The sequence below is a fragment of the Hevea brasiliensis genome, chromosome 6, assembly GCF_030052815.1.
Source record: "Hevea brasiliensis isolate MT/VB/25A 57/8 chromosome 6, ASM3005281v1, whole genome shotgun sequence".
Taxonomy (NCBI): Eukaryota; Viridiplantae; Streptophyta; class Magnoliopsida; order Malpighiales; family Euphorbiaceae; genus Hevea; species Hevea brasiliensis.
In genome coordinates, this window is record NC_079498.1 from 41,323,638 (window position 1) to 41,395,726 (window position 72,089).

At 36.0% G+C, this 72,089-nt stretch overlaps 2 protein-coding genes across 2 annotated transcripts; one reads left to right on the forward strand and one right to left on the reverse strand.

The window, feature by feature from the left end:
- Nucleotides 1–19,864: 19,864 nt before the first annotated feature.
- LOC110671299 (kinesin-like protein KIN-12E) lies at nucleotides 19,865–36,295 on the forward strand. The gene is given in 22 exon segments (XM_058148558.1): nucleotides 19,865–20,496; nucleotides 20,858–21,013; nucleotides 21,104–21,187; nucleotides 21,395–21,514; nucleotides 22,151–22,264; nucleotides 22,465–22,557; nucleotides 22,869–22,958; nucleotides 23,090–23,160; nucleotides 23,269–23,343; nucleotides 23,473–23,560; nucleotides 23,803–23,861; nucleotides 24,228–24,291; nucleotides 29,358–29,423; nucleotides 29,622–29,780; nucleotides 29,903–30,007; nucleotides 30,315–30,550; nucleotides 31,134–31,203; nucleotides 31,284–31,340; nucleotides 31,434–31,490; nucleotides 33,540–33,599; nucleotides 33,702–33,781; nucleotides 34,122–36,295. Coding segments are annotated over 22 exon segments (4,161 nt in total). The 5' UTR covers nucleotides 19,865–20,211; the 3' UTR covers nucleotides 36,094–36,295.
- Nucleotides 36,296–38,378: 2,083 nt separating this feature from the next.
- On the reverse strand, nucleotides 38,379–42,220 carry LOC110671285 (uncharacterized). Its single transcript, XM_021833704.2, has one exon. It carries the CDS (start codon nucleotides 41,695–41,697, stop codon nucleotides 38,614–38,616), a length of 3,084 nt encoding a protein of 1,027 aa, XP_021689396.2. The 5' UTR covers nucleotides 41,698–42,220; the 3' UTR covers nucleotides 38,379–38,613.
- Nucleotides 42,221–72,089: the final 29,869 nt, after the last annotated feature.

Below are 72,089 nucleotides of genomic sequence, written 5' to 3' on the forward strand. Positions count from 1 at the left end.
AATTCTTAGTTTTAGGTTCTTAGGACCCGTAGCTGTGGTTAAATTTTTAAAGGTCGGAAAAGTCTTTGTCCGAGTCCAGTCAAAATAGAAGAGGTCGGAAGAGTCCTTATCCTATCCTTGCCTAAAAGTTTTAAATCAACAGTTAAAGGAGATCAGAGGAGAGTTCTTATCTGGTCTCCAACCCGAAATCCCAATAAAAGAAGATCGGAGGAGAGTTCTTATCCGGTCTCCAATCCAAAAATCTCAATACTCTTAAAAGAGATCGGAGGAGGGTTCTTATCCGGTTTCCAATCCAAAATTTTAATGAACCATTAAAGGAGATCGGAGGAGAGTTCTTATCCGATCTCCGATCCAAAATTTTTAATACATATTTAAAGGGATCGGAGGAGAGTTCTTATCCGGTCTCCAATTCAAAACCCCAATAAATATTCAAAAGAGATCGGAGGAGAGTTCTTATCCGATCTCCAAATCAAATTTTAATAAATATGCAGAATAATCTCGCAAGCAAAAGACATAACTCAACTTCAACTCACTAAGGTTGTCTCATTTACTTATGTATCTGGGTAATCCAAATAGTGATAAAGCAAATATTCCCCTGTATCAGAAGGGTGACATATTCATTCGAGCCTTCCTAATTATCAAATTTGAAAGCGTAAAGTTAACTCTACTTACCCTTGTTAAGGGACGAGGTAAGGTGCCTAACACCTTCCCCACCCGTTTACGGACCCCGAACCTAGAATCTCTGTCTTGAAGTGGTTTCATTTTTAATTTATTTCCCCAAATGGTTTTCTTTAGTTTCCCTCAAAACTAAGGTGGCGACTCCTCACTCTTTCCCACTTCGGTGAGTGATCGTCCAGGCGACCGCAAAATCCCATTGCGACAGCTATTAAAATCATAGTATGGCATAATAAGCCATAAAACACAGTATGACGTAAAGTCATTTACAGAACAGCTTTCAGAATCCTATTAGCATGCCAACCTATCCAAACTAGTCAACTAGGCAAATTAGGGCATATTACAATGTTACATATTTAATTCTTTATTCATAGGGTTTTTACATCTTTATGCCTTTCACTGGTCAATAAAATTATGGACCTTTTATGCATCATGGATAGGTTGATTCTAGCATCAACATGTCACAATTTACAATTCAATATGTTGTCAATATAATGCAATTTACCCTTTTCACAGGTTGGCATTCATTTCCTAATTACTTCAAGCATCATTTTATGTAATTACCAATTTTCAATTTTAGTGTGCTAGATTGGTCTAGCTTAAAGTCCTATTTTCCTTGGTTTCTAGCTTCTAGTCAAAAAAGCAAAATTGTAGCTCTATGTCTTATTGCACGCAGGGTAAAATTTCAGGTCATTTCGAGTTGTATAGACCAAGTTATGGTCAATCTACTAAAGCTGGACAGATTGCACCTTTACTTCAAAATTTGGTCAATTTCTCAATTTTTGTGTGCTAGATTTGTGTAGCTTAAAGTCCTATTTCTCTTGGTACTATTCCCTTCAATTCATTTCTTTAGTCAACCTATAATGTTGACCCTTGATGCACTCTACGTGAGTCAATTCTAATGTTACCAATATGTCACATTTTATAGCCCTTTAGTGTTGGTGTATGTTACCAATTTCATTTCCAAGTGTATTGCATTTTATTACAATTTACCGGATTTCGGTCTACTATTTTGACCTAGCCGGACGACCTAGTTCTCTCGGTTTTTGGATTTTGGTCCAAGCTACAAACTTGTAGGTCTATGTCTTATGGAACGCGGGGCAAAATTTCAGGTCATTCTGAGTTATGTAGACCAAGTTATGGTCATTTTACTATTGCTGGTCAAAATGTATCAAAATTGGTCACTTTAGGTCATTTTAGGTTCAGCCAGTTTTTGGACCCAAACTTGTGCAAGCTTTTTGACTTTCTTATGGTCATTTTTGGGCTTGGGTGTCTTCATAAGACTTGTAGATATTAGTCTTAACTATTCATGGTCAAAATTTCAGGTCAATTGGACCTGTTTTGAGTGAGTTATGGCCTAAAAACTAACTGCTGCCCAAATGGTCAGTTTTCAGGCCTTAAATGCACTAATCCGGATTTGGTCACTTTTTAAGGTCAGTTTCTAGGCAGCATTTTGGCAACCTTTCTACATGAAAGTTGGCCTATTTTGTGTCTAGTTTCACCCCCCATTGGCCTCATACCAATTGGGTTCACAGTTTGGCACTTATAGCCTAATTTAGGTGCTACCTTCAATACACAACCTGCACAAAGCTCATACACTTCTAATTTAATGTTCCTTCTCCTCCTCATTACTACAATATTCAATCAACAACACTTCCATACATCTATTGTACACAACTCCAGCAACAATTCTGGGCAGAATGTTCAAGTGCTCAATGCACACAATTCATCATTAAGTTCAACATTCACTTCCACCAAAATTCAACATACTTGAATGTCAATATTACACATACACTTCAACATATTCATACTTCAATGTCACTTACACTTGCTGCCCACAATTTAACATTAGCATATACCATTAATAATCACATATTCACACACAAATTCATGCTATTAGGGGCTGCCAAACATGGCAGTTTGCTCAAGGCATCAAGGTTCCATTTCACACCCTTAATTTAAACACTACATGCACATACTTAAATACAAACTTACTACAACTTTCATTTGAATTAATCAACCTTCATTTTCATTCATTAGAAGTAAAAATAACTCAAGCTCAACAAGGGTTCATGGCTGCCCAAAATGAAGCAACAACACAAATCTCCAATAATTGTTTCAAACCATAATTTAAATTTCTCAATTTCAATCAATTCAAGTCCTATCACTTCCCATACATATACCCATATCAAACATCATCTTTAAACTCGTCTACATCATTTAAACACATCAAAATCCCATGAATGTCTTGGCTGCCGAAATGAAGGGCTCACCAAATATACATTAATTTACTCAATTTCTTCACAAATCAACTCACCCAAAGCTCAAAACAAGATCTAATGAAAGAAAATGGGGAGATTAAGCACTAACCTCAACTACAATAAACTTTCATGGCTGTCCAAAATTGAATATATCAATAACTCATCAAATCCTTCAAATTTCTTCACCATCCAACTCATCTCAACCTTAATACAAACTTTAATGAAGCAAGGGATGAAAAACTAGCACTAACCTTTTATGGAGCTTGATCAAACTTCATCAAATGCTGCCCTTTTTGCTCCCTATGTGTTGCCCATGATGTGTAGAACAACTTTAGTAAAGAAACTTATAGGAAAAAATGGCTTGATCATGGGTTGATGAAGCTTGCTTCATGGACATCCATGGATGAGCTTGGGAGAGAAAATCAAATTCGGCAATGGTGATGAAGGAGTGAAGAAGATGAAATGGTTTAGTGGAAAATGCTGTCCACTTATGGTTTTATACCCCACTAAACATTTAAATAATAGTTAAAATAATTAAACTTTCATAATTCTAATTATAGCCCCATATTTCCTTAAATTACATGTTATCTTGAATTTCATTTTTTTCATTAAATTTTTAAAATATAATACCACTTATTTTTCATGGACATTTAAGTCAAAAGTCAACTCTAGGTGTCAATTGACCAAAATACCCCACTTCGGGTTATATTCCAGATTTTTCTGTAATACCAATTTTTGTCTGTTTCTCGATTTTTCGTTTTTCTTTGTACTAATTTATTAATTTTTCTTTAATAATTCTAGTGTCAATTATAATTCAATAGACCTTTACTTACGTACCCGAATTAAATTCTGAGGGTTCACATGATCTGGGTCAAGAATTTCCTTCCAGTCAAATCACCCATCATCATGTTTAGCTCGTTTAACTTAGCATCATTTTCTCTCTTTCATTTTTGTTTGATTTTTTTTGTATTTTCTTTTTATTTATTTCATCATTATATGTCTGTTCACTATCACCGAAGTGTAGTTCTAGACATTCCGACTTTCCGGGGCAGACATTAGCTGTCGAAACAGTAGAATGTATGGACTACGAAAATGAGGATGTTATAACTCTTCCCCTCTAAAAAGGAATTTCGTCCTCTAAATTCATCTGATTCAACAACCGAGCTTATCGTTGTCTCATAATTTTATTCACTTTTCCATCATTGTTTTCCTCTGCCTTTAGTATTCCTACTCATGAAATTCTATTATTCATTAGTTTCTTGATCTCTCATACTAGGATTCTTTACCAGTCCTTCAGTCTCTTTTACCAATTCCAACTCTGTTAAATTACCCTTTGTCTAGGTATTCTGCATTTATCTCATGCAAGACCTTATACCTTGGTATCTTCATGCTTATTTAATAAACATCACTATGCACAAACTCCATCAATGGAAGGTATCTATTCTTGCCTCCAGAGGGAATATCACTACAACTTCTAAATATATTTTCAAATACCTAAACCATTCTTTTCTGACAAAAATATCAAAATAATTATAAGACTCTATATCAATGTCTAGATATCTTTACCCAACTCAGTTCAACGTACTGGTGTTCTGCACTTTTTCCCTTCCAGTGTTTCATAGTTTCATAGGGTGTCGTTTGTACGCTAGCTTGACACTTATTATTGTATACAAATTCTGTTAGTGGCAGGTATCTATCCCATCTCCCCTCAGATTCAATGACATAAGTTCTCTGTATATTCTCGAGGGCTTATCACATATTACAGGTTATTATTATCATTTCATTTCATTATTTACAGGAACTCAATGAGTTTCAGAATTCACCTGAATTACTCGTTTCAACTGTCCATCCATTTGAGGATGATAAGTCGTACTGATATCTTTAAGTTTATAGTAATTACTGCGGTACAGGTAGTTCACATTAATGTAACCGAGTCACTGACTCTAGCTACCTTACAATGTAATCATTCGATAGGCTAGTTCTGAAGTTTTAAATTTCTGACTAGAATTTTCACATTTATGTCCCATAATAGTACTCTATTCGGGCGTAACTGTATCAAATTATAGATTACTTACAAATGTTCTTATTTTATTATACCACGAGGAAGCACGTAGCTCTACACAATAATCTCATGTCGATACTGTAATCTAAAGCTTACAATACAAATATCGAGAATATTACGTAGTTATTACGTTATAACCTCATGAACTATGTTTTCCACTTCTTTTCTAATGCCCTCTGCAGCTCTAAGTCCACATCTTAACTTTGAATAATCAAAAGTAAACAGATATGCATTAGTGTCAACTCGACTCTTATGAATGCAATGTATGTATGCACACTATCTTTCCACTTATCTTTGCCTAGGAACACCTAAACCGTGCTCTGATACCACTAAATGTAACACCCCTCACCCGTCTACAGTATAGCCAAGCAAAGTATGTTACACGGAGTGTCGGAGCACCTAATCTTATCTGATTTCATTACAGTTCTTGATTTATTTATTCAAAAACTTTATTTAAGGTTTAGGATATTTTTACTTTTATCAAAATCTAACTAATTTGGAAATTTCAAAAATTTTAACGATAATCCGACAAAGTGTCGGCTATAATTTGGACTAACAGTTCTTCTGAACCTGCCAAAGACAATCACAACATATTCAAATTCATAGCTCAATTTATCTCAATAATATCTCATCAGTTTCTCAAAATTTCTTAAACTCAATCTCAATCAGAATCATCATGATCAGATACTTAACTCATATATCAAAATTCTTACATTTTATTATTTTGCATAATTTGCCAACTAATTATATAAATTTGTCAAGTACAGGATGTACAAATAATTTACATTATACTTAAAATGAACAAAATACATAACATGTGTAAATATGAGCCCTATCTACATTCATTACTGAGGAGGTGACAACCTTGAACTCTTCTAACACTTCTGCAGATCTGGACTCCAAAAATCTCAGTCGATACCATCTGGTTTTACCTTCGATTACTGCGAGGAAGCAATTCCATCGCGCTAAGCATTTCTGCTTAGTGGTGCAATAGTATAACAAGAAATAATATATATAAATAAAGAAAGAAATAAATCATAATTCGGATATCCAGGAATCAATTATTCTAATTGTATGGTATTTCTAGTATCAACAATCTTATATACTAGTTTGTTCCTCTTTGGAAGTGCTTAGTTTATAACTTTTCAGTAATACTACCCAGTATACAAATTATTCTAACTATATTGTATTTCAAGTCTCTACGGTTCTACAATTTATATTTTTGTTATGTTTCTTTTGCTAATTTCTTTTACTCATTCATTCAATACTTAATTTAATTGTTATGAAATTTCATCATGCTTAACTTAACTGTCTGAATTGAATAATGTTTTAATTGACTGCCCATGTAGCCTATACACTGACCAGACTGGATAAACGGATATACTAGCACTGGGTACCTAGTACCTCGGGCCGTCACACCATCGGTCACAAAGTGTCTTCCGGTGTGCAAATAGTGTGGCTAAAAAGCCATATAATCAATAAGGCATTAAGCCGAGTATAATAACACAATCTGTATAGCCATAGGCTATTAAAATCATAGTATGGCATAATAAGCCATAAAACACAGTATAACGTAAAGTCATTTACAGAACAGCTGTCAGAATCCTATTGGCATGCCAACCTATCCAAACTAGTCAACTAGGCAAATTAGGGCATATTACAATGTTACATATTTAATTCTTTATTCATAGGGTTTATACATCTTTATGCCTTTCACTGGTCAATAAAATTATCGACCTTTTTATGCATCATGGATAGGTTGATTCTAGCATCAACATGTCATAATTTACAATTCAATATGTTGTCAATATAATGCAATTTACCCTTTTCACAAGTTGGCATTCTTTGCCAAATTACTTCAAGCATCATTTTATGTAATTACCAATTTTAAATTTTAGTGTGCTAGATTGGTCTAGCTTAAAGTCCTATTTTCCTTGGATTTTAGCTTCTGGTCAAAGAAGCAAAATTGTAGCTCTATGTCTTATTGCACGCAGGGCAAAATTTCAGGTCATTTCGAGTTGTATAGACCAAGTTATGGTTAATCTACTAAAGCTGGACAGATTGCACCTTTACTTCAAAATTTGGTCAATTTCTCAATTTTTGTGTGCTAGATTTGTCTAGCTTAAAGTCCTATTTCTCTTGGCACTATTTCCTTCAATTCATTTCATTAGTCAACCTATAATGTTTACCCTTGATGCACTCTACGTGAGTCAATTCTAATGTTACCAATATGTCACATTTTATAGCCCTTTAGTGTTGGTATATGTTACCAATTTTATTTGCAAGTGTATTGCATTTTATTGCAATTTATCAGATTTCGGTCTACTATTTTGACCTAGCCGGACGACCTAGTTCCCTCAATTTTTTGGTTTCGGTCCAAGCTACAAACTTGTAGGTCTATGTCTTATGGAACGCGGGGCAAAATTTCAGGTCATTCTGAGTTATGTAGACCAAGTTATGGTCATTTTACTATTGCTGGTCAAAATGTATCAAAATTGGTCACTTGAGGTCATTTTAGGTTCAGCCAGTTTTTGGACCCGAACTTGTGCAAGCTTTTTGACTTTCTTATGGTCATTTCTGGGCTTGGATGTCTTCATAATACTTGTAGATATTGGTCTTAACTATTCATGGTCAAAATTTCAGGTCAATTGGACCTGTTTTGAGTGAGTTATGGCCTAAACACTAACTGCTGCCCAAATGGTCAGTTTTTAGGCATTAAATGCACTAATCCAGATTTGGTCACTTTTTAAGGTCAGTTTCTAGGCAGAATTTTGGCAACCTTTCTACATAAAATTTGGCCTATTTGGTGTCTAGTTTCACCCCCCCATTGGCCTCATACCAATTGGGTTCACAGTTTGGCACTTATGGCCTAATTTAGGTGCTGCCTTCAATACACAACCTGCAGAAAGCTCATACACTTCCAATTTAATGTTCCTTCTCCTCCTCATTACTACAATATTCAATCAACAACACTTCTATACATCTATTGTACACAATTCCGGCAACAATTCTGGGCAGAATGTTCAAGTGCTCAATGCACATAATTCATCATTAAGTTCAACATTCACTTCCACCAAAATTCAACATACTTGAATGTCAATATTACACATACACTTCAACATATTCATACTTCAATGTCACTTACACTTGCTGCCCACAATTTAACATTAGCATATACCATTAATAATCACATGTTCACACACAAATTCATGCTATTAGGGGCTGCCAAACATGGCAGTTTGCTCAAGGCATCAAGGTTCCATTTCACACCCTTAATTTAAACACTACATGCACATACTTAAATACAAACTTACTACAACTTTCATTTGAATTAATCAACCTTCATTTTCATTCATTAGAAGTAAAAATAACTCAAGCTCAACAAGGGTTCATGGCTGCCCAAAATGAAGCAACAACACAAATCTCCAATAATTGTTTCAAACCATAATTTAAATTTCTCAATTTCAATCAATTCAAGTCCTATCACTTCCCATACATATACCCATATCAAACATCATCTTTAAACTCGTCTACATCATTTAAACACATCAAAATCCCATGAATGTCTTGGCTGCCGAAATGAAGGGCTCACCAAATATACATTAATTTACTCAATTTCTTCACAAATCAACTCACCCAAAGCTCAAAACAAGATCTAATGAAAGAAAATGGGGAGATTAAGCACTAACCTCAACTACAATAAACTTTCATGGCTGTCCAAAATTGAATATATCAATAACTCATCAAATCCTTCAAATTTCTTCACCATCCAACTCATCTCAACCTTAATACAAACTTTAATGAAGCAAGGGATGAAAAACTAGCACTAACCTTTTATGGAGCTTGATCAAACTTCATCAAATGCTGCCCTTTTTGCTCCCTATGTGTTGCCCATGATGTGTAGAACAACTTTAGTAAAGAAACTTATAGGAAAAAATGGCTTAATCATGGGTTGATGAAGCTTGCTTCATGGACATCCATGGATGAGCTTGGGAGAGAAAATCAAATTCGGCAATGGTGATGAAGGAGTGAAGAAGATGAAATGGTTTAGTGGAAAATGCTGTCCACTTATGGTTTTATGCCCCACTAAAAATTTAAATAATAGTTAAAATAATTAAACTTTCATAATTCTAATTATAGCCCCATATTTCCTTAAATTACATGTTATCTTGAATTTCATTTTTTTCATTAAATTTTTAAAATATAATACCACTTATTTTTCATGGACATTTAAGTCAAAAGTCAACTCTAGGTGTCAATTGACCAAAATACCCCACTTCGGGTTATATTCCCGATTTTTCGGTAACACCAATTTTTGTCTGTTTCTCAATTTTTCGTTTTTCTTTGTACTAATTTATTAATTTTTCTTTAATAATTCTAGTGTCAATTATAATTCAATAGACCTTTACTTACGTCCCCGAATTAAATTCTGAGGGTTCACCGCAGTCCTGGGGTCAGCAACAGCCTTCCCAGTGCAGTCACCCATCGCTGCGGTGCCGGCTCGTTTAACTTAGCATCATTTTCTCTCTTTCATTTTTGTTTGATTTTTCTTGTATTTTCTTTTTATTTATTTCATCATTATATGTCTGTTCACTATCATCGAAGTGTAGTTCTAGACATTCTGACTTTCTGAGGCAGACATTAGTTGTCAGAACAGTAGAATGTTCGGACTACGAAAATGAGGATGTTACAAATATTTTACAATTTTATGAGGTCACTAATGAATCTCTCAAACTCCAAATAAAAAAAAAGTGAAAGAAATCAAACACACAAAAACTAATATATAACACCACTACTTTTAGGATACAGTCAAATGTAGAGGACAAAGCAAAAAGAATGGCAATTTGAGGTAGCCAATATAAATAAAACTGAAAAAAAAAAGAGATAAAAAGTAACAGATATGAGCATATACTTGGGAATTATTGAGGAAAAAAAAGCCTAAGCACCACTGATATGAAACCAAGCCATTTCTTGACCTCACCTCTCAGCAATTTAAGATACAGATATCAAGAAATAAAGTTCAGCATAGATATATGAAAAATTAAAGAGCTTAATAAGTTAGTTTTTAGAGGGAGTTAAGACCTTAAGAAATTGAACATTATTGAAGGAAGACTAAACAAAATTTAAGGACTAATAATGAAGTTAGCATGCTTGTTCTTTAGTTTGTTCAATCAACTATCAACAAATATCAAGAAGGATAAGAAAAGAATTGGGCAACAAAATTGCCACATAAATTGAAGGATAAGTAAAGAGATGAAATGGATAAGGAGTCAATGGCTGCAGCACATGGTGAAAAGGATTGAGATAGAGTTGGGGCATGTGGCTCCAAACTACTACTACTAATCGAATCAGATGGTTAATACATGTTCTAATTTCATGTATATGCTAAATGAAAGAATACCTACAAAACTAAACTAGAATATGAAGACCCATACCTAATGAATCAAAACACTTGCAAACAACAAGAGTTGGATGAAAGCTATTAACAAAAGAAATTTAAACCTATAAAAGAAACCTAAATCTTCTATGTTTAGAATGAAAATAGACCCAAATCTTCTTGATTGTGAATTTATAACAACTCTTATAGGCATCCAGCTAATATGGCTATTGATGATAATTAGGAGGTGTTTTGTGTGAGGTTAACAAGGGGTAATTATTACTCTTGTAACTTTTAACCCCTCATTAATGTTGTTTGGATACTTAAAGAGAATAGGTCAACTTTTTACCTTAGTAATATTTATACCTTATTGAGGGGTTAAATATTAAACTTAGGGGACTTATGCTAATAATTTCCCTCTTTAAAGGTTAAAACTTACAAGAGTAACATTTAATCCTTTATTTTTTAACCTTCCACCAAACGCACCCTTAAAATAAAAAAAAATAGCAATAAAATCGAACAAGTTTTAGTAAAAACTAAAATTCAAAAAACAAAATATTGATTCTCCCCAACCTCGCACAGACCCCTTATCCCCATTTTCACCCTCACCCTCACCCTCTCTTCCTTGACAGACTACACTCCACCACTGACCCAAACTTGACTCCCCTCCTCTTCACACTCTAACCCATCTCCCTTATTTTTCTACAATTCTTATGGACCATGATGTTATGGATACAGAGAAAGGAAAGTGAGAGGAAAGAGCTTAGAGAGCAAATCAATCTTATACTTCTATACTTTATTTTCACATTTCTATAATTTAATTTCTTTTATTTATTTTTTATATAAGAATGGAGGCAAAAAGGGTGCTTAATTGATATGCAGCTTTTTTTTTCCAATAGCGATGGTAAGATAAGTTAAATGGCGACAAGATATTTTATTCTTCACAAAAGTCTATAGTTCTATCTAAATTATGCGATAAGCAATAAATTTGGTCCTTAATGTTACAATATTGCAACTATTTTTAGCACCTTTTGCAAAAAGGTGGTCACTAAAAATTAAATTTCTTGTAGTGGCCTTCACAAACTTCTGAATTTCCTTTCTTCTATTTTTATGGATAGTGTTTCTTCTCCAAATTTTTCCACTTAACTTTTTTGGTCCTATGTTGGGTGTATGGGGTTGGCCTATTGGTTGGGGGTTAGTTTTGGACCTTTTAAGTTAAGCTTTTCTTGATATTATTAATTTATTTATTTTCAAAAAAAAAATAATACCAATATTGGGAGAGAGCATTTGGTTGGTTCGATTCTGAATCAAATTGATTAACAAAAACTGAATTGCCAAAAAAGTGGACCGAATAAAACCGAACTTCAAAGAATAACCGAATTGAACCAAACCAACATAAAGCAGTTTGATTTCCTGAAATCTGAAAATAATTTAGAAAACCTACATAAAAATCAATTTATAACAATGAAATAAATATCAAACTTCCACATCCAAAATCTTTAACACCCAGTTTACAACATGCAATAATAAATCTTAGATCAAAACTCTGATTTCAACATGTAAGAACAAAACCTTACAATAAAACTATAGATTTATAGATTAAAAAAAATCCAAATCCGACAAATCCAACTGATGTCCCAAAATATGTCCAAGAGGGGGGGGTGAATTGGACTTTAAAAAAAAAAATTTTCGATTCTTGCTCAAAACCTTTGAAAATTGCAGCTAGGTTCAACTAAATTGACTAATGCGAAAAATGAACAATACAGCTCTATTGACAAGTTGATTCAAAGTTAGGCTATATGCAATCAGTATACTGTTCTAACAAATTATATCAGCATTCAGCAGAGATATCAGTAATCTGGATAAGTTTTTAACACAAAGAACCAGAGCAAGATACGGATATACTAACCGATGAGATCAAACAACAAGCGATTAAATCGGATATCAAGCAGTTTAGCAAGAAGAGCGATTTAGCAAGAAACCGATTTTCTCAGTTGCAAAGAAGGTTAACAAAGAAACAATATCAATTTTCATATCAGCAAAAGCATATCAATCATAAAATTAAATTGCATAAATATAAAGAGCAAGGGTTGAGAAAATGAACACTGAAATTTTTATAGTGGTTCGGCTTCAACTAGCCTACATCCACTCTCTCAAAGATCCCACTTTGAGTCTTCACTTCACTATTCTTCTCTTTTAAAGGCAAGAGACAAAAGCCCTTTACAAATCTTCTCACCAAAGCTTTTACAAGTAGCTTCACACTTCTACCAAGTGTTATTCCAAACACTTTTCACAACCAAGCTTCAATAGGTGCTTGAATGACCTCTCATAAAAGATAATAATGTGTTTAAAACTCACTCTCACTCAATACAACAGAATCTATAAAGAAGAGTTGAGTAAATAAGCCAATGATGAGCAATAAAACACTTTGAGCACTTTGAATGAAAGCTTTTATGATGTTGAACAGTGGAGAGACTTTCATTAAGTGAAAAATGGCCAAAGGTTGGTGTATTTATAGCTTTGGAACGTTTTTTACCGTTGGAGAACTCATTTGAACGTTACAGATACGAATTTCAAGAAAATAGCTGTTATTTTGTCGTTTTCTGCGATGTTATGCAGAGTTGAGACAGTTAGCATACTTGAGAAAATAGCAAACCTGTTAGCATACTAAAATAAGTAGCAAACCAGTTAGCATACCAGGAAAACTTTCTGCATAACTTTCAAAGCTATAAAACTTTACACCAAATCATAGCCAAACACTTTTTTAGGCCAATAATGATATTTAAAAGAGAAAATCTTTTGAGGGATTGAAAATAAGCATCATTGACTCTTACTCCTCAATTCTTTTCACAAGTAATTCTAAAAATAAAGCTTAACTTCTATACTATATGTACCTTCAATTCTGATTTTCAATGCAGCCTTAGAAGGTAACCTTTTCTTCTTTTATCTCCTTTGATTCGTCCTGTGTTATCCTTAGAATATCATCCTTTCTTCAGAAGCACGAATCCATCATGAAATCCTTGTGTCTTTTTCTTTGAGATGCACAACACTTAAAACAATGTTAGTTTGATTCTAGTTAAGTTTTGGTATCATCAAAATCTATGCTCCTTTGAGCTTGTGGGGTCAACACTACCCTAGAGTATAATAAATAAAAACCTAAACAAAAATACAAAATGCAAGAAGAAATTAAAATTATAACAAATCAAAACCCAAAATGCAAGAACAAAACCCAAATGACAAAAGCACAGACTTTTGAGGAGAAAGGATGCAAATTTGCAAGAGCACACCAAGGGACTTTGACTCTTGGTAGGAGCACTCTAGCCTCAACAGGAGTAGACTTTTACACGTAATGCTACACTAAAGCAAAGTCGAGTCTTAACTTCGAACTTTGAAGGTAAATTGGTCAATTCTCAAAGGGTACAGGTAAAAGCCATTAGTTGTGAAACCAAATTGAATGAGAAGGAAAAAAAAGTAGCTAAGGAGGAGAAGGCAGCAAAGAAGAAGAAGAAGAAGAAGAAGAAGAAGAAGAAGAAGAAGAAGAAGAAGAAGAAAAGGGGGGCAGCAGGAAGAGAAATGGGGAATCAGTAGTAGGAATAAAAATGGAGAATTAGGGTTAAGGATTTTCTTTCTATTCTAAGAGGGAAAAGGGGAAAGGGTTGTATAATAGACATAACATATACCTTATATACTCAAATGGGTTGATTTAATCTTTTTTGAATTTTAATGAAAAAAGTCAAGCCAAATTGAAAACCAAATTTATTAAAAAAGTAAAACGAAGCCAAACTGTTGGGACTGAAAAACCAAATGATTGAATTGAATTGGTTCAATTTTTTAATTTAAGCATAAATATGCAAAAGGCTAACCTATATTCAATTCAACATTTAGATAGCTCAGCAATTTAACTTTTAAAATGATAACTTCTAATCCCGTAACAATTCAAATTTTTACCTTCAAGCATTTTCAATCTCAATGCCATAATCATTCAAAATTTATTATAATTCATCTTAAGCTCAACATCATAGCAAATAAACATAATTCTATTAACTTACACCATAATAACAAAATTTTAAAATTAAGTTAATTACCCAATTGCTTAGGATATTTTTAGCCAATTTTGGGTCTTCTCTCCCAACTCTCCTTTAGAATACTTGTTTCCCCATTAAACGCAACCAATTACATAAATTTAACTCATGAGAGAAAGGAAGACTGAGGGAAATAAATACAAGCAAGGGAAATCCTAACTCACCCTTTACTTGATCCAAACCCTAGAAACTTAGTTTCAAGGCTTCAAATATTAACCTATAATATCCAAGTTTACATGGTAAGAATGAAGAAAAGAGCACCAAAAAGACCAAGTATGAAGGGAAGAAAATTGCCCTTCTTCTCTCTTAGAGTAACTCTAGCTCAACCACTCTCCTCTATGTTTTCTTCCCCCATTTGTTTCAATTCTCATATCCATGGAAGATCAAGAAATAAATTAAATGAAGAAAGATGTTTGAACAAGAATTGAAACTTAGCTCTCTCTCTCCCTCACAATTTAAGGGGAAACTAGAGAAAATAGATCATTATTTTAGGAGAAAAGACTACAAGAAGAAGAAACTATGGGAGCCAACTCCTTCCTCCCCCATTTTCTTCTTTCTTTACTTGGCCATAAGTGAAGCAAATGTCACCATCTTATGGTTCCAAGAAAATTAAAATTTTAATTCCTCATGTTCTTTTTTTTCATTTAACTCTTCAATATTTATCTCATATAATCTCCTATTTCCCTTTTAATATAATAACAAGAACATCTTAAAACTAATTTAGAAAAAAGGGAATTTACAATTAGTTTTATGGGTTTTGCCCTATATTACATTTTAGTCCCTAGATTTTGAAAAATTAATTATTTAGTCCATAGCTTTTACACTATATTACACTTTAATCCTTGAATTTTTGGAAATTAACTATTTAGTCCCTTTAATTTTAATATATAGAATAATTTAGTCTTTGTAATTTTAATGTTTATAATAATTTTATCCATTAACAAAAAAACTAAATTGCTCTATATATTAAAATTATATAGACTAAAGTATGATATAGTGTAAAATATAGAAACTAAATAATTAATTTCTAAAGATCTAGGGATTAAAGTATAATATAGGACAAAATTTATGGACTAAATAATTAATTTTTTAAAATCTAGAGACTAAAATGTAAAATTTTCCTTAAGAAATTATAAAGTTTTCCATCTTTAGGTACATATTGTCATCTTAAGTGATTAGGGTGTTACACATTTAATAAAATTGATAACCACATTCAAAGACTTAATTTTCACATCAAAATTCTTCAAAAATTCCAAATGGAATTAACTCCTTAATAAATGAAATTAATGCGTTACCAATATAATGTGACAATGGAACAAATACTAAGAATACAAATTTGTGTAGCTTTGGCGAATCAAAAGAAATGCAGCGGAACATAAAAAGGAAAAAAAGTTTAATCCAGTCATTCTCAAGAAAAATACAAGAGGCAAGCTCATAAATAGCATCACAAAACTTTGTAATAATCGATTAGTTTGATCATGTTGAATACAAACCAAAAGAATATATTTGATAAAAGATTAAGTGGTGAGATAGAGATAATGCTAGGGATAAACATTGTTAGGGTTATAGAGCTTGTGAAGTAGGATGATGAACACAACATGAGCCTCAATGTGAGGAGAGAGTTCAATGAGGTGAGTTAGTTTGAAGGAGAGAGAATCTAAATTGGTCTGCATATAAAATTTACAATCAAGCTCAATATGTGATCGTTGCTTGTTGGAGAAAGACATTTTTTGATTAGGGTTTAAAAGAGATAGATTCATAGCGAAGTATGGTAATGAGTGGAGCTGGTTGAAATTGTTAAGTTGTATATACATATAGGTTTCTTTCCTTTCTTACTATATTTATAATTTAGTGTTATTATTGGCATTTAACTCCGCCTAAGTAGTTTGTGCTTAGCCGGTCCCAAGCCCGGATAAAGGAGGAGGGTTGCGGTAGGTGACAACCAGCGTAAAAATTTCATCACACCCTATGATATGGATTCAAAAGATATAAACGTTGGGGCGTCCTCTACTAACGACGCGCTACATCGGAGCCCGGGTGTAGTGATAAATATGCAAGGGTGTAGGGCGTTCACCGAAAGCGACGCGCCATGCCGGCGCCCGGGTGTGGTGTTAAGTGAGCAAGGGTTCCCACATCATGGACGGGTGTGGGTAAAGAAGTTAGTCCATAGGACAGATAGTAGAACAAATAGTGGAACAGAACACAAGATAGATATAGAAAACAATAGCAGATATCATAGAAGGAGACCAATTAGGAAGGAGCAGGATAGGAGGAGGATCAGGGTTGGTACTTGGAATGTTGGATCACTTACAGGAAAATTAATGGAGCTTGTGGATACCTTGGAAAGGAGAAGGGTAAATATTGCTTGCATTCAGGAGACTAAATGGGTAGGAGAGAAAAGTAAGAAAGTGGGTAATTCAGGGTACAAATTGTGGTTTACCGGAAAGGAGAGAAACAAGAACGGAGTGGGTATAATCATAGACAGAACATTGAAAGACGCAGTAGTAGCTGTGAAAAGAGTAGGAGATAGAATTATACTAGTAAAGCTAGCACTAGAAGGAGAAACAATAAATATAGTTAGTGCTTATGCCCCACAAATAGGACTAGACAGTGAGAGTAAACAAAGGTTTTGGGAAGATATGGATGATTTAATGCAAAGCATACCGAATGAAGAGAATGTTTTCATTGGTGGAGATTTGAATGGACATGTAGGAAGTGATAGACAAGGTTATGAGAATGTTTATGGAGGTTTTGGTTTTGGCAGTAGAAATGAGGAGGGAAAAAGCATCCTGGATTTTGCTATGGCATACGACCTAATACTAGCAAATACCTACTTTATAAAAAGAGAGTCACATTTAGTGACTTTCAAAAGTGGGCAACATAGAAGCCAAATCGACTTCCTCTTAACCAGGAAGACAAATAGAGCTCTATGCAAGGATTGCAAGGTCATTCCAGGAGAGGCTTTAACAAGTCAACATAGGTTGGTGGTCTTGGATGTCAAGTTTAGGAACAATTCAAGTAAGGTCAGAAGAAATAGTGTAGCTCGAACAAAGTGGTGGGAGTTCAAAGGAGAAAAGCAAGTGAAGTTCAAAAATGAGCTTCTCGAGTCTGAAGTATGGAAGCTAGATATGGAGGCCAATGATATGTGGATACAGATGGCATCAAAGATTAGAGAAGTAGCTAGAAAAGTACTTGGAGAGTCTAAAGGACATGGACCACCCTCAAAAGAGAGATGGTGGTGGAATGAGGAAGTACAAAAGGCAGTGAAGAGAAAAAGGGAATGGTATAAGAAATTACCTAAATGTGATAATAATGAGGCATATGAACAATACAAGATAGCAAAGAAAGAGGCAAAAAAGGCAGTTAGTCAAGCAAGAGCACAGGCCTTTGAAAAGTTATATGAGAAACTTGGAACTAAAGAAGGAGAGAAAGATATTTATAGATTAGCAAGGAGTAGAGAAAGGAAATGTCAAGATCTCAATCAAGTTAGGTGCATTAAGGATAAAGAAGGAAAAGTGTTGGTGAAAGATGAGGACATTAAAGAAAGATGGAGAAATTATTTTAATGATCTCTTTAATAATAGTCAAAATGGAAATAACGTGAATATAGATTATAGAACAATAGAAAAGAATGTAAATTATACTAGAAGGATTAGATCTTTAGAAGTAAAGGAAGCACTTAAGAGAATGAAAGTGGGTAAAGCCTGTGGACCCGATGAAATACCAATTGAAGTGTGGAAGTATTTGGGAGATATGGGAGTTGCATGGTTAACTAAATTATTTAATAAGATTCTAAACTCAAAGAAAATGCCTGATGAATGGAGGAAGAGTATTTTAGTACCTATTTTTAAAAATAAGGGAGACGTACAAAGTTGCTCAAACTATCGGGGAATTAAACTCATGAGCCATACTATGAAGTTGTGGGAGAGTTGTGGAGCATCGACTACGCCATGATACTTCTATCTCTCTCAATCAATTTGGTTTCATGCCCATTGCTCAACTATGGAAGCGATCTTTCTCATTAGAAGCTTGATGGAGAAATATAGAGATGTGAAGAAAGATCTACACATGGTTTTTATTGATTTGGAGAAGGCTTATGATAGTGTTCCAAGAGAAGTCTTATAGAATGTGTTAGAACAAAAGAGGGTATCTATTAGGTACATACAAGTATTGAAAGATATGTATGAAGGAGCAACTACTATTGTGCGCACAGTGGGAGGGGACACAAGAGATTTTCCGATCTCAATTGGATTACACCAAGGATCAGCCATAAGCCCTTACCTTTTTACATTAGTTTTAGATGAACTGACGAAACATATACAAGAGAGTATTCCTTGGTGCATGATGTTTGCGGATGATATTGTTCTGATAGATGAGACACGAGAAGGAATCAATAGGAAGCTAGAACTTTGGAGAAGTACTCTAGAGTTAAAGGGTTTTAAGTTAAGTAGAACGAAGATGTAATACATGCATTGCAAGTTCAAGAAGGCCAAACCGGTGATAGGGAAGGAGTTAGTTTGAATGGAGTGGTACTGTCCCAAAGTAATCACTTTAAATATCTAGGCTCATCCTTCAAGTAGATGGGGATGTGAGGAGGATGTTAGTCATAGGATTAAAGCCGGATGGTTGAAGTGGAGACGTGCACGGAGTTTTATGTGATCGTAAGATTCCCAATAAATTAAAAGGAAAATTTTACCGCATGACCATACGACCGGCTATGTTATATGGTAGTGAGTGTTGGGCACTGAAAGAGTCGTATGCATCTAAGATAAGAGTTGCAGAGATGAGAATGTTAAAGTGGATGAGTGGCCATACTAGACTAGATAAAGTCCGTAATGAAAGTATTAGAGAAAAGGTAGGAGTGGTGCCAATTGAAGATAAGTTGAGAGAAGGGAGATTAAGGTGGTTTGGTCATGTGAAGCGTAGACATACGGAGGCTCCAGTTAGACAAGTAGAGCACATTAGGTTAGAGGATAGAAAGAAAAAAAGGGGTAGACCTAAATTGACTTGGAGGAGAGTAGTACAACATGACTTAGAAGCATTACACATTTCTGAGGATTTAACCCAAAATCGTTTAGAGTGGAAAAAGCGAATCCATATAGCCGACCCCAAATTTTTTGGGATAAAGGCTTAGTTGAATTGAGTTGAGTTGAGTTGAGTTGAGTGTTATTATTGGCATTTGAGGTCCATTTAATAGAGAAATTATCACATAATAGACAGAAGGACTTTTCATTAACAAAATCAATGTTTAAGGACTAACTAATATATTTTTAAAAATAAATGAATTAAATAATTAATATTCTCAAACTTTAGGGTCAAATAGTTATTTACCCTTTAATTAACCTAATAACTAAAAATTTGTTCTTTCTTTGATAAGCACGACGCCACGTTCGAATAATCGGACAGATGGACAAAGTGCCTCTCCAAACTTTCAAACCAAAAACTCAAACGGTCACCAATTTTGAATTTAACCCATCCGAACTTTCAATCGAAACCTTTCTCCACCGTCCGATCATCCCCGTCACACATCCTCATTTTCCCTCAAAAACACTTGATTTCAAATCTCTCTTGCTTTCCCTGTCTCTCTCTTAAAATTTTCTCTCATCCCAAACAGCTTACAGCTCTTACTTTCCGTTCAATTCCCTCCCTAATCTCCCAAATTCCCTTGGTTTTTTCATTGGCTTCAAACCCTAAATCTGCACTTCCTCTCGCCACTTTTTAACAAAAAGGAGGCCGAAATTTATTCTGTGGGAAAATGCCGTTCATTTCCGAGGCGGCGAGTGCAATCAAAAGCCGGTTCGGTTTCCATAACCTCTCTACTTCCGAAGTGGCACCGGCGACGGTGCCAAGCCCTCCAGATCTGCTGAAATCGGTGTCTCGAGAGAACTCCAGCCTGTCTCTAGTTGCCGCGTCGGCAGTTCGGAGTATAGGTGAATGGGAGGATGATGCTGACGCAAGCAGTGGATCAATGGCGCAGCAGCAGACTCAGAGCTTTGAGTTCTGTGAGGATCCGTCTTTCTGGAAGGATCACAATGTGCAGGTAAGTAGAGGTTTTAGAAGTGCTTTTTCAACTTTTGGTAATTAAGCTTTTGCTGTTAAAAGTTGGGGGAAAAAATCCCTATGCTAGCTTTGCCTTTTTGGTTTTGCAATTTGAGTCGATTTTACGAGTATAAATTTATCTTGGTATATAATTGAATACAATTGCTGAGATAATTACAATGTTTAGTATTTTTTTTCACTGAAGTAAAGATGATATTTGGTTATTGAAGTTAAAAGCAATTAATTGCTGTTCAAAATGTTAATAATAGCTTGTCTGCATAAAGGCGTAAAGTAAACCAAATTTATGGTTCTTTATTACTGATCATGTTTGCTCTTTTTTGGCTTTTTCCAATTTATGGTAGGTTATTATCAGAATACGTCCACTGAGTAGTTCAGAAATCTCTCTACAAGGACATAGCAAGTGTGTTAGGCAAGAGAGCTGTCAGACAATCTCTTGGACAGGGCATCCAGAGTCACGTTTTACCTTTGATCTCGTAGCAGACGAGAGTGTTAGCCAGGTAGATTTTACAATCAGTTGGCTCTTAATTATTGATGCCATTCTCAATTGCCTTTATCATTTGGTTAGTTTTAATTATGTAATTTGACAGGAGAAACTGTTCAAAGTGGCTGGATTGCCGATGGTGGACAATTGCATTGGAGGCTATAATAGTTGCATGTTTGCATATGGCCAAGTAAGCATTCAACTACTGTTTTAAATTTCCTGATCCTCTGCTTCACTTCATCAATTAAAAAAAAAAAAACTTTTTCCATGACTGTAGAGCTTTCCTTAGTATGGCAGTGGTGAGAAAATAATTGAATATGGTTAGCAAATTCCATTTAGTTATAAAATTATCTTGTACTAAATGTCAAATCTTAACAGTCTACATTTACATATGCAGACAGGAAGTGGGAAGACTCATACAGTGCTTGGAGATATTGAGGGAGGCACTAGAAGACATAGTGTTAATTGTGGAATGACCCCAAGAGTATTTGAATATTTGTTCTCCAGAATCCAGAAGGTCTGTGCCTTTCCACTTATGCATGCTGTTGAAATATATGGGCGTTGTATTTCTTGGTAGTTTTAGTATTTCTATGGACATGTTCTCTTTTCAATTTACTTAAAGTTTAGAAGACCTTTCTTATCCAAAATCCTTTATGCTATGATCAACTCAATAGCATTGATAATCTAGCCTGGATAATCTGTTGAAACTACAGAGTTCTTAGTACTAGCCTAGTTTGGATAGTCTTTGGGCTAACCATTCTTTTTAGTTATGAAGTGTGGTTTCAACTTCTAGGTGGCAGGCATGTTGTATAAAAAATAATTGTAATTATCCTTTTTTTCTTTTTTGGTTATCATGAGGTGCATTTAAGTGATTTCAAATTAGTTGTTTTGATGTATGATACGTAGAACATATTTATTTTTGTTGCAAATTAGTAATGTTTCTCTACATGAGTTAAAATTGCCTTTTGCTTCCATATTCATATAACAAAACTGTTGATGGAAAGCTGAATGTAACTTGTCATTTTCTTTCTACTTTTAAGGGTAATTGTCTCATATATCATAGAATTTTGTATTTTTGTAATTTTATTTTCATTAGTTTCTTGTTCTGGTGCAAAAATCTAATTGCAATGTTCAAAAATTCTTTGTATGACAGGAGAAAGAAGGTCGAAAAGATGAAAACTTAAAATTTATTTGTAAATGCTCATTTTTGGAAATATATAATGAGCAGATACTTGATCTTTTGGACCCATCATCTAGTAATTTACAGGTATGGAATACTTTGTGAAGCTTTTAATTATGCATTTCAATAATTTATTTCCAAATATTAGTAATTTCCTTTTATATGTTTCTAAAGCTAGAAAATATTGAAAAGATTCTCATTTCACTCTTACTGGTGTTAAGGAGTCATAGCTATTCTCTCCATTCTAGTTTATGGTGAATGATGATGGTATTGGTTGCCTATTGTAGATAAGAGAAGATGTGAAGAAAGGGGTTCATGTAGAAAACCTTAAGGAGATAAAAGTTACAAATGCTCGAGATGTGATTCAACAACTTATTCAGGTACCCTTATTGGATGTGGTGTTTTATATTAACCAAGTAGCTCTATTCATGTCACTTGTTTGAGGGCTTAATTTTCTTATATACTCTCCCTTGCCTCTTGCCTAATGCCATAGGTAACCTGTTGCATTTGCATCACCTCTCACCTTAATAACACTGGAATTGACCACATCTCTATTTTTGGGTTTATAAGCATTTTTATTTTTATTTTTATTTTTTTTATTAGTAAAAGAAGTCATCTATTCTAAAAGTTTCATAGGGAATAAAAATATTTCTCCAAAAATAAACCCAAAACCATGTTTTTGTGTTTTCAGGGTGCATCTAATAGAAAAGTAGCGGCTACTAACATGAATTGTGCAAGTAGTCTTTCTCACAGTGTCTTTACATGTATCATTGAAAGTAAGGTTAGTAGGCTTTTTTTTTGTTTTAAATTGAGAATATTTGATACAATTTTTCTAATGATTTTTTTTTTTAAATTTTAATACTTTGTGTTTAGCTGATTTGATATGCATTCTGATTGAGATTGTTTTGTTAGTGGGAATCTCAAGGTGTAACTCACCACCGTTTTGCACGACTCAATCTTGTTGATTTAGCAGGATCTGAGAGGTACTATGATGTGGAACATAAGAGTGACATAATATTAAAGGAGGCAAGAATTATTCTATTAAACTTGTAATCGATTCTTGCAAATAATTTGCATGTGCATGATCACAGGCAGAAGAGTTCCGGTGCTGAAGGTGAACGTCTCAAGGAAGCTACTAATATCAACAAGTCTCTTTCAACATTAGGGTGTGTTGTTCTTTCTTTTCATTCTTAATTTGTTCAATCAATAAAATGTTTCAAGAATTTTGTTTTTGGATATTTTCATTTAGCTTCTCAATCAACACATCATTTTATTGAGTTGTTTGATGTTTGCAGACTTGTGATTATGAACCTTGTAAGTATATCCAATGGAAAGTCACTCCATGTCCCTTATCGAGATTCCAAGCTTACATTTTTGCTTCAAGTAGGTTATGAAAAAAGTTTAAAATATATTTATTGTTTCATTTAAAGGATGGTTATTGTGGATATATGTGGCTTTAAATTATTTGCTTATTCTTAACATGTCTTTAAGGCTAGTTCATTAAAGTTTTTGAAGTACTAGCCTTAAAGAATCTAATTTGAAAAGTTAGAGTTTCTTGTATCATCATATGGCCTCCTACAGTACATAGTTTTATTTAATAATATTTTTTTGTCTTTTCTTTTCAGGATTCACTGGGAGGCAATTCAAAAACTATTATAATTGCAAATATTAGCCCATCTCTTTGGTCAGTTGCCATTCTACTTTTTAAGATTATTTCTTTTAGATTTTTCTTGGCTGCGTATGTAAACATAAGATCAGATTTTTCCTCCGCAAAAGATTTTGCGATAAAAGAAATGACCTATACAAATTAAACTAAAAATATTAAGAATAACAAGTTTTTTTTAAGATAATTTTAAATCATTCGAGTACATACACACATGCAGACATACTTAAATCTCCCTTAATATTTTGACAAGTATGAAATAAGGAGGTGATGGATTTTGTTATGAGTTCTAAGCTACAAGAGAAAACTTCAATTTTTTCTTCTTAACTTTGACGAGATTGTTATATTTACTTTTGGGGATACTGTTCTATTTTGCTACCCTTGCAGCTGTTCACTGGAGACATTAAGCACATTGAAGTTTGCACAACGTGCGAAATTCATTAAGAACAATGTATGTTTTCCATACTTGGCAATATAATATGCATCATTGTAGCAATGTTAATATATGTTATGGAAAGTCAATCATTATATTATTTCTGTGCATATTCTGTATTCTGTATTCTGTATTCCTATTTAGGATTTCTTATTTAGGATTTCTTCATAATTAGTATAACACAATTATAGGAATCAATTGTATATAAATACCCATGTACAGATTAATTGAAATCAATGGGAATCATCTCTTTCTACATCTCTTTCTACATGGTATCAGAGCAGGCCATCTAGGGTGACTATTTGTTCTCACCACCCAGCTCAGGAGAGACCTTGGCCGCCGATCGGCCGTTTCGATTCCGATCAACATTGCCAGCGTCGCCTCAATCCCCTCATTTCACCACTGTGTGCTGTTGCCTGATCCAGTACACCATTAAAGGACTTCTGAGGTTTGGCTCTCAGATCCTATTTCGGTATTTACTTGATTTGTGATTTTGAATTATTTTGTTGCTGTCAGCACTTTGGATTAGCGTTTCGGTTAGTTTCTTTGTCTCAACAAATGGCAGACAATAAGAATGTTATTTCTGATGTGATTCCGATGATGACTAAGATCACGGAACACAAACTTAATGGTTCAAATTACCTGGAGTGGAGTAAGACTGTTAGGATCTATTTGCGTAGCATTGATAAGGATGATCACCTTACTAAAGATCCACCTACTGATGATACACAACAAACTTGGCTAAGGGAGGACGCCATTGTTTTTGCGGCTTGAACTCGATTCACAGTGAGGTAATTAGTTTAATTAATCACTGTGAATTTGTTAAAGAATTGATGGATTACTTAGATTTTCTGTATTCTGGTAAAGGGAATATCTCCCATATTTATGATGTTTGTAAGGCATTCTACCGTCTTGAAAGAGAATAAGTCTCTCACGGCTTATTTTATGGATTTTAAACGGTATATGAGGAACTTAATGTATTATTGCCTTTTAGTTCGATGTTAAAGTTCAAGCAGCCCAACGGGAGCAACTGGTCATTATGAGTTTTCTGCAGCCTTCCTTCGAGTATGAGATCGCTAAATCTCGATTCTTTCCAGCTCGAGATTTCCTCTTGCATGAAACATTCACACGGGTCCTTCGCATGCAGAGTACCCAATCTTCACACCGCCAAGAGTGCTCTTATTAGCCGTAATCCAAATGGACAATAGGGTAATAGAAGAGGAAGTAGAGGAGGAATTACAGCAAATGTATAATCAGCGTAATGGAGAGGCTAGTTCTAATCAGACTCAAGAGGAGTCATTTGTTATTATTGTCATGAGCCCGCCATACAAAATATAATTGTCCACAACTTCAGAGGAAAATCAGCGATCATAGATGGCAAATATGGCGCAGAGGATTCTACAGATCTTCCTCCGAGAAACTGCTTGGTATCTGCAGAGGATTTTGCACGCTTTTCCCAAAGACGTGCATCTCTAAAGCCTACCAGTTCCCTATCATCGCGATCACGAGTCGTAAATCCACTACATGCCTTGTGTCTTCCTCATCCAAATGGGTTATTGATTCTCGTGCAACAGATCATATGACAGTAATTCTAGTCTTCTATCCGCTTCACCTAATCCCACTTCCTCATCACATTTTTGCCGATGGTTCTACTTCTTGTGTCATGGGTTCTGAACCGCAAACTGATTTCACAATTTCTTTCTCATCTGCTTTGTGTTTACCAAATTTCTCTTTTAATCTACTTTACATTAGTAAACTTACTCGCACCTTAAATTGTTCTATTTCCTTTTTTTCCGATAAGTGTTTGTTTCGTGATCTTACGACGGCAGATTATTGGTAGAGGACGTGAGTCGTGGTCTCTACATTCGAAAATCATGTACCGCGTCGCTTATTTGCTCCAGCATCAGAACACCTCTTGAAGCTCATTGTAGATTGGGTCATCCTTCTTTGTCTACCATGAAGAAGTTGTGTCCTCGATTTGATCTTTATCAAGACTAGAATGTGAGTCGTGTCGCTTGCAAAACATCATCGCTTGCCTTCTCGTGTCTAGAGTCAATAAACGGCTTCATCCCCTTTTGAGTTAGTTCATTCGATGTTTGGGGTCCTTGTTCATACTTCTAAAACTGGATTTCGTTATTTTGTTACTTTTGTTGATGATTACTCTCGTGTTACCTGGTTATATTTAATGAAGAATCGTTCTGAGTTGTTTTCTATCTTTTGTGCCTTTTGTAATGAAATCAAAACTCAATTTAATATTTCTGTGCGCATATTAAGAAGTGACAATGCTAAAGAATATTTTTCAGTACAATTTCAGTCTTACATGACACAAAATGGCATTCTTCATCAGTCTTCCTGTGTGGATACCCCATCCCAAAATGGTGTGGCCGAAAGAAAAAATCGGCATCTTCTTGAGGTAACTCGTGCTCTTCTTTTTCAGATGAAAGTTCCTAAACACTTTTGGGCGGATGCAGTTTCTACGGCATGTTTTTTGATCAATCGTATGCCGTCTTCTGTCTTTAATGGGGATATTCCTTATACCGCTTTGTTCCCTACAAAATCTTTGTTTCCTGTTGAACCCTGTATTTTTGGTTGTACTTGTTTTGTACGTGATGTTCGTCCGCAGGTTACTAAATTAGATCCAAAGTCTCTCAAATGTGTCTTTCTTGGGTACTCCCGGATTCAAAAAGGGTACCGCTGTTTCTCTCCTACTCTTAATCGTTATCTTGTTTCTGCAGATGTCACATTTTTTGAGTCCACTCCATTTTTTTCTCAATCATCTGTGTATGAGAGTCAGGGGGAGGAGGATGATATCTTAATATATACTGCCCAATCAATGTCTAGTCCTCTCTCACAGCCTGTTTTTTCTGTCTCTAGACCTACTCGGCTTCTCGTTGTTCATGTTTATTCCAGGAGATTGGAGATTACTGACTCAGATCCTCCACCAGCTACTTCGTTGGGAGATCCTGTACCTCATACTGATCATGATTCTGATCTAGATTTACCCATTGCTCTTCGTAAAGGTAAACATTCATGTACTTACCCTATCTCTTCTTTTGTTTCTTATAATCAATTGTCTTCTTGTTCTCGGTGTTTTGTTACTTCTTTAGACTCTGTTCCTATCCCTAATACGGTTGGTGAGGCACTGTCTCATCCTGGCTGGTGTGCTGCTATGAAAGAAGAAATGGAGGCTTTAGATGCTAATGGTACATGGGAACTGTTGTTTTTGCCCACTGGTAAGAAAGCTATTGGTTGCAAATGGGTATTTACAGTAAAGGTAAATCCTGATGGTTCTGTGGCTAGGTTAAAAGCACGCCTTATAGCAAAAGGATATGCTCAGACATATGGGGTTGATTACTCTGACACTTTTTCTCCTGTAGCTAAACTTACTTCTGTTCGCTTGTTTATCTCTTTAGCAGCTACATATGATTGGCCCCTGCACCAATTGGATATCAAGAATGCTTTCCTTCATGGTGATCTTCAGGAGGAGGTGTATATGGAGCAATCACCTGGGTTTGTTTCTCAGGGGGAGTTGGGTAAAGTTTGTAGGCTTCGGAAGTCTCTTTATGGCTTGAAACAAAGTCCTAGGGCCTGGTTTGGGAGATTCAGTGAAGCAGTACAGGAATTTGGTATGCAAAAGAGCAAGTGTGATCACTCAGTATTTTATAAACAATCTGAGGCTGGTCTAATTCTCCTGGTAGTCTATGTGGATGACATTATCATCACTGGGAGTGACTCTGCAGGTATTTCATCTCTTAAAACCTTCCTCCAAACCCGTTTGCACCAAAGACTTGGGATTATTAAAGTATTTTTTGGGTATTGAAGTTATGAGAAGTAAGAAGGGTATTTTCTTGTCTCAAAGAAAATATGTCATCGATCTATTGACAGAGACAAGAAAATTAGGTGCTAAGCCTTGTAGTGCACTAATGACTCCAAATTTACAACTGTTAGCAGGGGATAGTGAGTTGTTTGAAGATCCAGAGAGATACAGGAGATTGGTAGGAAAATTGAACTACCTTACTGTCACTCGTCCTGATATTGCTTATGCCGTTAGTGTGGTAAGTCAGTTTATGTCTTCCCCAACTGTTGCTCATTGGGAAGCCTTGGGACAAATCTTGTGCTATCTGAAGGGAGCTCCAGGAAGAGGTTTGTTATATGGTAATCATGGGCATTTGAATGTTGAATGTTTTTCAGATGCCGACTGGGCTGGATCTAAGGTTGATAGGAGGTCAACTACTGGATATTGCGTTTTTGTTGGAGGAAATTTGGTGTCTTGGAAAAGCAATAAGCAGAGTGTAGTTTCTCGATTTAGTGCTGAATCCGAATACAGAGCCATGGCACAATCAGTATGTGAGGTAATGTGGATATTTCAATTACTAGATGAGACAAGTTTTAAGACCCCCCAACCTGCGAAATTGTGGTGTGATAATCAAGCTGCTCTCCATATTGCTTCTAATCCGGTATTTCATGAGCGGACCAAACATATTGAGATTGATTGTCACTTTGTTCGTGAAAAGATTCAACAATGATCATCTCAACAGACATATCAAACCGAGAGCGAGGAGATATTTTCACAAAAGCTCTGAATGGAGCTAGGATTGACTACATTTGTAACAAGTTGGGCATGATTAACATCTATGCTCCAACTTGAGGGGGAGTGTTATGGAAAGTCAATCATTATATTATTTCTGTGTATATTTTGTATTCTGTATTCTGTATTCCTATTTAGGATTTCTTATTTAGGATTTCTTCATAATTAGTATAACACAATTATAGGAATCAATTGTATATAAATACCCATGTACAGATTAATTGAAATCAATGGGAATCATCTCTTTCTACATCTCTTTCTACATATAGGAAAGAGGGATATGGTTCTATTTTTAAAGGGTCCAGTGGAAGGTTAAAACTCTTCATTTAATAAACTCTTCCATAATTTTCCTATGTTTTTTTGTGCATTAAAAATTTTAAATAAAATATGAAACTATTCGGTGGGGCTATTCATAATATTATCAGTACTTCTTATGCCTTTTAACTTTTCCAGTCACTGCTTAATGAAAGTTATTTATTACTGCGCTGTCCATTAGGCAATTGTTAATGAAGATGCATCAGGAGATGTTATTGCCATGCGAATGCAAATCCAACAGCTTAAGGTATTTTGCCCGATTTGAGATTCTCTTCTGAAGTAGTGCACCATCAAATGGTGATGCTAAAGGTTTTCTGCAAATAGTTTACAATTTGTTTAATGCATTTAGTGCAATGCAACTTTTTCTTTTATGAAACAGTAGTCTAGGTAGTTTACATTCATCTTGATCCCTGGTAACCATAATCTGAATTGATATTGTTTTCAGAAAGAAGTGTCCCACCTACGGAATTTAGTCAATGGGGGAGCTGAAAATCTAGATAATGATACTTCAATTATAAGCTGTGCAGGATCTCCAGGACCCTTTAAATGGGAAGGGCTTCATGGATCATTTAGTCCATTTGTGTCTGAAAAAAGGACATCTCAGGTATCCACTAGTTCTTAACCTGGGGAAAAAAATCTATATAAGATATGTCATTTAACAATTAGCTTTCCTCTTCTTCTTCTTCCTCCTCCCTTTTTTTTTTTTTTTTTTTTTTTTTTTTTTAGAAGAAAGACTTTGAAGTTGCCCTTGTTGGGGCTTTTAGGAGGGAAAAAGATAAGGATATTGCATTGAAGGCACTGGCAGCTGAAAATCAAGCAGCTATGCAGCTGGTATGTGCAAAACAAATTCTGTCTAGGTTTTATAGTTGGTTTGATTATTACGTACTCAAACGTATTCAACTGAATGCAATTATTTTTTACATTTGGACAAACAGCAAGAATGAACAATTCGAAATTTTAAAATTGATGAGAACTCGTCAGATATCAGATGCTATGATTTGACACAGTTTCATCAATTATTAATAAACTTCCAATTCCAATTCCTATTCTAATTTTTAATAAATTGTTTCATCAATTATTAAGATGCTGTGATTTGACAACGTTTTGTCAAAGCTAAATTTTGGTATTTTGGAACTAGGCCAAGCAAAGACAGGATAAGATACAAGGTCTAAAAATGAGGTTACGATTCCGAGAAGCAGGAATCAAACGGCTATAGGCAGTTGCTTGTGGAAAGATTTCGGCTGAGACATATTTGTTGAAAGAAAAGGAGGAGCACCTGAAGGAAATTGAAGTTTTACGTACCCAGGTGGATCGGAATCAAGAAGTTACAAGATTTGCTATGGAAAATTTGCGGTTAAAGGAAGAAATTAGAAGGCACATACTTTTCATCCTCTGACTCTCTTCAGCATTTCTTTTGTCTGCCTTCCACCCTTTCCCTTCCTAACTTTGTTTATTTGTTCTTTCTTTTCCTCTCTGTTTTCCTAAGTATCACTAGAGGCTGAAAGCTATCATATATTTGCTGTCCTTCCTGCAAAATTCAGCTTGATAGTTGACAGTCATATATGCTTGAACTAATATTTTACCTTAGAAAATTGGAGATGGAAGCTACTTTTTGTTAAGATTAGAAGACCAAATTTCATTAATTAACAACTAAATATACTTCCAAGCATCTTTTTTTCTAGCTTTGACAAAAGTTTCCAGCTTAAAGTTGTAGATATGGGTATATCTTAAAGCATTGGAATAGAAATTTAATGCCAGCCTAGAGTTACTATATCATGTGATCTTAATATTTACTTGTTTGTAGCTTCTTTTTCAGAAGAACACATGTCAACGATATAAAATGTTAGTTGTCAATTTTCTACCTTCTCAAGATACATAGGATTCATCTGAAACATTTCTATCCAAATGGCTGTGCTGTTCTATTAAATTAAGTGTATTGATCTGATCTGATCCACAGATTGAAGTCATTTTATGAAGAAGGTGAAAGGGAGATGATGAGTGAACAGATCAATGTGTTACAGAACAAGGTGTAAAATTTAAATTTTTTCATGTTTGAACCTTTCATTCACAATATCCTCTCTGAAATTTTTTCTGATTATACATGTAGTTGCTTGAAGCTCTTGATTGGAAACTTATGCACGAATCAGATAGCTCGGCAGTTCAGGTTCTTCACAAGCTTCATTATGGACCTAGGAATTGAATTATTTAATAAGAGTATTCTTGTTTAACTTGAGTTTTGGATTTCTTTGTGCTACAGAAAGCAGATGTGGATGTGAAGGCAGAAGTTCTTCATGATCCAGAAATTTCTAATAAGGTAAAAACCTGGTTAACTGGTTGTGTTTTCAAACACATTATGTTGCACTGCTCGTTTATTCTGCTGCATCATTACTAATATTTCAACATTGCAATCAGTCATGTTAACTAGCTGGAACAGAAAATGATTAAAGAGCTCTTAATTTTATGGCTTGTAAAAGTTCAGTGATTCATTTTTTAAACCCCTTCCTTTACCGACCTTTTCTCCCCCTAAAATGACAGTTCTTTAATATGTAGTTGTTGGAATAGTATTTTAGTACCTATTTTTAAAAATAAAGGAGACATACAGAGTTGCTCAAACTATAGGGGAATTAAACTCATGAGCCATACTATGAAGTTGTGGGAGAGAGTTGTGGAGCATTGACTACGTCATGATACTTCTATGTCTCTCAATCAATTTGGTTTCATGCCCAGTCGTTCAACTATGGAAGCGATCTTTCTCATTAGAAGCTTGATGGAGATATATAGAGATATGAAGAAAGATCTACACATGGTTTTTATTGATTTGGATAAGGCTTATGATAGTGTTCCAAGAGAGGTCTTATGGAATGTGTTAGAACAAAAGAGGGTATCTATTAGGTACATACAAGTATTGAAAGATATGTATGAAGGAGCAACTACTATTTGTGCGCACAGTGGGAGGGGACACAAGAGATTTTCCGATCTCAATTGGATTACACCAAGGATCAGCCATAAGCCCTTACCTTTTTACATTAGTTTTAGATGAACTGACGAAACATATACAAGAGAGTATTCCTTGGTGCATGATGTTTGCGGATGATATTGTTCTGATAGATGAGACACGAGAAGGAGTCAATAGAAAGCTAGAACTTTGGAGAAGTACTCTAGAGTCAAAGGGTTTTAAGTTAAGTAGAACGAAGACAGAATACATGCATTGCAAGTTCAGTGAAGGTCAAACTGGTGATAGGGAAGGAGTTAGTTTGAATGGAGTGATACTGCCCCAAAGTAATCACTTTAAATATCTAGGTTTAGTCCTTCAAGTAGATGGGGGATGTGAGGAGTATGTTAGTCATAGGATTAAAGCCGGATGGTTGAAGTGGAGACGTGCCACGGGAGTTTTATGTGATCGTAAGATTCCCAATAAATTGAAAGGAAAATTTTACCGTACAGCCATACGACCGGCTATGTTATATGGTAGTGAGTGTTGGGCACTGAAAGAGTCGCATGCATCTAAGATAAGAGTTGCAGAGATGAGAATGTTAAGGTGGATGAGTGGCCATACTAGACTAGATAAAGTCCGTAATGAGAGTATTAGAGAAAAGGTAGGAGTGGTACCAATTGAAGATAAGTTGAGAGAAGGGAGATTGAGGTGGTTTGGTCATGTGAAGCGTAGATATACGGAGGCTCCAGTTAGACAAGTAGAGCACATTAGGTTAGAGGATAGAAAGAAAAAAAGGGGTAGACCTAAATTGACTTGGAGGAGAGTAGTACAATATGATCTAGAAGCATTACACATTTCTGAGAATTTAACCCAAAATCGTTCAGAGTGGAAAAAGCGAATCCATATAGCCGACCCCAAATTTTTGAGTTAAGTTGGAATAGCATGTTTTCAACATTAGTTTTTCCTCCCCATGAAATATAGAATTGCTTAAAGCTTTAATTAACTAATTTGTGACGTTTGCATCTATAATGTGACATTTAATTAGATAATTCCTTAGTAATTAATTATTGTAATTATTTTTTTCCATTTGTTTTATTCTCCCCTTTAAAATGGCATGAAAAAGCTATCCTTCATGCTTTCTGCCTCTCTGTAGTGTAAATAACTTAGGAAATGTTTTGAAAGATTACTCCTAGTTCTAAATATGGGGTCTACATGAATGGGGCAGTTGTTGACCCATGCTTTTGCTTTGAGATTAGGATATTAATTTATTCTCAATAGTTACATTTTTATAAGTGTTTGACTAGATTTATACTATAAATATATTCTCTTAATTTCATCACACAGATGACAGATCAACCAAAGGTAGTTTACTTTGGTAATAATTAAATTGAGGTTGTAAAGATAAATATGATATTCCTTCAAATGCAGGAACCAGGAACACCTTGGCGCTCTTCAATTAATGAGGAGAATGAATTCCTTCGGATGCAGGTATACTTTGTATTTCTTTGTGCACGACAATTTACCCAATTCACCTTAAAAATTGCTTTCATTTGATAGAGAAGATGTAATCAAAATTGTATTATGTTAAAGGCTATTCAAAACAAGGCAGAAATTGACACACTCCACGAGAAGTTGGGCTTCTGCCTTGAAGAGAAAGAAAAATTGGAAAGGTAAGGGTTTTTTTTTATTTTTTATTTTTGTAATCTTTACATTTACATTCCTTCTTTTAACACATTTTGATGATAGGAATTTCATCTTAGGTTTAAATATTACCAGATATGGTATTTAGTTGAAGGAGACATGAGTTTTCCAATACAAAACAAATACACTTGTGCTTGTAATGTTCTCAAGTAGTGTTCTTCCATTTGACTTCAACTGAGAGTCAAATTCGAGACCTAGAGTATGAGATATTGAATAACCCTGGAGATGACTCTAGTGCCACTGAGCTACAATTCATTTGTATTAGTGTTTATTTTCTAAACTATAACAAGATGTCGTCTCATTTTGTAGGCATGCCAATGATCTGTTAACTAGACTTGAAGAAGAGAGATCTCTTAGGGACCTAAAGAAAGGAATACAGCAAATTGAGATTTCTCCTTTGTCAACTGTTGCATCAGTTATTAATGATCATGGCCAAATGGAGCTCAAAACAATGGTTGATGCCATAGCTGCTGTAAGTCAAAGAGAAGCAGAAGCTCATGAGAAAGCAATCACACTGTCAAAAGAGAATGATGAGCTACAATTAAAGCTAGAAGCTTGTGTTGAGGCAAACAATGAATTACAGATAAAGTTTAAAGCCCTAATAGAGGAAAAAAATAGTCTCGTTGAAATGTATGAACGAGCTGCTTCTGAAAATAACCATAAAACTTTGAATGAAGCTGATAGTACTGAGAAAATTGACATGGAAGTCGATAATAATGGCATGGAAACTGTTGTTAACAACCTAAAGCACCAGCTTATGGAAATGCATGAAGAGAATGAGAAATTGATGGGTTTGTATGAAAAAGCTATGCATGAGAGGGATGAATTCAAAAGAATGCTTTCTTCCAGTAGACAGAACAGAGTTGAATATAGAGAACTTGATTGCCCAGAAAAGCTTGTTGAAGTTGATGGAGGTAAACATCCCGACTTGTGTGTGCTTCCAATGCACCCTGAAGCAAATGGATTGGAGGAAAATGACAAGGTATCTGCTTTAGCTGATGAGACAAATATTTATGCTGAAGGAGTTCTTTTCTCCGGCTCTGATGATGTGCTCAATGGACCTAGCCTATTTCATGGGGATTGTCAAGTGGAAGTAGAAAGTCAGACTGGTTCTGTGACATTTGATGATTCAGAAGCAGAGCCATTAGATCTGACTGCAGTCAAGGTTTCAGATGATCTAAATGTGCTTAAAATGAAGCTGGAAACAGCAGAGCAAAAGGTTTCAGATTCTGTCAAAACCCTCACAGACCTTGGTTCACTTGAGAAAGCTTTTGGGGAGTTTGATAAGCTTTGGAGGGAAATTGAAGCAGCAGAAGGGGGGTTTCAGGTCAAGCAGCAAAAGTATAGATCCTTGGAACTCCTTTCTTCAGAAATGCAAGAAAGAAAAGCTCTTGTAGATAAGAAGTTGTCAGCGCTCAAGTACTCTCTGTCAAACTTTTCTCAATCAGTTGTTTACTTTGAACAGCGAGAAGGTCGAGCAAGGGCAAGGGTGAATGCTTCATCAACTAACCTGGACCGACAAAAAGAGGAATTGGCCTGTCTTCAAATCTGCAAAGGTGAAGTTGAGGATGCCTTGAGGAAGACTCAACACGCTGAAGTTGAGCTAAGAGACAACCTTGCGATTTTGAAAACCAGACTTGAGGAAGAGAACCACAGGCAAGAGAATGAAAAGGTTCTGTTTGCCATAGATAACATTGACAAAGTAGATACCTCAAGGAAAACTTGGCATTTAGGAGGTAAAGCAACTGATTTGTTGAAGTCTGAAGAAGAGAAGACCAAAGTGCAAACTGAGATAAAGCTGTCCCGAGAGAAACTTCGTCTCGTAAGAAGTGAGCTTGAAGATTTGCACAAGAAGTCTGCGAAGATAGAGAATGAGATGCAAGCTGTCCAAATGGACATACAAAAAGGGTAAAAGATCGTGGAGGAGATGGAACTTGCATTGCAGGGTGTAAACCAAGAAAAGGAAACTCTCTTGGAGATGGGAAAGAATGGAATGTCTGAATTTCAAACTATGATTCTTGAATATCAGCAGCATGTGTTTGATGTAGATTTGAAGGAAGTGGAGATGAAGATATTAGAAGAAGAATTGCTGCCAGAGTTAAGAAGAATAGAAGAATTGAGAACAGTAAGGGTAGCAGCAGCTGAGAAGGTGATAAAATTGATGGAAGACAGAAGTTGCTGCTTATCTGAAAAAATGGAAAAAGAACTGTTAAATGTTTGGGCTTCACTGGTTGAGGCAAAGAAATTATTACTAGGGAATGGAAATTCAGATCACTGTTAGCTGTTTGTTTAAATATTGTTTCATTCACATCTGTACAGAAAGGTCACTATCTTGATGTCCTGTTGATCACATCTGTTCATGTTTTGTAACTGGGATAGCTCAGGGTTATGTGTGTAGTAACCAGGCATTTCTTCTACTGGTCTGAACTGAACCAAATTAGAAAGAAAAAGTAAATCATTCAATTCAGTTTAATTTGATTTAATTTGTTTTGATTTCATTTATTAATTTGAATTTCATGTTAGGTTTTTTTTTTATAATTTATTTTGGATTCATTTCAAATGCAATTTCATTATATTTTCTATTTTAAAATTTAATTTGAAATGTAATAATAGTTAATTGAAAAAAATAAGTTATTTAATTTGATTTAATTTTATTGATTTTTTTAAATAAATCAAACTGAATAAACAGAATTTCTTAAAACAAAAAATTAAATCAAATTGAACCAAATTATTAAGAAACTAAACTAAATTATCATTTAATCACAAGTATTAATCATATTTACCTGTACTTATCATCACTTATGAGTTTTGCGTTACTAATTATTTAGGGTAGTTAAAATTATTGTTGAGAAAATCACCTTTTAAAATATAATTAGAGAGTATAAAAAAATAATTTAAAATTAAATTTGATAATTTTAATTACAAAAATACTAAAATAATAAAATAATTTTTCCTAAATTATTTTCTCAATAGCATTTAAAATAGTACTTATATTCAGAAAAATAGTTTTAATTCTCTAATCTCAATTTCAAATAGGCATTTAATAGGTTTACTAAAATCATTCTAGCATGTGAGTTGAAAGTTTTTAAAGGATATATAAATCTGATGGGCGTTAGATATTCAAGCCATGTAGAATTTTCAACACACCCTTCACCTTTCTCTGCAACTAAGGCTTTGATACCACAATGAGCCTTTAAGTCAAACTTAAAAACTAGCTCGTGAGTTGGAAGTCCTTAGATATTCAAATGTGAAACTTTTCACATGGCCTTCTATATATATATATATATATATATTGAATTTAAATATTTTATAAAATTATTAAAATTTTAAAATATAAATTAATTAAAAATATTTTTTTTATTAATTATTAATTAAAATATATAAAACTAAATGGATTGGCTATTATTCGAATAGTATCAATTAGGTTTAAAACGAATTCAGATAATTGATAAATTTTAATTAAATTCGGACAAGGTGAATTTTTCAAATACCCTACCCTTTCTATTCCCTCTATCCTATCTCTGTCTCTGTAAAATCAACCTGTCTCTCTGTCTCTAACTTCTCTTTCCATAAAATCACAATGACTAAATCAACAAAATTTACAGAACCATCCAACAAATCCAGAGACTAATCTAACAAATCCACAAAAACTAGATAGATTAAAGTTCATCCAAAAAGGTCAATAAATTCTATTAAAGTTGAAAATTTTTCACAATAAAAAAAAAACCTAAATTCAAAAAAAAAAAAAAAAAAGCAAAACCAAGAAATACCTCAAAATGGGACTGTTTTGAATCCATGCCCTGTTTTCTTCCCATTTTCCTTTTAGCATGTCTTCCTTTGATTTGCTTGAGAAGGAGGCTTCTAGATGAGGGGTGGGTTTTGTTGGTTTGTAAGAGAGAGAAAAGGCACTTCTGGGTTCACTACAAGCTTGGTAGTTCCAATAATTAACGAGTCAACAGCATTAGCTAAAACTTTTATCAAAACAAAATCGATTGCATAAAATCCATTTTCAATATGAACAAAGCTTGCTCCCTTTTAGTTCAGTTTCTTGTAGCTGAATTTCATGGCAGGCATGCATATGAAGACCACGAGTGTCCAGGGGTTAGAGACTCGTATAGAAGATAAAGGAAGAAAGATGTATAATGATGGATGGATTATCATACCTCATTGTACAGAACATTGAATTTGCAGATCAGACCAATGAAAAAAAAAAAAAAAAAAAACCCGGCTTGCCCCTGGCTTTCTCTCTCTCACTCCTGTATGTTTCATCTTTTACATTGTCTTGTTGAGTTGGCTTTGATTAGATCCAAAAGCTGAAAACAAAGACCATCAGGATGGAGCATTACTAAAAATGCTGACATTTTAATTGTCATGATGGATGTGAAAAACCTGCCACATATTACTAGCAAAGGCCGTTTCAATTTTTTTTTGACGCATCTTTCTACCATCTCAGAGTAGTAGCATACACACAATGTTGTTAATGTAACAAATCAAAATCGACAACAACAAACAGGAGATATTACCAACAAATGATAACAAAGCTTTTTTTTTTTTGTGCATCATTAGTTAAAAACAAAAACTGAACCAGGAGCTCTCTCTTATTATTAAAACAGTATCATTCTTGAACAACATGACTTAAAACAAGATCTCCACAATTCACTTCCAGGGAAAGGGATTAAAGTTTTAACCAACAAAGAGACCATTAATTATTCCGAATTTTTGCACCAACAAGAATACGAGGTGTGACCATACAGTGTCTGCAATTCACGGAAAAGATAGTTTAAAACTAGTTTAACAAATTCTACACTTTACGAGCCAATGTCCTCTGTTTAGTAGCATGCTGGACTACTTTCTCCTCCACAGGCAAGCCCTTCCGTCGCCTTACGGTATTGATGAGCTTTCTTGCTGTATTAGGTAGAACGCTGGAACCATCTCCAAACTCTTCAATTTCCTCTTCTGTTTTTGGTACAAAGAAAGGATCCTCGGGAAGTGCTTCCCAATGGCTAAGAACAAGGAGAGCACTTGCAGCTCCTGAAGTCCATCTTCTAAGCTCATCAGCAAAACCAAAGCTCTCAGAAACTGGGACATATGCGTGAACTGTGAAAAGTGGAGATCCTTCTTGCATCTCCTCCTTCAAGACCCGAGCCCGTTTCCGATTAAGCACTGCATACATGGAGCCCAAATATTCAGTTGGGGTGTTCAACTCGCAAAAATACATTGCTTCAACAAGCCGAGGTTTATTCTGAATTACAGCTGCTCTACATGCATCCTTGACAGCTGTCATAACCTGTCCAGTGAAGATGCCATACTGCTCAGACTGTTGATTAATGTCAGACTCATCAGACTGCTCAGCTAACGGAGATATGTAAACATCAACCACAAATGCCACTCCCCACATTTGTTCATCACATAAAGGTCCAGCTGCTGTTGCAAGTTGGAATCCAGACACTACGCTGTTCTGAAGACTCTCTGCTTCCATGTCTAATGCTTGAGTTTCTTCAGAGGATGTGTCGGCAGGTGTATCACCATCACTGTAATTATCAACTAAGCCTAATCTTTCAGATACATGAGGAGAACCCCGTACAAGAACAGATAAATCATTGCTCTTGCTTTTCAAATCTGAAGTGAAGAGGATATTAGGGCCAACCTGTCCTGGACCAAGTGCCCAAATCCTCCTAAGAAATTTTTGCCACTTAAGTTTGTATTTTTCAGCCCGATCCTTGTCAGTCTCACTCCATGACAATATTTCACTTTCGACAGCATCCATTATGTGTTTTTTGATTCCTTCAACTGAACTCTCATCTTGTAAAATGCTTGAACCCTGCTTTTGCACATCTCTATTTGTCTGCCCCAGCTTCCCGCCAATGATATCTCCAAGAATATCGGCACTTTCATCCAGCACCTTGGTTAGTGCAGGTGGAAGTCTCATGACTTGCACACGAACATCACACCTTCCATTTAGTGTTGTCTTCTCCACATAATCTGAGCCCCTTCTCAGTGATTTCAGATTATCTAAAGCATTGGAAGTGTGCCCCTCGATGGTCTCCTTATAGGACACAAGAGGTGGAGAGACTTCCAGGCTCACCTTTGCAAATCTCTCCTTCAAATCCTTGATGCACCTTTCTAGGTGAACTTCTCCAGCAGCAGCAAGCACATGCTCCCCTCTAGAAGAAACAGTTACTTCAACAAATGGATCTGCCCGGTTCAGAAGCCTCAGACCCTTCATCAGGGCAGTCATATCTGCTGGATCAGATGGCTCAATTGCAACTCTTAAAGTTGGGGAAACCTGGAATGCCATGCTAGAGAAAGGCCAACAGTTTCTTGTGGATGAAAGAGTTGCACTTTTTAAAATATGTTGGCCGAGGCCTCGGATTGCCACAACATCCCCTGCTTTTGCAGAGGCTACTGGTTTCAAGCCTTGACCCATCATGAGATACAATGAGTGCAACTCAGCATCCTGCACATGCTTCTGCATTGACTCTCCCCTCAACGGGTCATATAATGCTGAAAGCACAAAGACTCTTTGTTGTGAATAAAGAACCCCACTAAAAATTCTTGCAAATGCAAGGAAGCACTCATCTGACTCACTGCTTCCATTTTCATCACTGTAATTATTCAAAATCTCTCCATTTGGTCCCCTTTGAGGTAGCATCTTTGTTGGTACTGCAAACATTTTGGATACAAAGGCAACAGAAGGTGCTTCAGGGCTGGAATCACAAATCTCAACTGACTTTCTTACAAGATCTGCCTCTGCAATAATACTTGAGTCAACTGCATCATACAAAACCTCTCTCTTGGGAAGCAAACGTGAAATTCGAAAAGACTGGGCAGCAATTGGATCTGGTATGCACTTCACAACCATTGACAAAATTGCATCAGACAAGGGAAGCCAGCGGCTCACAACAGCTTGAAGCACAATCTTTGGATCCTTATTCTGAAGTTCACGAGGTGGCACATGCAAATTAAAAGACTTAATGACTTTCTCAAGTAAACCTTTATTTCCATCAGGCTCTAAGGCTGACTGGTAAACCTGCCACAGTGGCTCAAGCACAAACTGCACAAACATAGGCCGAGCCTTACTTCCTCCTTCCACTCCCTTCTTCCCCACAATCATCTTAGTCTTGGGATTGAAATACTTAGGACCCCACAAAGCCTTCTGCAATGCAGCTGAACTAGCTCCAAGCTTTGAAGCATAAAATTCGGCAAACTCACTAATACCAAAACCCCATCCATCCAATGCACACACAAATGCCACATTCCCCTTCTGTGGTTGAAAGGTATCCTCTTCATCATCCTCTATAAACTCAAGATTCTCATAATCCACTTCACCAGATGGCCCCGCAAGTAATGAGTCAACATCAGAAAGATATTTCTCAGACTTATATGTACTCATGATCCCATTCACCTCATGAACAATCCTCAGCAACCGGTTATATGCTTCCATGGGACTCAACTTCAACTCATAAATCAACCTATCAATCTTATTAAGCACTAAACATGGTGTGAGCTTCTCAATCCAAGATTGACGCAAAACAGCATGCGTCTGTATATGAACCCCCTCAACAGCATCAACCAAAATCAATGCCCCATCACTCAATCTGGCTGCAGTAGAAACCTCACTACAAAAATCCATATGACCAGGGGAGTCTATGAGGTTTATTGAATAATCTTTATAATGTAGAGCAATTGAAGAGCTCTTCATTGTTATTGCACGCCTCTGTTCCTCATCAAGATAATCCATAAACCTAAGCTTCCCTGCCATTTTCGGGTGAAGCAGACCACCACCAGTAGCAGCAATCAGGTGGTCGGCAAGTGTTGTCTTGCCATGATCAACATGAGCTAATATGCATATATTTCGGATTTTGTGGGCATCAAAATCACCCATTTTGCCAAAACTGTGTATAAAAGTAACTACAACAACAAACAAACAGGCCTGCCCAATTAAACAAAAAACCAATTTGGCAACTTCTCTGCAGAAACCAAAAAATCGTTGAAATGGCAATATATCCCAATAGTGGCTATATGAGGAAAATTGAGTGTATAAAAGGGAGAGGGTTTTGATGTCTGTTGGGTTCTTTTCTGTGGAGGATAGGGCAGACCCTTGATGTGGTTTTCTTGATTTCTCTATACAATCTTGACTGGGTATTTGAAAGCATAATAAACATATCTAACAGAGAGGTAGACAAAGCGCGAGAGAGAGAGAGAGAGATACCGCAGCTATGACTGGCTTTACCGCAGTTGACGAAGAGAAGAGAGGCGAGAGGCTTCGGGTTGTCTCTCAGACACCAAGCGGGAGGCAATACAAACGGTGGCAAGGATGTTTTAGGGCTTGTTAGGATATATGAAGTTCAGGATATGAGAAAGCCCATTCGCTTAATGCATAATTTGCTATTTTGCATCTTAAATTTTACTTCCCAAATCCTTGAACTTAAGAATTGCATAAAATTTTGCATCTTAAACTTCAAAATTTTACTTATTAAACCTTAACAAAAATTTCTAAATTTTTCAGATTAAAACTAATAATTTTTTTGTATCGTGTATTGCATGTTATCTATATTTACCGTACAAACAAACTTGTAATTTATTTTTTTTATGTAATTTTTAAAAAATTTTCATATTAATTAAATAATAAACTTTAAAACAAAACTGATGAAATTAATTGTATAGACTGCTCTTGAATAATGATAATTTTTAAGTATTATATTGTAATTCTCCAATATGTATACATACATATATATGCAAAAACAATTTAAATTAAATTTATTAGTTATATAAATGTAATTATTTGTAAATTATATATAATTATAATTTTCATTATTATAAAAAAATTTAAAATATATTATATGAAATTTTTATTTTGATGTGATTTGATTTAAATCCACATGACTAAAATAATCCCACTTTGCATAATTCTCCATGATAGATTCTCCTTTATGAGGTATCACATTTGTTACCAGGCATGTATATTATTATTTGTTTAGTATTTATTTGACATTGAGATTTTAAGGCTAAAACTTTTTTCTAGGGAAAAAATATCATTTTAGATGGTGTTGTAAAAAATTATTTTATTATTTTAGTAATTAAAACTTATCGAATTTAATTTTAAATTATTTTTTAATATTCTCTAGTTAATATGTTTAATAAAGAGCTTTTTGTAACAGTTGTTTTAACGATAATGTAACACTCCCGTTTGCATAGCTTGGTATATTTCATTGTTCCGGTGACCGGTGTCGATCCGGATAATTAAGGGGATTAGAACCACACTTAAGACAACTAGAGAAGCCATAAATACAAATAATTAGTAATGTTCAATTAGTTAAGTATAAATAAGAAAAACAGAATATAAGAAGTTAAACGAGCCGAGAGTCACAGCGATGGGTAACCTTCTCGGGAAGGACTGCGAAGTCGTTTTAAACTCAAATTTTGAACTGTAAAATGTGACGCTGCGGTCCTTAGGACCTTTACGAACACATTAGAAAAGAGAAAATCATGAAAAAGGACTGTTAAGTCAGTCAAATAATTAGGTCAGGGAGCCGGAAGAAATATTGAATTATTTGCAAACCGGGATGAACCGGCGAGGAACAATTTGGTCAATTGACCCCGAGAGCTGACTCCTGACCTAACTGTCAAATAAAATCGGAGAAAAGAAAATTTCGGAGTCGGAAATTAAATTAAAGAACTAATAAAAAAAATAAATAAAAAAAAGAAAAAGAAAAAGAAAAAGAAAAAGAAAAAGAAAAAGAAAAAGAAAAGGTGTAGGGAGATGACATCATGCATGATGTCATAAAAGTAATAATTAATAAATTAAATTAAATGGGATTTTGGGGTCTTCCATAAGACAAAATAAATAAAGAAAGGAAAAGAAAAAAAAATAAATTTCATTATCTTCTTCCCTAGTTGTCGCCTCTCTCTCCCAAGCTCTCTCTCAAACTTTTCCTCCATGAAAGCTTATTTTTAAGCTTCCTAAATATTAATTCCACCATAAATCCTTTTATTTTCTTGAAGAAAAATTATAAACAAATCTTGGAAGGAAGATTAGAAGGAGAAGAATTGAAGAAAATTGAGAGGAAGTGAAGATCAAAGACTTCATTTAAGGTTAGTAATGTAAACTTCAAATTTTTAGTTTAATTAGTGTATGTATGGCATCAAGAACTTGTAAATAAACTTAAAATAAAAAAAAAATATGTGGGGAGGACCAAACTGAAATTTCAGCCAGCTTGAAGGGGAGTATGATTTGCATGGTTTGATGGATTTGAATGAGTATATAAACCCCAATTAGCTTAGTGATTATAGTTAAAAGCATTAAATGTGGTTAAATACAACAATTTAGTAAGTTAGGATTTTGAGACTTAGGGTTTATGAACCAAAAATGTGAGAAATGAGTAAATGGTGTCTTTAACCTATTGTGAAGTGAAAAATGGTCATTTGTGACCAAATGAGTTGTGTTGGAATGGTTGGAATTAAAGCTAAATTTGGAGGGAGTGTGGTCATGCTACTGGCAGCATGACCAAGTTAGCTTTAAAGGACCAAAAATGAAATTTTACAAGTGAAATTGATATGGGACCAATTGGGGATGAAAATAGACATAAAATGACACAATTTTCATTTAGGAACCATACCCAAAAAGTGACCAAAACCTAGTGAACAAATTGACCAAAGTTGAAAAAGTGCAGGCTGCCCTGTACAAACTGACCAAATGAACAGTATTTGTTCATTTAGTCATAACTCGAGCTAGGCAAATCCAAATGATCTGAAATTTTACCAGTGGTTAGCTGAGATATAGACCTAAAACTTTCATGAAGAACACAAGCCCAAATTCTGCCAGCAACCAAGCCATTTGGCCACCCCAAGTTGGTAACCCAAAACTGCCAGCACCAAAATTGCCCAGAAAATCTGGGTTGTGTCCAATCCGGCAGCCATGGTTCAAATGGCCATAACTTGAGCTACAAAACTCCAATTGGAGTGATTCGAAAAGGAGAATAAACTTAAGACAATAGGGAACATTTTATATGAAGAAATGTTTGCCAAATTCTAAAAGTAGAATGACCAATGGAATAGTGCAACTAGAGACACCAAAATTGAAAACTTGACAATTTTGCCTAAAGGACTTAAGTTTTGAGAAAATAACTAAAACCAACAAATTTAATGACCAAAATGTGGCATGTGGGTGAAGTTGGAGTTCCCATACCTATTAAGCCTTAGAAAGTCAACAATTTGACTTGAATAGTGTAGTGAATAGTAACCCAAAATATAAAAACTTCGATAACGTCGAAATTAGCACATTAAAGCTAGGTAAAAGTGAAGTTAAATTTATTTTTGGATTTATGCTAAGTTATGGTACTGAAACACTATGAAACTGTGTGTTTCAGCTGAAAAAGGCTTGGAAGCTCTGAGAGACTGAGTCAAGGCCTAGAGGCGACTCACGTCAGGTCTGTGCACAATAATTCTTGTTTAAATATTTTATTATCAAAATTTGACTTCTTTGATTAATTATGTACTGTGTTGCCATTTTATAATCGCAAACAGGACTTTGGAAATTGATCAGATTTCTCATAAATTATTTAAATAAATTGTTTTGAATTAATTTTGTGTTCACACTTAGCTTGACAGTATCACATTATTCCTCCTCCATTTATGGGGTTGAGATCGTTTATTTTCCTCCCTCTCTGGCTTGCTAGTTGAGGAGATCAGATGAGTACTCATTAGCTAGCTAGCCACCTCCCTCATTGATTTCGATTAGTGAGGTTGTAGATTGCTTTGTCGTGGTGTACAACACGGCATTGATCAGAAATTTTGTGTCATGGCTTAAGTTGTGTATGATTTTGGCAACACTGTGTTTAATAAATTATTTGACTAAATTGTGTTATTCTGAGTTTTGATAATTGTGAAATGTGATTGAGAAATATTTAAATTGTGTTTTGGTAATGAATGATCTATGTATCGTATTTTAAATTTTTATTATGCACTACTGAGTATTTTTATACTCAGCGATAGCTTATTTTGCTGTCGCAGATAAGAGTAAGGAGAAAGCAGCAGAGTGAGTTGCTATTGAATTGATGACTACACCGGTCTTTTTGTACGGGTATTATTTTATACCCTCATAGTTAATTTTGATGTAAATATAGAAATGTTGTATGTATCAATGTAAAGTTGAGCAGTTGTAAAATAAATTATAATAATATTATTTTTGGATTTTCTTCTATAAATTAATATTTGTACTTGTGAATTTCATACTTTATGCCTTGTGAATGAAGTTATTAAATATTTTGAGATAATAAATTTTGATTTGGATTGTGAAATTATTTTGAAGTGAAGTGAATTGAATTGAGTTGATTTGAGATTTATTGGAGGTTGGGAGTTGAGAAAATTATTGGAAGTGTTTTTTTTTTCAGGTATTTGAAGAACTGTTTTCTCCAAATACAAACAGAACTCTGTCAAAATTTTTACAAAATTTGCGGCAAAATTAAAATGGATAAAAATTTTTACTAGTATTTAAACTTTGAATAAATGGTTTTTAATTCCTACCAAAATGCTCACCACTTCCAAAATGTAAGAAAATTGTTTTAAAATCCCTTGTAGGGTACTTAATGAGTTATTGGTAGGTGAAGTTCGGTAGTTCATTAAGTATTCTACGGGATCATGTTATGCCTTACAGAGGGGTAAGTTGTGACATTTTTTAGTGGTATCAGAGCATGGCTTTTCAATAAATTTTGACTATGTGTATGAATATTTTGTTGATAAGTACAACTGCTCAAGTGTCTTTAATTGATATATATGACGTATTTACATCATGAATATGTGTAACACCCTAGGCAAATCCCACATCGACAAAACACGGGAGAGATGCTGGGTTTATAAGTTGGTGGTTCGTAACCCCTAGTGACGCGTTTTAAAACCGTGAGGCCTTCGGTCCAGAGCGGACAATATCACTAGTGGGCCATTACATTTGTGGTATCAGAGCCGCTCCGTGTGCAACCTTGAACGATGGTGGGGCAAACCTCAGCGAGGACGCTGAGTCCCATAAGGGGGGTGGATTGTAACACCCTAGGCAAATCCCACATTGACAAAACACGGGAGAGATGCTGGGTTTATAAGTTGGTGGTTCGTAACCCCTAGTGACGCGTTTTAAAACCGTGAGGGCTTCGGTCCAGAGCAGACAATATCACTAGTGGGCCAGGCCATTACAATATGCACTAACGGAGGTCAACCTCCTTATGTTTGATTTCAGGAAGTAGAAATTTTGGGAAAACATAATGAAAGAAGGAGATCATTCTGTAGAACAATCGATTGAGGCTGAGGTTCAAGGGGAAGCCCCAGCACTCTAGAATGTGAGTGGGTCAGCCACTCCAGCTCCTACTCCAGCACCGTAGTTCCCTGCTCAGTTTGTACAGCAGATGGCTGCATTTTTCCAGCAAATGGTGGGTAATGTGCCACCCCAAGCTCAAATGCAAGTACCTGTAGCACAACCGCAGCCCTCAGCTCGACAATATGAAAAATTGATGAAATTTGGGGCCACCGAGTTTAAAGGCACTGTGGATCCACTGGAGGCGGAACAGTGGTTGGAAAGAATGGAACGGGTTTTTAGAAAGCTGCAGTGTACTGAAGAATTAAAATTTGAGTATTCAGTATCTCTTCTCCAAGGGGATGCATATGAATGGTGGAAGACCATCCTCCACAGCCTGGTTGAGCCACCTGTGCTGACATGGACAGACTTCCTGAGGGAATTCAGGCAGAAATGGGTTCCTGATGCGTATATAGATATGAAATTACAAGAATTCTTGAGTTTGAAACAAGGAGACAGAACCATAGCAGAGTATGAGAGAGACTTTTCAAGGCTAAGCCACTATGCTGGAAGCTTAGTCTCCACTCTCAGAGATAGATGTAAGAGGTTTGAGTCCGGGTTAAGGCCAAATCTGAGGATGCAAGTCGTAGGTTTTCGACATCAGAATTTCGCTGAGTTGATCTCACAGGCCCTGGAACTGGAAAGGATAAAATCAGAAGGGGCAGTGAAGAAGGGTACACAAAAGAAAGAGAAGACTGAAAAGACAACAGGACAAGCACCTGAAAGTAATTCTGGGAAGAGGAAACAGTTTGGGGGATCCAGCTCCCGTAGATCTGGCAGAGGCAGATTTTCTGGCTAAAGACCACCCCGGTCTGGTCAGCAGACCCAACAGGCACCCCGAGGAGCTTTATCACTAAGATAGTGTGAAACTTGTGGCAGAACTCACAGTGGGGTTTGTTTTAAGGCCACCGGTGCATGTTTTAACTGTGGAGGGAGCGGACATTTCGCTAAGGATTGCACTAGTCCGCGCCGGTCTGGACCTTCTGCTACATCTGAAGGATCAGCCCAAGTCTCTGCACCTAGAGGGTCACAGTCAGCTGCTAGAGGTAGAGGCAGAGGTACGGGTTCTGGTAACACTCCTGGAAGTCAAAGCACTGTTAACCAGCCAATATCGAGTGGCGCACCAGTTAGAGTGTATACCATGCGTCAGAGGGAGGAGGTTGAAACATTAGACGTTGTAGCTGGTAATCTTTCCATCCTTGACCAAGATGTACATGTGTTATTTGATCCTAGCTCCACACATTCGTATTTTAGTGCTAGTGTGATGTGTTCTACTGCTATTCAGTGTGTACCAATGGATTATGATGTGCTAGTAACTAGTCCATTAGGCTAAGAGGTCAGGGTAAATAGGCTATATAGGGACTGTCCTTTAGTGATCCAAGGACACACTTTTCTGTCTGATTTAATTGAAATGCCCTTCAGAGATTATGACATTATCATGGGCATGGATTGGTTAGCCAGGCATCATGCGATGATTGACTGTAGACTGAAGACAGTCACTTTTGGTCTCCCTCAGTATGGTGATGTAGTAATACATGGAGAGAGGCAGTTATTGCCTTCAAACATCATTTCAGTTGCACTGGCCATAAAAATGATTAGGAAAGGGTGTGAGGCGTACTTGGCACATGTGATAGACACCCAAGTAGGGAGTCCAGCACTGAGGGACATTCCTACTGTATGTGACTTTCTGGATGTGTTTCCTGATGAATTGCCAGGATTACCTTCAGAAAGAGAAGTGCAGTTTGAAATTGATGTTATGCCTGGTGTGGACCCAATCTCCATAACGCCATACAGAATGGCACCAGCAGAACTAAAAGAATTGAAAGTACAGTTGCAAGAGCTACTTGATAAGGGCTTTATCTGCCCTAGTGTGTCACCTTGGAGAGCACCAGTGTTGTTTGTAAAGAAGAAAGATGGCACTCTTCGGTTGTGCATTGACTTTCGACAGTTGAATAAGGCGACAATAAAGAACAGATACCCATTGCCCCGCATTGATGACTTATTTGATCAGTTGAGAGGTGCAACTGTGTTCTCCAAAATTGACCTGAGATCAGGTTATTATCAGCTGAAAGTACAAGAGCAGAGTATTCCTAAAACTACCTTCAGAACCCGCTATGGCCATTATGAGTTCTTGGTCATGCCATTTGGGTTAACTAATACTCCGGCTGCTTTTATGGATATGATAAACACTATCTTCAGACCATACCTTGACCAGTTTGTTGTGGTATTTCTAGATGATATATTGGTTTATTCAAGGAATGCAGAAGAGCATGATAGACATCTGTGGATGGTACTGCAGACTTTGAGGGAGAAACGGCTATACGCCAAACTGTCGAAATGTGAATTTTGGCTGAAGGAGATATCATTTTTGGGGCACATAGTATCATCAGAGGGTATTAAGGTAGATCCTAGCAAGATTGAAGCTGTCCTTAATTGGAAGCCACCCAGAAATGTCACAGAGATTCGCAGTTTTCTGGGGTTAGCTAGATACTATCGTCGATTTATGAAGGGATTCTCCACGTTGGCATCTCCATTGACCAAGCTGCTTAGAAAAGATGTGAAATTTCAGTGGACGGACAAATGCCAACAGAGTTTTGATGAATTGAAGAGATGTTTGACTGAGGCTCCAGTCCTGACTTTACCTACACCAGGTAAAGAATATACAGTTTATAGTGATGCTTCTCACAATGGGTTAGGCTGTGTATTGATGCAAGATCGAAATGTCATTGCCTATGCATCACGCCAGCTAAAACCGCATGAGAGGAATTATCCGACACATGACTTAGAGCTTGCAGCCATTGTGTTTGCTCTTAAGATCTGGAGGCACTATTTGTATGGGGAGAAATGTTATATCTACACAGATCATAAGAGTTTGAAGTATTTGGACACCCAGAAAGAGTTGAATTTGAGACAGAGGAGATGGTTAGAGTTGATAAAAGACTATGATTTTCTGATAGACTATCAGCCAGGGAAAGCTAATGTTGTAGCTGACGCGCTAAGTCGCAAGACTATGGCAAGTCTACGGGTTACTCCTTTATCTTTGGTACATGAGTTGAGATCATTATATGCCAGTTTAGAGATTAATGATGAGGGGCAGATAGCAGTTGCATGGCATGTACAGCCAGTGTTGATTGATCGATCGAATGGTCGCCGTAATGATGAAAGGTATCAGAAGCTGTTGGAAGAAGTCCGGCAGGGCAAGAAACCAGAATTCTCAATCAGAGATGATGGTTTACTGCTACACCAGGCCAGAATGTGTGTTCCTAATGATATTGATTTGAGGCAGATCATTTTGAAGGAAGCACATGAGTCTCCTTTTGCCATGCACCCTGGTGGTACAAAAATTCATAGAGGGCTAAAGGAGCATTACTGGTGGATGGGTTTAAAAAGAGATGTGGCAGAGTTTGTATCCAAATGCCTAACTTGTCAGCAAATAAAGGCAGAGCATCAAGTACCCACTGGGTTGTTACATCCACTACCAGTGCCAGAATGGAAATGGGAGAGAATAACAATGGATTTTGTGATGGGACTTCCAAAGACACAGAAGAGTCATGATGCAGTATGGGTCATTGTCGATGACCGACTAAGTTCTGCTCATTTTCTCGATCCGAATGGACTACGATTTAAACAGTTGGCGGGTTGTACATCGATGAGATTGTGAGGCTTCATGGAGTGCCAGTATCCATTGTATCAGACAGAGATCCTAGGTTCACTTCTAGATTCCGGGGTAGTTTTCAGAGAGCCCTAGGAACTAGATTGAACTTCAGTACTGCATTCCACCCACGCATGCATGGCCACCGAGAGGGTAATTCAGATCTTGGAGGACATGCTACGGGCTTGTGTGATTGAGTTTGAGGGTAGTTGGGATACACACTTGCCTTTGATTGAATTTGCTTATAACAACAGCTACCAATCAAGCATTGGGATGCCTCCATATGAAGCTTTGTATGGCAAAAAATATAGAACCCCGTTGTATTGGGATGACGTGGGTGAAAGAAAAATGATTGGACCCGAAATTATTCAACAGACTGAAGAGAAAATCAGGGTGATCAGAGATCGACTTAAGACTGCATCAGACCGTCAGAAGACCTATATTGATTTGAAAAGAAGGGATATTGAGTATGCGGTGGGTGAGAAAGTTTTCCTCAAGGTCTCTCCTTGGAAGAGGATTATGAGATTCGGCAGAAAGGGGAAACTAAGTCCTCGTTTTATCGGGCCATATGAGGTTCTGGAAAGAATGGGTCCTTTGGCATATCGTTTGGCACTACCTCCAGAGTTGGAGAAGATACATAATGTCTTCTATGTGTCTATGTTGAGGAGGTATCGATTAGACCCATCTCATGTACTACCAGTAGAAGAAATTGAAGTGAATCCAAACCTCACATATGAAGAAGAACCCATAATGATTCTGGCTTATGAGGTGAAGCAGCTACGGAACAAGCAGATACCGTTGGTAAAAGTGCTGTGGAACCATCATTCGGGCCAGGAGGCTACTTGGGAACGAGAGGAGGACATAAAGAGACAACACCCACAGCTATTCAGAGATTGATACCAGGTAAAATTTTGAGACGAAATTTATTTAAGAGGGGGAGAATTGTAACACCCCCGTTTGCATAGATACAATTAAGACAACTAGAGAAGCCATAAATACAAATAATTAATAATGTTTAATTAGTTAAGTATAAATAAGAAAAACAGAATATAAGAAGTTAAACGAGCCGAGAGTCACAGCGATGGGTGACCTTCTCGGGAAGGACTGCGAAGTCGTTTTAAACTCAAATTTTGAACTGTAAAATGTGACGCTGCGGTCCTTAGGACCCTTCCGAACACAGTGAAAAAGAGAAAATTACGAAAAAGGACTGTTAAGTCAATCAAATAATTAGGTCAGGAAGCCGAAAAGAATATTAAATTATTTGCAAACCGGGATGAACCGGCGAGGGGCAATTTGGTCAATTGACCCCGAGAGCTGACTCCTGACCTAACTGTCAAATAAAATCGGAGAAAAGAAAATTTTGGAGTCGGAAATTAAATTAAAGAACTAATAGAAAAAAATAAAAAAAAAAGAAAAAGAAAAAGAAAAGGTGTAGGGAGATGACATCATGCATGACATCATGTATGATGTCATAAAAGTAATAATTAATAAATTAAATTAAATGGGATTTTGGGGTCTTCCATAAGACAAAATAAAAAAAGAAAGGAAAAGAAAAAAAAAATAAATTTCATTATCTTCTTCCCTAGTTGCCGCCTCTCTCTCCTAAGCTCTCTCTCAAACATTTCCTCCATGAAAGCTTATTTTTAAGCTTCCTAAATATTAATTCCACCATAAATCCTTCGATTTTCTTGAAGAAAAATTATAAACAAATCTTGGAAGGAAGATTAGAAGGAGAAGAAATTATAAACAAATCTTGGAAGGAAGATTAGAAGGAGAAGAATTGAAGAAAATTGAGAGGAAGTGAAGATCAAAGACTTCATTTAAGGTTAGTAATGTAAACTTCAAATTTTTAGTTTAATTAGTGTATGTATGGCATCAAGAATTTGTAAATAAACTTAAAATAAAAAAAAATATGTGGGGAGGACTAAACTGAAATTTCAGCCAGTTTGAAGGGGAGTATGATTTGCATGGTTTGATGGATTTGAATGAGTATATAAACCCCAATTAGCTTAGTGATTATAGTTAAAAGCATTAAATGTGGTTAAATACAACAATTTAGTAAGTTAGGGTTTTGGGACTTAGGGTTTATGAACAAAAAATGTGAGAAATGAGTAAATGGTGTCTTTAACCTATTATGAAGTGAAAAATGGTCATTTGTGACCAAATGAGTTGTGTTGGAAAGGTTGGAATTAAAGTTAAATTCAGAGGGAGTGTGGTCATGCTGCTGGCAGCATGACCAAGTCAGCTTTAAGGACCAAAAATGAAATTTTACAAGTCCAATTGATATGGGACCAATTAGGGATGAAAATAAACATAAAATGACACAATTTTCATTTTGGAACCATACCCAAAAAGTGACCAAAACCTAGTGAACAAATTGACCAAAGTTGGAAAAGTACAGGCTGCCCTGTACAAACTGACCAAATGAACAGTATTTGTTCATTTGGTCATAACTCGAGCTAGCCAGGTCCAAATGACCTGAAATTTTACCAGTGGTTAGCTGAGATATAGACCTAAAACTTTCATGAAGAACACAAACCCAAATTCTGCCAGCAACCAAGCCATTTGGCCACCCCAAGTTGGTGACCCAAAACTGCCAGTACCAAAATTGCCCAGAAAATCTGGGTTGTGTCCAATCCGGCAGCCATGGTTTAAATGGCCATAACTTGAGCTACAAAACTCCAATTGGAGTGATTAAAAAAGGAGAATAAACTTAAGACAATAGGAAACATTTTCTATGAAGAAAGGTTTGCCAAATTCTAGCAGTAGAATGACCAATGGAACAGTGCAACTAGGGACACTAAAACTAAAAACTTGACAATTTTGCCTAAAGGACTTAAGCTTTGAGAAAATGACCAAAACCAACAAATTTAATGACCAAAATATGGTATGTGGGTGAAGTTGGAGTTCCCATACCTATTAAGCCTTAGAAAGTCAACAATTTGACTTGAATAGTGTAGTGAATAGTAACCTGAAACACAAAAATTTTGAGAACGTCGAAATTAGCATATTAAAGCTAGGTAAAAGTGAAGTTAAATTTATTTTTGGATTTATACTAAGTTATGGTACTGAAACACTATGAAACTGTGTGTTTCAGCTGAAAAAGGCTTGGAAGCTCTGAGAGACTAAGTCAAGGCCTAGAGGTGACTCACGTCAGGTCTGTGCACAATAATTCTTGTTTAAATATTTTATTATAAAAAATTTGACTTCTGTGATTAATTATGTACTGTGTTGCCATTTTATAATCACAAATATGACTTTGAAAATTGATCAGATTTCTCATAAATTATTTAAATAAATTGTTTTGAATTGATTTTGTGTTCACACTTAGCCTGACAGTATCACATTATTCCTCCTCCATTTATGGGGTTGAGATCGTTTATTTTCCTCCCTCTCTGGCTTGCCAATTGAGGTTGAGATCGGATGAGTACTCATTAGTTAGCTAGCCACCTCCCTCATTGATTTCGATTAGTGAGGTTGTAGATTGCTTTGTCGTGGTGTACAACACGGCATTGATCGAAAATTTTGTGTCATGGCTTAAGTTGTGTATGATTTTGGCAACACTGTGTTTATTAAATTATTTGACTAAATTGTGTTATTCTGAGTTTTGATAATTGTGAAATGTGATTTAAAAATATTTAAATTGTGTTTTGGTAATGAATGATTTATGTATCATATTTTAAATTTTTATTGTGCACCACTGAGTATTTTTATACTCAGCGATAGCTTATTTTGCTGTCGCAGATAAGAGTAAGGAGAAAGCAGCAGAGTGAGCTGCTATTGAATTGAGGACTACACCGGTCTTTTTGTACGGGTATTATTTTATACTCTCATAGTTAATTTTGATGTAAATATAGAAATATTATATGTATCAATGTAAAGTTGAGCAGTTATAAAATAAATTGTAATAATATTATTTTTGGATTTCCTTCTGTAAATTAATATTTGTACTTGTGAATTTCATACTTTATGCCTTGTGAATGAAGTTATTAAATATTTTGAGATGATAAATTTTGATTTGGATTGTGGAATTATTTTGAAGTGAATTGAATTGAGTTGATTTGAGATTTATTAGAGGTTGGGAGTTGAGAAAATTATTGGAAGTGTTTTTTTTTTCAGGTATTTGAAGAACTGTTTTCTCCAAATACAAACGGAACTCTGTCAAAATTTTTATAAAATTTGCGGCAAAATTAAAATGGATAAAAATTTTTACTAGTATTTAAACTTTGAATAAATGGTTTTTAATTCCTACCAAAATGCTCACCACTTTCAAAATGTAAGAAAATTGTTTTAAAATCCTTTGTAGGGTACTTAATGAGTTATCGGTAGGTGAAGTTTGGTAGTTCATTAAGTATTCTACGGGATCATGTTATGCTTTACCGAGGGGTAAGGTGTGACAGATAATGCCAAACAAATCCTAATAGATGAAGAAACTAGTAATTCTAACATGGACAATGCTATATGGATCAACTTAATTCAGATCGAGAGGATTCTTTATTTCTTTCTTCATTTAATGTTTAATGCGTCTTTCTTCATTTATTATTTGTCAAATCCCTGGCATATAAATAAAGATATCAAAGAGATTACTTTCTCTTTCTTCATTTAATATCCCCTAATTTGTTGATTTTTAAGAACAATACTTATATGAGAAAGGAATTGAATCCTTAGCCTAAAATAAAATACTTATAGCAAAAGGCCTATTAAATCATTAAATTTTGCTCCAATAAAAAAAAAAAGCTCTTTATGTTTTGGATATTAAATAAGCTATTCAAATTTTAAAAAATAAATTAAATAAATCCTTCAAATTTTAAGATTAGATCAAATAAATTATTGCTTCCAATTCATATATTTTCTTCTTGTTTTACCTCATCTCTCTGATGATTAATTTTCTTTGCTGATATTTGTGACCTTACGTCGCCTACTCATCTGCACACTCATAAAAGCTAAAACTTTTCTTTTTTGCATTTCTACTATCATATCAGCCACAGTAGCTAGAAGAATGATAAGAAAGGGCTGTGAGGCTTTCTTAGCACATATGGTTGGCACCAAGAAGACTAGCCCAAGCATGCAGGAGATCCCCACAGTATGTGAATTTTTGGATGTGTTTTCGGAAGAGTTGCCGGGTTTGCCACCTGATAGAGAAGTGGAGTTTGCTATAGAGGTTATGCCGGGTACTGCACCAATTTTCATTGCTTTATATAGGATGGCACCCAATGAACTGAGAGAGTTGAAAGTTCAGTTACAGGAGCTACTAGATAAGAGTTTCATATGCCCAAGTGTGTCGCCCTGGGGAGCACCAGTGCTATTTGTATAGACTACCAATAACTAAATAAGGTGACTGTAAAAAACAAATACCCTTTACCTCGGGTAGATGACCTGTTTGATCAGTTGAGGGGAGCTGGAGTATTCTCCAAGATAGATCTCAGATCCGGCTATTACCAGTTGATAGTGAAGGAGACAGATGTTCTGAAGACTGCTTTCAGGACCTGGTATGGACACTGTGAGTTTCTAGTGATGTCATTTGGGCTCACAAATGCACAAGCAGCTTTTATGGACCTAATGAACCGCATCTTTCATCCTTACTTGGATCGGTTTGTTATGGTCTTTATAGATGATATCTTAGTGTATTCTAAGAACCGGGAGGAGCATGATGAACACCCGAGAGTAGTACTACAGACACTACGGGAAAAGCAGTTGTATGCCAAGTTGTCCAAGTGTGACTTCTAGTTGGATGAGATATCCTTCCTTGGACACATTGTGTCGGCAGATGGGATCAGGGTAGATCCAAAGAAGATTGAAGCAATAGTTGAATGGAAGCCTCCCAGAAATGTAACAGATATTAGAAGCTTTTTGGGGTTAGCTGGATACTACAGGAGATTTGTGAAGGGATTTTCCCTTATAGCAGCCCCACTGACTAAGTTACTGCATAAGAATGCAAAGTTTGACTGGAATGATAAATGTCAAACCACCTTTGAGAAGCTGAAGGCTATGCTTACAGAAGCTCCAGTGTTGACATAGCCAGAGTCAGAGAAAGACTATGTGATCTACAGTGATGCCTCTCACAATGGGCTTGGGTGTGTTCTGATGCAGGAAGGGAAAGTAGTTGCCTATGCCTCTAGACAGCTAAAGCCACATAAAAAGAACTACCCAACTCATGATCTGGAATTGGTGGCAATAATATTTGCATTGAAGATATGGAGGCATTACCTATATGGTGAGAAATGTCACATCTATATGGATCACAAGAGTCTGAAGTATTTGCCAACCTAGAAGGAACTCAGTCTGAGATAAAGGAGATTGATGATAGACTATCATCCTGGAAAGGCAAATGTAGTGGCTGACGCACTGAGCAGGAAGTCCATGATGGCTTTGAGAGCACTGAATGCTCGGTTGTCTTTAGCACAGCATGGGGAAATTTTGGCTGAGTTGCTTGTAAAGCCAAGCTTGTTATAGCAAACACAAGAAGTACAACAAAGGGATGAAAAGTTGCTAACTGTTATAGGCAAAACTCAAGAGGGGAAGGAGACTGACTATGAGTTGAAAGGAGATGGGTGCCTATATTATAAAAGCAGAATATGTGTACCAGGAGATGAGGAACTGAAGAAGAATATCTTGAAAGAGGCGCACAGTAGAATCCATGCTATGCACCCAGAAAGTACCAAGATGTACCAAGACCTGAAAACACATTATTGGTGGCCTGGAATGAAGAAAGAGATTGGTAATTTTATGAGGAGATGTTTGACATGCCAGCAAGTTAAGGATGAGCATCAGAATCCATCAGGGTTGTTGCAACCTATATCCATACCAGAGTGGAAATGGGACTGCATCACCATGGATTTTGTCACTGGACTTGTCACACCTTATCCCTGGTAAGGCATGACATGTTCCCGTAGCATACCTAATGAATTACCGAACTACACCTACTGATAACCTATTAGTTATGCTACAAGGGATTTTAAAACAAATCATAGCTTTTTCTCTTATCAATTCTGTTGCGGAAAATTGCATGAGAATAGTTAAAATTCCATGTAAACATTAATCGGAAATAGTAATAGAATAAATATTGCAAAAGTTACATTTTCATAAGTCTCAAAGTGAAATACAAAATAGTTACAAACTCAAAATGTGATTGCAATGCAGTGCTTTTAAATACAAACTGCTCAATGTCCGTACATCCATACATATAGGTACAAAATACATCAAAAGGAAATTACAGAGGTATACCTACTATATATACCCACAATCAAAACCAAAATGTTGCTTCCAAGTCTCTCACTCAGCAGCCTTTTCCTTTCCCTTTCCTGCGACAGCATAAAGAAGCTATCGCTGAGTATATCACTCAGTGGTGCACAACTAAAATTTCAAAACTTAAGGTAAAAACACAATTTGTCAAAGCATAACAAATCACATCCTTCTTAAGCATGAAAACATCACAATAGTTCTAAGTTCATAAGAACCATTTATTGGAATAACATTTCAAATGAGAAATCACATTACATAAATCACAATTCACAAAGCATTAGTGTTGCCAACATCAACACACAGTTTAGGCCATGACACAAAATTTCACGATCAGTGCCGTGTTGTACACCACGACAAAGCAATCTCAACCTCACTAACCGTTATTAATGAGGGAAGGGCTAGCTAGCTAATGAGTACTCATGTAGTTTTACCCCACTAACCATTATTAATGGGAGACATAATCAATATCAATTATAAAACCCCAAGTAGCCGTTACTACTGGGGAGTTTCGAAAGGGACTGTCATGCTAACTGTGGTTTCAAAACAATTTTCAAAATTTTCCATTCAACAATCACATTTATAAACCAATAAACACATTTAAATGCATCATAATATCCAAATAAAGGTGGCAACAACTAAATTTCTTAAATGCAAGAGAAAAACCATATTACAGTCAAAGTAAACTTGTTCAAAGCAAACTCATTCAATTTAACACATTCTAAGCAATTTACAAGTTTAAAAATGAAGAAAATGTTGGTTGTGCACAAACCTTCAATAATTCTCCTTCCTTGTTACCTACTTCTCCTTGTCCGTTCCAACTTCTTTTTCTACTAAAAATACAAAAATAGAATACCTCAATACCAATCCCAATTACTGCCAAGAACTCATTACATGCATGTCTAATGCTTCCCAAGTTAGCTTTAAAAATTTTAGAATATTTTGGTTTTGGTACAGCTTGGTGCCCCAATCTTTGAACCTAATTTGTACCTAGTTTCGATCATAATTTGATGAGGTGTTCTTCATGAAAATTGTTCATTTAGGTCTTAACTTTATTTTCCTTTTTGAATCGTCTAATTCAGAGCTGTGTAGCTCAAGTTATGCCCAAAACACTATTACTGTTCACGTCACTGTTCATGCTGCAGATTTTGTTCTGGCAGATTTATCGATCCAACTTCATTCAGCAGTTTGACCAAGTTAAGTCCATAATTTGGTATAATTTTCTTCATATGAAATGTTCTACTATGTCTTAGGTTTCCATGGGTTTAAGAATCACCTAAATCGGAGTTTTCTAGAGAGAGTTATAGCCTTGCAAAGTTTACTATTCATTTGGTCAATTTTGGGTGCCCAGATTCTGGCAGATTCGGTGACCCGAATTCATTTCGCAATTTGATTGAGTTAAGTTCATAATTTGACCTAACATTCTTCATGTGAAATATTCTACTATGTCTTAGGTTTCCATCGGTTCAAGAATCGCCAAAATTGGAGTTTACTAGAGAGAGTTATAGCCATTGAAACTTTACTGCTCATATAGCAATTCTGCAGTTTTGCAGATTTAGTAACTCAACTTCGCTCAATAATTTGATTGGGTTAATGGCATAATTTGGGTTTATATTCTTCATAAAAGTTTTAGTTCTATATCTCATATAACTACTGGTAAAATGTTAGGTCATTTTGACCTTCCTAGCTCGAGTTATGACCCAAACACAATTACTATTCATGTGTACTGTTTATACTGCAGTTTTTCAAGTTTGGTCAGTTTGTGTACTAGGTTTTGGTCACTTTTTGGGCATACTTCCTAAATGAAAATTGTGTCATTTAGTGCCTATTTTCAGTCCCAATTGGTCCCATACCAATTGGATTTGTAAAATTTCATTTTTGGTCCCTCAAAGTTGACTTTTGGTCATGCTTCATACCCAATCCGAATTTGGCTTTGATTTAAACACTTCTAACATACTTAATTAGGTCACAAATGACCATTTCTTCCCTTAAACTATGTCAAAGACATCATTTAGCACTTCTTCACATTTTTGGTCTCTAAACCCTAATGTGCAAAACCCTAATTTTTCTCCCATTTGGCCAAAACCCTAGTTTAGGTTCCATATATGTTTTCTTTCATTTTCTTATGAAATTTCATCATAAATTAACTTCATTCCAAGCTTATACAACTAATCTAACATGAAAAGAAAATTACCTCATGTTGATTTCTTTCCAACTTCACTTTTCTTTCAATTCTTGTTCTCCTTGCTTTTAATCTCTCAATCAAAGATCTCTTTGATGTTTTCTTTTAGTGGGCTATGGAATTTATGAAGGGAATTTAAGGGAATTAAAACTTGGGAGGGGAAATCAATGAGGGGAAGAAGTGGAAGAAGAAGAGAAAAAGAGAGAGAGAGGAAGAGAGAGGAGAGGGTGGTTGTATCTTATGAAAAAAAAAAAAGAAATGAAGAAGACATTTGTCTTCTTATATATATATATATATATATATTTATCCCCAAAATTAGCTTATTAAAATTATAAATTTTAATTGTGCCATAAGAATAATTAAACTTAAATTTTATTCCCTTTTTTTTTTACATTTACACTTAATTTTTTTCTTATAATTAAATAATTAAATTTAACTATCAAAAGCTTATAAGTCTTTCATTTTAATTTTGTCATAATGGAAATGAAAGTTTAAGTTTTAATTTCTTAAATTTTCCCTTACATATTTTTTTTACTTGAATTTTTCTTCAATTTTTACCCCATAATTCAATTCATTAATTTCATTTATTTTAATTGACATTTTGGTGAAAAGTCAACTCTTGAGGTGAATTGACCAAAATGCCCCTCATCGGGTTATAATCCTTCTTTTTATAATACCCGATGAGTCCTTAACCTTTTTGTTCACTAGAATTTGTACTGTGGCTATCTCAATTAATTTTCTATTTATTTTTGGTCCTCGAGGTGTCTTTGAATAGTATTAGTCACAAACAAAAATGATACTATTCATAACTCGGAGGTTCGGGGTGTTACAATTCTCCCCTCCTTAAAAATAAATTTCGTCCTCGAAATTTACCTTGTCTCAGTCTCTAAATAGCTGTGGGTGCTGTCTCCTCATGTCCTCCTCACGCTCTCATATAGCCTCCTGGCCTGAATGATGGTTCCACAGCACTTCGACTAGAGGTATCTGTTTGTTCCTCAGCTGCTTCACCTCATGTGCCAAGATCTTTATGGGCTCTTCATCATATGTCAGGTCTGGATTCACCTCAATCTCCTCTATTGGCAAAATGTGAGAGGGGTCTGATCTGTACCTCCTCAACATGGAGACATGGAAGACATTGTGAATCTTTTCCAACTCTGAAGGCAATGCAAGTTTATATACCAATGGACCCACTCTTTCCAGAACCTCATACGGCCCAATGATGTGAGGACTTAGTTTCCCCTTTTTACCAAACCTCATGATCCTCTTCCATGGGAAACTTTTAGGAACACCTTGTCACCCACACTATACCGAATATCTCCTCTTCAGGTCAATGTAGGACTTCTATCTATCCGTTGCAACTTTGAGTCTGTCTAATGAGCTTAACCTTTTCTTCTGTCTGCTGCACTAATTTAGGACCAATCAACTTCCTTTCGCCCACTTCATCCCAACACAAGGGAGTTCTACACTTCCTGCCATAAAGTGCTTCGTATGGAGGCATTCCGATGCTTGACTGATAACTGTTGTTGTAGGAAAATTCAATTAAAGGCAAGTGTGTGTCCCAACTCCCTTCAAACTCAATCACACAAGCCCGAAGCATATCCTCCAAAATCTGAATGATCCTTTCAGACTGGCCGTCTGTCTGTGGATGGAATGCTGTACTGAAGTTCAATCTAGTCCCTAGGGCTTTTTGGAGACTACCCCAGAATCTAGAAGTGAACCTAGGATCTCTATCAGACACAATAGACATTGGCACTCCATGCAACCTCACCACTTCATCAATGTATAGTTTGGCTAATCTTTCTAGGTTGTAATCCATTCTCACTGGCAAAAAGTGTGCAGACTTGGTCAATCTATCAACAATAACCCAAACTGCATTATGATTCTTTTGTATACATGGAAGTCTTGTCAAGAAATCCATAGTGATTCTTTCCCATTTCCACTCGGGAATTGGTAATGGCTGTAGCAACCCTGCAGGCACTTGGTGTTCTTCCTTTACTTGCTGACAAGTTAGGCATTTGGCAACATATTCTGCAATGTCTTTCTTCATTCCTCTCCACCAATAGTGCTCTTTCACACTTCTATACATTTTGGTTCCACCAGGGTGCATTGCAAAAGGTGAATCATGTGCTTCCTTTAAAATGGTCTCCTCGCCAACATTCTCAGGAATGCATATTCTGCCCTTATATAACAACAAGCCCTCATCATTTACTGATAATTCTGTTTTCTTGCCATCCCGAGCCTCTTCCATCAACTTCACATACTTATCATCCTTCTATGCAACTGCTTTAATTTGTTCTGCCAGCATTGGCTTCACTTGCCAAGTAGCTACCATCTGACCATCTTCATTAATCTCCAAATTAGCATGCAATGCCCTTAATTCATGCACCATGGACAAAGAAGAAACCCTCAAACCAGCCATAGTCTTGCGACTTAAAGCATCAGCTACAACATTTGCCTTTCCAGGCTGATAGTCTATCAAACAATCATAATCTTTTATCAGCTCTAACCATCTCCTCTGCCTCAAATTTAACTCCTTCTATGTGCCTAAGTACTTCAAACTTTTATGATCTGTGTATATATAACATCTCTCCCCATACAGGTAATGTCTCCAGATCTTCAAGGCAAAGACAATGGCTGCCAGCTCCAAGTCATGCGTGGGATAATTCCTCTCATGCGGTTTAAGCTAGCGTGAAGCATAGGCAATGACGTTTCTATCTTGCATCGACACACAGCCTAATCCGTTATGAGAAGCATCACTATATATGATATACTCCTTACCCAAAGTGGGCAAGGTTAAGACAGGAGCCTTAGTTAAACGCCTTTTTAACTCATCAAAACTTTCCTGGCACTGATTAGTCCACTGAAATTTTACATCCTTCCTAAGTAGCTTGGTCAGTGGAGATGCTAGCATGGAGAATCCCTTCACAAACCTTCGATAATACCCAGCTAAACCAAGGAAACTCCGAACTTCTGTGACATTTCTAGGTGGCTTCCAATTAAGAATGGCTTCTACTTTGCTAGGATCCACCTGGATACCTTCTGCAGATACAATATGCCCCAAAAATGAAATCTCCTTTAGCCAAAACTCACATTTCGACAGTTTGGCATACAACTGCTTCTCCCTCAAAGTCTGCAATACTATCCTCAAGTGTTTGTCGTGTTCCTCTGCATTCTTTGAGTACACCAAAATATCATCAATGAATACCACAACAAACTGGTCTAAATATGGCTTGAAGATAGTGTTCATTAGGCCCATAAAAGCAGCTGGAGCATTAGTCAACCCGAATGGCATTACCAAGAACTCATAGTGGCCATACCGAGTCCTAAAGGCAGTTTTAGGAATACTTTGCTCCTGCACCCTCAACTGGTAGTAGCCTGATCTCAAGTCAATTTTGGAGAATACAGTTGCATCCTTCAACTGATCAAATAAATCATCGATCCGTGGCAGAGGATATCTATTCTTTATGGTCACCTTATTCAACTGTCTGTAATCTATGCATAGGCAGAGAGTACCATCCTTCTTCTTCACAAATAATACTGGTGCTCTCCAAGGTAACACGCTAGGACGGATGAAACCCTTATCTAACAATTCTTGCAATTGTACCTTCAACTCTTCCAACTCAGTAGGTGCCATCTTATAAGGAGTTATAGAGATTGGCTCCACACCAGGCATAGTCTCAATTTCAAACTGCACCTCTCTTTCCGGAGGCAATCCCGGTAATTCTTCTGGAAAGACATCCGAAAAATCCCATACTGTAGGAATATCTTTAAGATCTGCACTCCCCACCTAGGTGTCTATCACATGAGCTAGATAAGCTTCACATCCCTTTCTAATCATCTTTCTAGCAAGTGCAGCTGAAATGATGTTGGATGGCAATAACTACCTCTCCCCGTTTATCACTACGTCTGCATACTTGGGAAGACCAAAAGTGACAGTTTTCAGTCTACAATCGATCATGGCGTGATGCCTGGCTAACCAATCCATGCCCAAGATGATATCATAATCACGGAAGGGCATGTCAATTAAGTCTGATAGGAATGTATGTCCTTGGATCACCAAAGGACAATCCTTATACAATTTGTTCACCCTAACCTCTTGTCCTAAAGGACTAGTCACTAGCACATCATAATCCAATTTCACACAAGGAATAGCAACAGAGCATGCAATACTGGCACTAGCATAAGAATGTGTAGAACCAGGGTCAAACATCACATATACATCTCTATCAAAAATGGAGAAAGTACCAGCCACAACATCTGATGTCTTAGCTTCATCCCTCTGGCGCATGGTGTACACCCTGACTGGTGCACCACTCTGCTCTGGTTGGCTCACTGTGCCCTGGCTGCCAGAAGTGTTACCTCTACCCCTGCCTCTGCCTCTATTAGTTGTCTATTGTCCTCTGGAAGCAGAACCTTGAACAGATCTCTCAGTGGTAGTAGGAGGCCCAAATCTGTGGGCACTAGTGCAATCTCTAGCAAAATGCCCACTTCCACCACAGTTGTAACAGGCTTCTATGGCCTTATAACATATTCCTCCATGAGTCCTGCCACAAGTCTCACAAGCACGGGTAGGAAAGGAACCCCTAGATGTCTGCTGTTCAGATTTAGGTGGCCTCTGCCCTGAGAATCTTCCCCTACTAGATCCTCTGTTACTTAGTCCCGCAAAGCTCTGCCTCTTACCCGAATTGTTTCTTGGACTTTGACCTGTAGGCTTACTGCTATTCTCTTTTTCAGTGGTTACCTTCTCAGATGCCCCTTCCAGTTCTATCCTTTCCAATTCAAGGGCCTGTGATATCAACCCAGAGAAGTTATCATGTCAAAACCCAACCACTTGCAATCTCAAACTAGGCCTCAATCTGGCCTCAAACCGTTTGCATCTATCTCTACTGGTAGTGAGTAGGCTTCCAGCATAGTGGCTGAGGCGAGAAAAGTCTCTCTCATACTCGGCTACAGTCTTGTTCCCTTGCTTCAAACTGAGAAACTCCTGTAGCTTCATATCCACATAGGTATCAGGAACATACTGCCTAAACTCCCTTAGAAAGTCATCCCATGTCAAGATGGCGGCCACCTAAAGCGTGGGGAATGGTCTTCCACCACTCATATGCATCTCCATGCAGAAAGGAAATTGAATATTCAAACTTCAACTCATCTGTGCAGTGTAATTTCTTGAAGACCCTCTCTATCCGTTCTAACCATTGCTCAGCTTCCAATGGGTCACTGTACCCTTGAACTCTGTTGCCCCATACTTCATTAACTTATCATATTGTCTGGCTGGGGATGGTGGTTGCATTGGAGGTGCTTGCACAGGAGCTTGGACTGGTATATTGCCAGCCATTTGCTGAAATAGTGCGACCATCTCACGAGCGAATCGAGCAGAAATCGCATGGGTGGGATGGTTGCAGCCGATCCACTGGCATTCTGAGGAGCTAGGGCTTCCCCACTCACCGCCATCGATTACTCTACTGTGTGATCCCCCTCTTCCATATTAAATCACAAGGAATTCTACTCCGTGAACAACCAACACAAGGAGATTTCCCTCCATTAGTCCATATTTATGATGTAATGCACTATATGTATCAATAATGACAATTGAGCAGTTGTACTTATCAAAAATTTTCAAACATGCAATTTCAAAACTTGTATAAAAACCAAAGCTCTGATACCACTAAAACATGTCACACCTTATCCCTGGTAAGGCATGACATGTTCCCGTAGCATACCTAATGAATTATCGAACTCCACCTATCGATAACCCATTAGTTATGCTACAAGGGATTTTAAAACAAATCATAGCTTTTTGTCTTATCAATTCTGTTACGGAAAATTGAATGAGAATAGTTAAAATTCCATGTAAATATTCATTGGAAATAGTAATAGAATAAATATTGCAAAAGTTACATTTTCATAAGTCTCAAAGTGAAATACAAAATAGTTACAAACTCAAAATGTGATAGCAATGCAGTGCTTTTAAATACAAACTGCTCAATGTCCGTACATCCATACATATAGGTACAAAATACATCAAAAGGAAATTACAGAGGTATACCTACTATATATACCCACAATCAAAACCAAAATGTTGCTTTCAAGTCTCTCACTCAGCAGCCTTCTCCTTTCCCTTTCCTGCGACAACATAAAGAAGCTATCGCTGAGTATATCACTCAGTGGTGCATAACTAAAATTTCAAAACTTAAGGTAAAAACACAATTTGTCAAAGCATAACAAATCACATCCTTCTTAAGCATGAAAACATCACAATAGTTCTAAGTTCATAAGAACCATTTATTGGAATAACATTTCAAATGAGAAATCACATTTCATAAATCACATTTCATAAATCGCAATTCACAAAGTATTAGTGTTGCCAACTTCAACACACAGTTTAGGCCATGACACAAAATTTCATGACCAGTGTCGTGTTGTACACCACGACAAAGCAATCTCAACCTCACTAACCGTTATTAATGAGGGAAGGGCTAGCTAGCTAATGAGTACTCATGTAGTCTTACCCCACTAACCATTATTAATGGGAGACATAATCAATATCAATTATAAAACCCCAAGTAGCCGTTACTACAGGGGAGTTCCGAAAGGGACTGTCATGCTAACTGTGTCAAAACAGTTTTCAAAATTTTCCATTCAACAATCACACTTATAAACCAATAAACACATTTAAATGCATCATAATATCCAAATAAAGGTGGCAACACCTAAATTTCTTAAATGCAAGAGAAAAACCATATTTCAGTCAAAGTAAACTTGTTCAAAGCAAACTCATTCAATTTAACACATTCCAAGCAATTTACAAGTTTAAAAACGAAGAAAATGTTGGTTGTGCACAAACCTTCAATAATTCTCCTTCCTTGTTATCTACTTCTCCTTGTCCGTTCCAATTTCTTTTTCTACTGAAAATACACAAATAGAATACCTCAATACCAATCCCAATTGCTGCCAAGAACTCATTACATGCATGTCCCAAGTTAGCTTTAAAAATTTTAGAATATTTTGGTTTTGGGATAGCTTGGTGCCCCAATCTTTGAACCTAATTTGTACCTAGTTTCGATCATAATTTGATGAGGTGTTCTTCATGAAAATTGTTCATTTAGGTCTTAACTTTATTTTCCTTTTTGAATCGTCTAATTCAGAGCTGTGTAGCTCAAGTGATGCCCAAAACACTATTACTGTTCACGTCACTGTTCATGCTGCAGATTTTGTTCTGGCAGATTTATCGATCCAATTTCGTTCAGCAAATTGACCAAGTTAAGTCCATAATTTGGTCTAATGTTCTTTATATGAAATGTTCTACTATGTCTTAGGTTTCCATCGGTTCAAGAATCACCTAAATCGGAGTTTTCTAGAGAGAGTTATAGCCTTGCAAAATTTACTGTTCATTTGGTCAATTTTAGGTGCCCAGATTCTGGCAGATTCGGTGACCCAAATTCATTTCTCAATTTGATTGAGTTAAGTTCATAATTTGGCCTAACATTCTTCATGTGAAATATTCTACTATGTCTTAGGTTTCCATCGGTTCAAGAATCGCCTAAATTGGAGTTTTTTAGAGAGAGTTATAGCCATTGAAACTTTACTGCTCATATGGCAATTCTGCAGTTTTGCAGATTCAGTAACTCAAATTTGCTCAATAATTTGATTGGGTTAATGGCATAATTTGGGTTTGTATTCTTCATAAAAGTTTTAGGTCTATATCTCATATAACTACTGGTTAAATTTTAGGTCATTTTGACCTGTCTAGCTCGAGTTATGACCCAAACACTATTACTGTTCATGTGTACTGTTCATACTGCAGTTTTCCAAGTTTGGTCAGTTTGTTCACTAGGTTTTGGTCACTTTTTGGGAATGTTTTCTAAATGAAAATTGTGTCATTTAGTGCCTATTTTCAGTCCCAATTGGTCCCATACCAATTGGACTTGTAAAATTTCATTTTTGGTCCCTCAAATTTGACTTTTGGTCATGCTTCATACCCAATCCGAATTTGGCTTTGATTTAAATACTTCTAACATACTTAATTAGGTCACAAATGACCATTTCTTCCCTTAAGCTATGTCAAAGACATCATTTAGTACTTCTTCACATTTTTGGTCTCTAAACCCTAATGTTCAAAACCCTAATTTTTCTCCCATTTGGCCAAAACCTTAGTTTATTTTCCATATATGTTTTCTTTCATTTTCTTATGAAATTTCATCATAAATTAACTTCATTCCAATCTTATACAACTAATCTAACATGAAAAGAAAATTACCTCTTGTTGATTTCTTTCCAACTTCACTTTTCTTCCAATTCTTGTTCTCCTTGCTTTTAACCTCTCAATCAAAGATCTCTTTGATGTTTTCTTTTAGTGGGCTATGGAATTTATGAAGGGAATTTAAGGGAATTAAAACTTGGGAGGGGAAATCAATGAGGGGAAGAAGTGGAAGAAGAAGAGAAAAAGAGAGAGAGAGGAAGAGAGAGGAGAGGGTGGTTGTATCTTATGAAAAAAAGAAGAAATAAAGAAGACATTTGTCTTCTTATATATATATATATTTATTTATTTATCCCCAAAACTAGCTTATTAAAATTATAAATTTTAATAGTGCCATAAGAATAATTAAACTTAAATTTTATTCCCTATTTTTTTTTTTACATTTACACTTAATTTTTTTCTTTTAGTTAAATAATTAAATTTAACTATCAAAAGCTCATAAGTCTTTCATTTTAATTTTGTCATAATGGTAATGAAAGTTTAAGTTTTTATTTCTTAAATTTTCCCTTACATATTTTTTTACTTGAATTTTTCTTCAATTTCTTCCCCATAATTCAATTCATTAATTTCATTTAATTTAATTGACATTTTGGTCAAAAGTCAACTCTTGAGGTGAATTGACCAAAATGCCCCTCATCGGGTCATAATCCTTCTTTTTATAATACCCGATGAGTCCTTAACCTTTTTATTCACTAGAATTTTTATTGTGGCTATCTCAATTAATTTTCTATTTATTTTTGGTTCTCGAGGTGTCTTTGAATAGTATTAGTCACAGACAAAAATGATACTATTAATAACTCGGAGGTTCGGGGTGTTATAGGACTACCATTGACACAGAGGAAGCATGATACTATATGGGTGATTGTGGATAGATTGACCAAGTCAGCTCACTTCCTACCAGTTAGAGCCGACTACTCACTGGAGAGATTAATAGAGATTTACATAGATGAGATAATCCGGCTACATGGAGTGCCAACATCGATCATATCTGACCAAGACCCAAGATTTACTTCTAGGTTTTGGAAGAGGCTACAGGAGTCTTTAGGCACTCAACTGCACTTTAGTATGACTTTTCATCCACAGATGGATGGACAGTCAGAAAGGGTGATTCAGGTAACCCTTAGAACTTAATGAATTGCTATAATTGTTAAAGGAATGATAATAATGACCTGACACTAATGACATGAATGATATGATATGATAGGTATTGGAGGATATGTTAAGAAGTTGCATCATTGATTTTGAAGAAAGTTGGGAGAAGTATCTTCCTTTGGTAGAGTTTACTTATAACAACAACTACCAATCCAGCATAAAAATGGCTCCATATGAAGCATTGTGTGGGAGGAGATGTAGGACTCCCTTATGCTGGACAGAAATGGGTGAAGAAAAAGTAGTGGGCCCAGACTTGGTGAGACAGACTGAAGAAAAAGTGAAACTCATTAGAGACAATTTGAAAACCGCCTCAGACAGACAAAAGTCATATGTTGACCTAAAGAGAAAGGATATAGAGTATGAGGTTGGCGATCAGGTGTTTCTCAAGGTATCACCTTGGAAGAAAGTGCTAAGATTTGGTAAGAAGGGTAAGTTAAGCCCTAGGTTTATTGGTCCATACGATGTCATTGAACGCATGGTTCCAGTAGCCTACAGGCTAGCTTTACCACCTGAGCTGGACAAGATTCACAGTGTGTTCCATGTGTCGATGCTCAGGAGATATAGATCAAATCCTTCGCATGTCAATTCAGCAGAGGAGATAATTGTGCAACCTGATTTGACATATGAAGAAGAATCAGTTAGAATCTTAGCATGGGAAGTGAAAGAACTCAGAAACAAGAGGATCCCACTTGTGAAAGTCTTGTGGAGACACCACAAAATAGAAGAAGCAACATTGGAGAGCAAGGAGACGATGAGGTAGCAGTTCCCTCAGCTCTTCACATTAGGTAAAATTCGAGGATGAAATTTTTATTAGAGGGGAAGAATTGTAATGCACTCACCGTAAGTAGTTTGTACATTCTACTGTTCTGACGACTAATGTCTATTCGGACGACCAGAATGTCTGGAACAACACTAAAACTATAGTGAGGAGGCATAAATTGATGAAATAAATGTTAAGGAAATATAAAAAAAATTTAGAGAAAATAAAATAAAATTATGAGAATTTATTAATTGGTACAAAAATAATAAAAATAACCCGATATGCACTATGAAGGGTATTTTGGTCATTTCACCCCAGAGGTGAATTTTGACCTAAATGTCAAATTAAAATTTGAAAGAATTAAAATAATTAAAATAAATTAAGGTTATAAATTTATAAATTTGAATTAGGAAAAAGAAGAAGAGAAAAGAAAAGAAAAAGAAAAGAAAAGAAAAGAAAATAAAAAGCTTATGACAATTTAAAAATTAAAGTACAATAAAAATAAAAATAGACACAAGATGACAAACCCCCACCAACCTTCATCTTCTTCCTCCATTTCTTCTCTCTTTCTCTCTCCCTTCTTTTGGCCGGTACCCTCGTCCCTCATTTCCACCATTGTTGCTCAAGTTTTGAGCTTGAATCCCACCCCATTTCCTCATTAAAACCTTTAGCACCCTTCATTAAAAATCCTCCCCACTCCATAAAGAAGCCATTGGTAGTAATAAAGAGAGGTAGAAGGGAAGTTTAACAAAACACCCAAAAAGATTAGTGCTCTACTACTATTCTTTCTTCTATATGTATAAGAAGCATGTTGAACCAAGTATAAATTTCATGAAAATCAAAAGAAAAACTTGAGAAAAGGGAGACATGATTTTCGGCAGCCATGGAACCCTTGAGGTTTGATGCTTTTAAATGATGAAAAATGGTTCCATGAGAATGTTTGATGAGTTAATATGTTTGGGTATTTGAATGTGTAGTGTTTGTGCAAATTGGAACTTTGAAACTAAGGTTTGTGTACATGATTTAAGGACTTTATGTAAATGCTTGAAATTGACCTATTGATTTGAGATTGTTGCTTATAGAAGTGTTATGCATGCCAATTGAAGCAAGGAAGTTGGAGGAAATTGAAAATTGGGAGTGCTTGTTTTCTGCAGCTTGGGACTCAATGAGTCCAGTGTGTTTGTTGAACCATAACTAATTGTGTGTTGCTCCAACTGGTATGAGGCCAAATGGAGGTAAAACTAGACCCAAAATAGCCCAATTTTCATTAAGAAACCATACCCAAATTCTATCCAAAACTTGACCAAAACACTGCCCAAATCTGGATGACCCTGCACAAAACCCAGAAAATGACCAAATGAATAGTACATATTCATTTGGTCATAACTCCTTCTATACTGGTCCAAATGATCTGCATTTGATACCATTGGAAAGCTTAGATATAGAGCTACAATTTTCATGAAGACCACTGAACCAAGAAATGCCAAAAACCAAAACCAAATTTCTGGCCTAAGTTGGGTCACAAAACTGCCCAGAATTAGGTTGTCCAGAAACTGCTGGACATAAACTCACCCGACCAGTATTGGCAAAATGGCCATAACTTGGGATGAGCAATACTTTTCTAGAAACCTAAGAAATAGGGCTACAACTTTTTTTAAGGAACCTTCCTCAAATTATGAATTTAAGAACCTCA

Excerpts from the sequence above, each read along its gene's own strand:
- LOC110671285 (XM_021833704.2), bottom strand. The coding sequence starts at position 41,697 with ATGGGTGATTTTGATGCCCACAAAATCCGAAATATATGCATATTAGCT.